Genomic DNA, 72,089 nt, shown 5'->3' on the forward strand with positions numbered 1-72,089 from the left:
TCTTTTATCTCATCGATCACTAAATTCATGGAAAGCTTTGTTTCCACCAAGCGGTCCGGTTCACTTTGGTTAGGTACAGTACCAATTTTTTAAAAAGTTGGATATGTACCGCCCTACTTTCGGTACAGCGTACCGATCCGACCATAAAGGGTGGAGCTAGACTCACTGCAGTCCATTGATTGGTCTAAGTAATCGTCACTTCCTGCCCTACAGCAGTAATAAAGGACAAACGTAGAACACACCATGTCTAAATATCCTGTGGATTCCAAGAGAGTCACTTCAAGACTTTTTTTGGTTCTAATGTCAGCGCGTAGCTCCGCCCCATAGACGACCCTGGAGGTGCAGACCTCTGCTGGATATCCTCCATTGTTGCCCTTTGTTTCCTGTGGTGTGTTCTTCTGCTTTTCAAGTCTTCTGACTACTCAAAGCGCTTTTACACTGCAGGTCACACCGACACATTCACACACTGATGGTAGAGGCCATGATGCTGCGGGATGAATTTGGGGTTCAGTGTCTTGCCCAAGGACACAACGGACATGTTGCCGCAGGAGCTGGGGATCAAACCCCCAACCTTTCGACTTTAGAGTCGACCCACTCTACTAAACTGAGCCACAGCCACCTCAGTGATCTTTGTACTACAAGTGTTGCTGGAGCTTTTTGACCTCCTCTAGCCTTTCACTCTGCATGCACCTTGCTAAAGTAGTTAGTGAATATTCCGATCTGCTTTTCCTAAGTCAATGCAACATGCTTCCATATGAGTTTAATTTAACTGTTTTATTTCCGTTCTATAAACATGTATTTTTCATTGTTTCATTTAGTCTGCGAAAAGCCTGAAAGTGTTTAGTTAAACATTTTGTTATCTAAGCATAGAACTGTCATCGGCTAAATTGAGACAACAAAAGCATTAACAGTGTTTGTGAAGGAAACATTTACGTTTCTGTTTTTAAAACACAACGATAGAAACACTGTTAATTTTCCAGTTTGCAGAAAACATCTGAATGTCTTCGAACTTTTTACTTACATGTTCAATATCAATATTTTGCTCCTGCCAGGTAACTGACATTTCACCTTTTTCTCATTGGGTTATTTTTTATCCCTGCACAGGTTTAATTTGGATTCTTTAAATCTTTGTTCGGGTTATATGTACTTATAGGAGAGGGGACAGCGGTTGCTGTTTAGATGTAACAGATGTTTCATGTCGTGCATGTCTTTGTAAACTGCTACTGGAAGCTTTGAATTTCCCTCGGGATCAGTAAAGTATCTTATCTATTGTCTTAATGATAATCTGATTTTTTCCAGACACTTTGCAGATCTCTTGTTGTAAAAAAAATGTTTAATTCTTATAAGCAGTGATTGTGCACGAGCTCACCATGATGCTTACACACTATGACATTTTTAATATTCAGTGATTTATTCTGATTTCTCTGCTGCCTTACCAGACCGTTTAAATGTACGTTTAATGTCTTGTTACAGGTGACTCAGGTTCTTTGGGATGCGTCTCTTCCTCTGAAATCAGCATGTAAGACAAATATAAAATGTTTTTTTATGTCTTCATGAACTTCTCCTGATTTAGTTGACTCATAAATATGTGGATGTCTTTATAAAAATAAAATTCTAAAACAAGCTGCATGTCTTTAAAAACTTCCTCGACCTCCCTGGCTTCTATGAGGTTTGAATTCACTGCTGTGTGTTTCTGTGTTTCTGTGTTTCTCGTCGTCAGCCAATATCCGTCTCCATGCTCCCCATCCTCCCCCTTCTCTCCCCCCCACCCCTCCCCCCTCTCCATCTTCCACTGAAGTGAGATATTGTATTTCAGGCAGGCCATTTCTCACTGTCAGTAATGCACATCAAATCCCACAAGTAGGAGGGCTAAGAGGTTTGATCGCCCGTAATGCCTTTACCTACACTAAAGGCTTAAGAGAGGAAATCACATTCAAAGTTGCCCCGCCGCCGCTGCAGCGCACATCTGGGGCTCCGCTGGCTCTCAGCTGCGGATGGAAAGCTTGTGGTTCATAAAGGCCTCAAATAGAATCCAGAGCTCCTAATCCATCTTGATCTCATTTACACAAAAGTGGCGAGTTTTGACTAATATTTTCCTTGATATTTTGCCACGGCTGAGGCAGGAATAGCTCCACGAGGTTCGTTCTGAGTTTGGGTTGAGGTTATTTTGAGATTCTGACTGCGTGCACGTCTAAGGACGGATCTCGGTGTGATTGGCCGGTTCATTTGGTGAAATGCTTTTCTTTTCCATGGTGTAAAGACCGAGGAATGTGCTGCGGTGACATGAGCGCCAGTTTTCCAGCTCTCTGCTGCGTCCTCCTGCAGGAGCGTCTCCTCAGATGACCTCGTCTGCATACTGCTCCCATTACAGACGCAGTGACGACATTCAGCATCTGCATGTACAACGCTTTAACATGATCATTGTTTAATGAGATTTACTGACATACTGCCATAGTAACTCTGCCAACCGTCTTGTGCTTCGAGTCGTGCAGGATTTCATGGTGTTTAGTTTTGATGCATTTATGGGATTTATGTTCAGCCCACCTCCCAGAGATCACAACCTCGGTATCTTCTGGAGAATTCAAGACGATGATCTCAAACGATGTTACCTCCGCATGCTTCTGTTTGAACCAAGTTTTTACTGTTGTCATATTAGAAAAAGAGGTTCATTCACTCATTTCTACAAAGTCAGTCACCTTTTACCTCACATGTACATGATCCAACACCTTCTCATCCTGCATCAGGAGCTTTTTTTTAAGGCAAGGCAAGTTTATTTATATAGCACATTTCAACAACAAGGCAATTCAAAGTGCTTCACACAAGACATCAAAAGCATCATGACAGAGGAAAGAAAAGAAACATTAAAATAGAACATTTAAAAAATCACTGATATAATAAAATCTGAAAATGTTCAAATAAAAATAGTTAAAATTAAATTAATTGAAATAAATAAAGTAAAAATATAAAAAGAGTTAAAAGTTACAGTGCAGAGTAAAAGTTTAAAATCTTATTAAAATTGTTTAATGAAAGGCAGCTGTAAACAGGTGTGTCTTCAACCTCCATTTAAAAGAGCTGAGAGTTTCAGTAGACCTGCAGTTTTCTGGGAGTTTGTTCCAGATATAAGGAGAATAGAAACTGAACATGTTTGGTTCTGACTCTGGGGACAGAGAGCAGCCCTGTCAGACGATCTGAACGGTCTGGATGGTTCATAGTTAATCAGGAGGTCACTAATGTATTTTGGCCCTAAACCATTCAGCGCTTTATAAACCAGCAACAGGATTTTAAAATCTATTCTCTGACAGACTGGGAGCCAGTGTAAAGACCTCAGAACTGGAGTTCTGAATAGATCCATCCAGTCCTTTGTTTGTGGTCTGCATAAGTCTTACAGCACAGAGAAAAATGCTCTGTTTCAAATGTGCTCTCCTTGTGATGTCACAGTGGGATTCTGGTATAAAAAATCCCCTGGACTCCACCCCCAACCATTTGCACAGGTCGGCCATTTTTATTCTGGCTACAGAGGAGTGATGTCTACCTGATGAGAACCTGGTAAAGTCTGTGAAACACATCATGGTGTTTGTTACAATCAGAACTCACACGGGACATCGAACCTGGTATTCTTGGTGAAAGTCTTGTGCTTTTTTTTTTGACCCATGCATCAACCTCCATCATCACCCAGAGCAGAAACTCTCTCTTTCTTGGGGTAACAGAGCAGTTACAGTAAACGTCCTAAAAAGCAACTGATTTAATTGAACTCTCTCGCTCTTGGATGAAGGCCACCTTGTGCATTTATATGAGTATGAAAGGGTCATGAAGCGGTGTCAGTATATGACAAGTTAAAAACAAGTAGAGCAGAATAATCTTACCTGTCTGCACCCAGAAGGCTTCTCAGTGCATTCCCTCTCTAAAGCAAACACCTTGAGCTTACTCTTTAATCGTAGCTCACTCAGTGTTGTATGTGATTTTATTTTGTTTTAATTTATCATCTATGCATTTTGGTCTCCAATAAAAACATGTAAAATCTCCGGACTGAAGACGTCTACATCTTTAAACTCCTTCAAACATCCAGTCTGACCTCCTGACTGTTTCTGTGGGACAGATAAAACACATCATCTTCTTACTTTATTTCAGCAGCAGCTCATGTCTTTCCATGCAGCGCTGCCAGCTGCACGGCTGCTCCTCCTCCTCCTTCTCCTCTAACAGCTCCAGCCACTAGATGGCACTGTTTACAACAGCACGGCTTTGCAGCGAGCCGCACAGCAAACACCATCTCACAATTACTGATTTACAAGGCTTCCACTAATCTAATAAATTAGATTGTGCATTATACAGTTTGTAATTACACAACCACAATAAACACGGTTAACAATGCACATCGGCTCACATTTCCACAGCTGTTACTGCATTAGATGAGCAGAGATATGAAACAAGATATCAGATATGGCGATCAATGTGAAACAAGGAGATGATAAGATCAGTCACTGTTTTTTCCCCCTCTTTAATGGCTCATAATGTTGTTAAATGTGACTGCCATTTTTTGCAAATACATTTAGCTGCTCTGTGGGGGATGTTTAATGAAAAGTGCAGTCTTATCACGCGCTGATAGCGTTTGTATAAGAGGGATATTTTACAGCTCCGATGCATCTACCTGCTTTATCACTGCACGCTGCCTCCTATCTGCTCCCTCACTTCCTCCGCCTCTCCGCTGCTCTTTTGTTTGTCAGTTTGTCTGTAACTTCCCGTCTGTCTGCGTCATATTCCTCGATGTCTTTGTGTCTCGGCCCGTGGGCAGGTTTATGACAGCAGGGTTGCTCTGGTTAAAGCGTCCTCAGGCATCAAAAGGCAAAAGAGAGAGACAGGCTCTGTCACATTATGCGGGCCCTCTCTCTCCCGGCTTTGATTGAGAGTAGTGATCCAAAACTGATGCGGAGACGAGCTGGAGCTCACCTCTTGTCAGCGGCGGATGTTCTCCACAGGCAGACAGGCGAGCGGCGATGACAATGTTGGATACGCTCGGTGGGCTCTGACAACCCGCTGCACACGTAGACACACTCAGTGATATCTCACTCAGTGTTTGTCTTTGTCTTTGAGAGGAATCCACTTCAAAGCACACGCAGAAAAGATTCACATGTGTTTTAAATATCTGCTGCATGTTCCTCAAACTTCTCGCCTTCTTACTTTTATCAAATTATTCCTCATTATGTTCTGTTTCTACATGTGTGCAGCCTCTCTTGTAGAGTTAAAGGAACCTGTAAAATCCTCCGATATAAGACCGGCCTATATTTACTGTTTTATTTCACTGCAGACATTCATTATAAGAAAATCAATCCGTTTTTAATTTGGACCATCTGTATGCTCCTGAGACACAGAGGGAGTTGTTTCATAGCATTTCATATCTCTGTATTTTTACCTAATATTCACAAACAGGGCTGTACGTTTACTTGTTTAGCTCGTCGTAGCACTGTTGCTACAAAGGTTGATAGTCTTGCAGCACGAGACAAAAAACTTGTAGCATGATTTACAAATCGTCTGTTACATCTCTAAAAACCGACCACAAGAACTGCAGCTCCTCATCTCAACGGATTGTGACTGGAAAAGGAAATATATGTGGCAGACAAAACACAAACTCCAGACTGTAACAAGAACTGTGTCCGGGCGCTGATAGCCACTAGAGAGGTTATGTCGCTCGCCCCATGTACAGAGGCTGTAGAACTGGTTGCAGCGGCCAAGGGTTCAAATCCGACCTCGGCCCTTCCCCTACTCTCTTTCCTACAAACGTTTCCTATCTCTGTTCAGCTATCCTCTCATCTTATAGAGGCAAAGAGCCCCAAAAATAACTTGGATGAACATTTGCCCAAATGAAACATTAACATGGACATCATGACACTTTTTGTACCCGTGTTTTGTACAAGCCCCTTTTCTTAACCAACATCATAGTGCAATGACGTGTCATTTTATAATCAAAGCTCATAATGTTCAAGTGATGGGCTTTTTTTATGAAGGAAAATGTTAAAATTATTTCAAAATAAAAGCCTAAAAAACTTTTTTTAAATGCAAATAATTGAATTTCAAACATGCAACAACAATGCGATTAATCATGACAACAACTATGAATCGTCTGGCCGCCCTAACTCTAATATTGAGATTATTGTGTCGTTGTCGTTGTATCTATTAGCAGGTTTAGCACAGAGAGTAAACATGTTTTTTTTTTTAGATCCTATCATGTTGTAATTCTGCTTGATCAAGAAGTCAAATAAAAGTCTCCGGCTGGTGTAACTTTGTCTCTCTAATTAAACAGACTTCCTCTGTCTTATATAAAGGACCACGCAATCTTTCAGCCGAGGTTGAAACACTAAAAAAAAAAAAGAAAAAAAAAAAAGATTGTAACGAAAGTTTTAGGACGTCCAAAGAAACGAGATGAAATGACAGCAGAGGTTTTTTTCACTTGATGTGAATTCTCACAAATGGCGTTCAGTGAAAGAGGATTCTCTGGCAGTCTGAGACGCACTGTGAAGTCATATTTGTGGCGTTTTGGCGCGTTACCCCGACATGACCTTCTTTTTGAAGTCTGGCAGATATCCGATCTCAAATTTGACTTCCTCCAGAGCCAATAAAAGTCTGTATTTATCCTGCAGGGACTCATTTATGTCTGCAAGATCAACCCGGGGTCACGTATTCACAAACCGGCCATCTGCGTTAAATATGCATGACTTAAGAGATGCTGCGTATTACTGTCTGCAAGGTGTCATCCGCATGTGTTAAACCCCGCCCACTTTAATGAAACATGCGTCCATGTAAGGAGCTGATTGGCACGTCTCGCAGCTCTACAGAGCCAGAGAAACGACTCATTTCTTCTGGACTGTGTCGAAGGCTGCGAGTCCTCGTGTCCTCGCAGGGCTGCTGGCTTCTTTCAGATCTCCAGCAGAAGCGAAAGTGGCGCTTGAGACTTTTCCAGCATTGACATTTTGCATTAAAAGGGCACGATTTTTCCCGCTCTTTAACTAAAGTTTTTTTCTCCACAGCTTCTGTCTCACAGTCCTTGTGGTTTCTCCATCTGTGGCCCTGCAAGTGCTTTTGTCTGCACTTTTCTTTCTGATGATTCTCAGCTATAGCACATGTTGAGATCATTAATTTCAAACCCTGCCAAAACCACTTCCCACACACATGCATGACATTCATTCCTCCCCTCTCTCTCTCTCCTCGGCTCACTCTTCCCCTCTCGTTCTCCATTTCTCTGTGTAGCTGCTAAGCAAGAGTAATCCTGTTCCTTTTGCACTGAATCAAAATCACCATGTGGCTTTGTTACAGTAGGCACAAGCTGAAGCCGAGAGCTGGATTTCTGTTGCCTTAAAAAATGTGTATCTCGAACAGGTTTGTGCACGAACAAAAAAAAGAAAGAAAGAATAGAAAATGCGAGGGGTGAGGATTTATGCAGCAGCCCTGGCAGAATCCCTTGTTACACCTAACATCGCACAAACCTGTACCGTTTCAAAGCAGTGGCAGATATGAAATATTCAACAGCCTGGATTACTATTACAACACACAGAGGAGTGAAAGACCCCGCCACGGTCTCCCTGCACACTCTTAATTTGGAAAAAAACTTGATGATTATTGGTTCAAATAGGACTCTCACTCCACAGCAGGAGCTGGAACCGAGGCTGCATCTTTAACAAGAAACCCCCCAAAAAATCTCAAGGGTGGAAGAGGGGCAAAGAGAGAGAGAGAGAGAGAGAATGTGTCAGAGTGTGTGTGTGTGTGTGTGTGTGTGTGTGTGTGTGTGCCGACAGCTCTCTGGCATAGCTAACGCCTGCTGGTCTGAGCAGAGCCGAGCTGGAAGCCGGCTCAAAGCCCTTCACCTTCACAGCCGGGCTGGCACGGAGCAGCGAGCGCGGCTGGCAGAGCGCGATGTTTATCACACAAAGGCACGATCAAAGAGCGCTGGTATCTGGCTGCACCACTTTCATCTGGGTTCCCACAGCTGACAGTAGCATCCGTGGGGGTCTCTCCTCTCCCTTTTCTCCCCCTTTAATGGTCTCTCTCTCTCTCTCTCTCTCTCTCTCTCGCTCTTTCCATCCCCCCTCCTCTCTCTCTCTCCCTCTCTCTCTCTCGCTCTTTCCATCCCCCCTCCTCTATCTCTCTCCCTCTCTCTCTCTCGCTCTTTCCATCCCCCCTCCTCTCTCTCTCTCCCTCTCACACATTTATCACCATAGATAAGGAGACTTTGTGGGAGATTCCATCGCCAAAGAAATCTCTCCTCTAATCAATGATGGCTTTAGGAGCGGCCTGGAGATCAGAGGAGAACGCTCGCAAACTTTCCCTTCAATGTTTACGATGCCTCTCCCCACCGGCCAATCAGCTTCCACCTCTCCTTGATCATTGCAGCCAAATAATCAGAGATCCAAACGCTACAACCTGGTCTTTCATCATTGTAAGAAATAGTGGGGAAACTGTGGTCATTAGATGGACTCATAGTTACTTTTCCCCCTATAGGTCAGTGAGTTACAGGCTTGAATTTCAATTGAACTGTCAACATGAATGGGACGAAGCTTGGCGGCCCCTTATTGCAAGACTTTGACTTTTTGGGGGGAGTAGGACTGTATTCATTCTTATGCAAATTCAGAGAGGTTGAATCATTTTTAACTTTTTTCAGGCTGGATCTCACTGATTGTGTAGTCCTGTGTCCTTTAATGATCCAAAACTAGAGCATTCTTTCTTCATGCAACATAACTCCCTCTGTTTGTATTGAGCTAATGTCTTCTTTGAAACACTTAGCACTTTTTGTTTTCTTTTTTTTTTAAGATTTATTTTTGGGCCTTTTGTGCCCAAAGAGATAGGTGGACAGTGGATAGAGTTGGAAATCAGGGAGAGAGAGAGAGAGAGTGGGGAATGACATGCGGGAAAGAAGCCACAGGCTGGATTTGAACCTGGGCCGCCCGGTTGGAAGACTATAGCCTCCATACATGAGGTGCACGCACCAATCACTGCGCCACCAGCGCCCCACACTCTGCACTTTTTGCCCATAGATTTATTTTTTTGCACTTTTTGAGCAGCTGTGGATCAGTGTTAGAGTTGGTCGTCTCTCAAATGGAAGGTCAGTGGTTCGATCCCCAGCTCCTGTAGCTACATGTCCTATGTGTCCTTGGGCAAAACACTTAACCCCAAGTGGCTCCCTCTGCTTCGTCTGCAGCGTATGAATACGTATGAATGTGATTAGTTACTTCTGATGGACTCTTTACATCGCAGCCTCTGCCATCAGTGTGTGAATGTGAATGTGTTTTAACCAAAACCAGCATCTTGGTTGGAAAGGTTTGTGGATTGCTGGAAATAGTACGACAAAAAGAACATGAGCAGCAGCATCCTGGATGGTATGAAGGCTGCCAGGCTTGTAATTCTACCCACCAACACATAACTCAAAGATAAAAGGTTGTCACGTTGCAGGCACTAAATATACTTCACATCAATTAGTTTGAATTCATAATGACTTGCACAAAAAGAATGTGTGCCCTTGTGTCTGATTCAGTGTGTTTGTTAATAAATACCTTCTGCACAGACATGAAGCAATTTCACCTCATGAAAACTCTCACACAAGAATGGAGAGCGGGGCTTTGAACACGTAGGCTCTGACAGCTCCAGCCTGAAGTCTGACACTTCTCCATGCAGCCTCCATGTTCTCGAGACAGAAACAGACAGAGGAGCCCGGATCTGAAGGAGCCAGAGCTGGAGGGGTCTGCTGTGGTCCAGGTCTCCAGATGAAATGAGGTATTTATCATTCTCTAACTGTAACCCTTCAGTTTGTGATTTAGGCGTGCACCAAGAGGAGACACTCAAGTCCTGCACTCTGCTGAAGCGGCCATTAGACATTCACCACATCTCTCTGCTCGGCCACAGACAAAATCAAAACTCACAACAAATGGCTTTTCGTGGTCGTATCAAACTGCCTCGTATACCTGAGAAAAACAGCTGCTCTTCAGCATACAGCAGCAACCTCTTACAGGAAACAAGCCGCTCCCCCTCAGTGTGTGTTTGGAGTGTGTGGCTCCTGTTGTTGCGATCAATCCCAATTTAACAGACACCGGCTCAAAGTCAACCTTCAGGGAGCCATGAAAGCTGACAGGTGAGGACTCACTGCAGTCTCCCCAATTCACATCAAAGACGCGGCAACAGTGGCGGCTTCAGGAGAAGACAAGCACTTTTAGAAAGAACAAAGAGACTCGGAGAGAGGAGAGCGAGGCGAGGGATGGCCGAGAGGCTGAATACCAAAAGGGCATGAATACTAAAAACGGTTCCATCTGCCAAATCCAGATTTTAGAAAATCCAGTCTGAATGTTACACAAATTAAATATGATGTGGGCTGTATGAGAAATTAGTCTGACAAAGACCTCCAGGATCAGGAGGATAATTTTCCCTGATTTTCTCTGCTAGTCTCAAAACATGCTGGATGTCCAAACAACCACACATGAAGTCTGAATTAGACTGTGTGTAAGAAGTGGAAGCAGAGCAGTGATGAGAGACGACACCCACTGGTTTATAAACTACTGTTTTAAATGTCCAATCAGTAAGATGTGTAGTGAATGAAATGATAAAGGTATCTTACTATCTGATCAGACATTAAGGAAACATGCTATGTTGAAGTGCTGGCTTCTCTGACAACAATGCAGCAGTCAGTATGTCCTCCTTCTAACTTTAGATTCTGCTCCTGAATGCTCTGGATTTGTTTGGACCAGAGAAGGTAGGCGGTTTTAAGACACCCCCCACACGGCCGTTTTGGACACCCCTCGGTTTGTCAGATATGAGAGCAGTTATCAGGTCAAATCTGATTATAACCTTATTTACCTTTCAGTCATTTAGACGGCTTCAGATTAAAATCACTGTTTCCTCTTTATACATTTAATACCAGTGAGTTACAACAGGACTTTACTTTAGATGGCAGTTTTGGTTTCCCCCTTAGGGATTGCTCTTGAGAACATTTCCCTGTTTGCCCCCACCTTTATAGTGAAGTGAGGTATCCACACTTGGCAGTCGCCATCTTGTTTTGGATCCAGAAGTGACCGTTTGTATCACATTTAACTGCTGAATACTGCATGGTGTTCAGCAGCTGGTCACAACAGTTTCTGCGTGCTGATTGGTCCTGGTGCAGTTTACTGTGACCTCACTGAACAAAACGTCCCGCTGTGGCCAAAAAGAACACAATAAACTGTGGCAGCTAAACTAAGAGTATGTTTTTACATTTGTCATTCAAGCAAGTCACTTTCCAAACCAGAGCAGGGCCGCAGGAAGAACATTTGGTTAGCCTGCCATCAACCCACTTTGGCTTCTTCTTCTTCTTCTTCTTCTTCTTCTTCTTCTTCCTCCATTATCTCCTTTCAGTTAGTAGAAGACGTTTTTGAGGAATGGTTGTGGTCAGCACTAACCTCCAGATCCATCACATCTCATGTGACCGCTTCACAATGAAAGCCATCTTGGGTTTCTCCTGTTGAATGCCTTTAATGTGAAGCATTGGATTAGCGTTGGCTGTAACTGAATACAGCTCTGACACACCTTAGAATCGATATCAATCAGATGAAAGTCAAATTAAAGATCACTGACGCTGCTGGATGATATGCATACACTGCTTCCTGTGAAGACGATCACCAGGAACAAAGACATCTGTATGAAGAGTATTTGAAAAGAAGCTTGTTTTTTAAAGGTTTACTTCTTTATCATTGTTTCTTATAAATATTTTTAGTGCACTGATTAAAAGGGCACTCTAGAAAAGATGCAAAGACTGCTGCAAAGTGAATTAGGTCACTTAGCGTACAGCTCTTAACGGCACTCATAACCGAGCAGTTATTTTTCCGCTTCCATAAAACCTCTGGAAAGCTTTGTGCACTCACAGCCCCAGTGCACTCACTTTTTTATTGTCTACCAGCTGTTGGAAAACTTTACACTCTGAAGGAGAAGAAAGAAGCGGAGAAGTCCTCCGAGGACCCATTTGTACAGCTCGAGCAGTTTAAGCCGTCTTCTCTGCTGTTTGTAGCAGGTGTGCATCCTTTGAGGGTTTCACCTTAATTCAACTTCCTGAAGAAGAAAAAAAAAGAAACACGACAGGAAAGCAGAATAATTATGGAGCGCTCTGTTTTCATGGCTGATGTTTCATTCTCATGTTCCCACATACTTCTGTTTCCACACTTTGGGGAGCAACCTGTGAATCCACTCTCTGAGTGTGAGCTCCCTAAAATAAACAAGAAAAAGTATAGAAGTGAGGAGACTCGTCCCAAACTTGGCAAACATAGAAACTCGGTCCCTTAAGAAAACTACAATCTGGGTTTAAAGATTGTAATGTCATGACTGTGTCGAGTTAGCGATATTAAACATTTAGCATCTTGATAGAGGTAGCGACTGAAAACTGCAACGGTAGCCTAGTGGTTATGTTGCATGCCCCGTGTCCAGAGGCTATAGTCCTCGCCACAGCGGCCAAAGGTTTGAGTCCAACCTCGGCCCTTTGCTGCATGTCGTCCCCTACTCTCTATCCTCCGAACATTTCCTGTCTCTCTTCAGCTGTTCTGTCCATTGATGCAAAAATGTCCCAAAAAATATTTTAAAAAACATCAAACACTGGACGATTTTCAAATCTTAACCAACCTCAGGACCGTTTCAATCCATTTTTAACATTATAATCCTCCAACATTACAATTCCAGATCAGGGGGGCTCCAACTCGATCGGGATCATTTTACATTTTTCTATAATTAGGGAGTTTTGATGTTAGAAATGACACCATTATTTACATGCAGCTTCATATTTGAAGTACTGAACCGACGACTGAGCTGCTGAATTGGACAATTTTCTAAAGACAGAGACGGGAAGATTTTCAGCCTGACATGGGGATTGCCGATGCAGCAAAAACCCGAAATAGAATCAAACTGTTCAATTACAAGAACTACATCTCCACTAAAAGTCATTACAGCAGAGCTAATTAGCAGCACAATCAAAGAACCAGTGTTTCTCAACTTCCTCTTTGTCTTCGATTCGTCCCGATGTGACTGTGAGATCTTAACTCTTTGCACAGTCAAATTGAGGCAGAGAGCACCGAGGTCAATAGGAAGGTGTCGCGTGATATCAGCCTCATCTGATTGGCTGTTTTTTTACAGCTTCTCTTCTATCTCTGGGTCTCGTCCAATCATTAAAGGCCAGTATCTTCGGAGCAGGAAGTAAAGATTGGAACCATTTAGATCAGTGGCAGATCTGCTTAATGCCGCCTATCGATCGCTTTTCCCCTTTTAAAAACAAATGGACAACTCTGATGGTCCAAATGGCCCTTTTCCCAATTACAGGCTTGGGTGGCTTTCAATCGTCCTGCAGAAACACTCCAACTCCAGAGAACTACTTAGCAGCCTGTGTGTGATCCTTTGTCGTGTCATATGGGCTTAAACACACACACACACACACACACACACACACACACACACACACACACACACACACACACACACACACACACACACACACACACACACACACACACACACACACACACACACACACACACACACACACACACACACACACACACACACACACACACACGCTATTGTGGGGCTGCTGAAATGAATCATACTTTTTTTCAGTCTATTCCATTAAAAATCTTGCTCTGAGCCAATATAACTTTGTTGTTTTTGTATCAGTAATCGGATCAAAATGAGGATTAATCTTCTGCGTGCATTCTGATTTTAATAGAGAATAATTCACACTGAGATGAGAAATATTGAGTCCCAGTAGCTGCACCATGTTCAAATTTTTTCCCATGATGCCGGGATCTTATAGAGGCCTTATCTGGGGCTGCAAACCTGACCCCCCCCCCCTTCCAGATATGCTGCCTTTAAACGCAGACTCTGTCTCAGCTTAATCTTGGATGAGGAGCAGAATCCAAAAGGAGGGATGAAGAGGGAGACGGAGAGCTGCTGTCAACAAGCTCTTATGGTGAACAGATGTGGGGGAACTCCCTCACTACTCCTTAGCCCGAAGCCACACACACGCCCACACACACACACACATATAGTACATACTGTAACACACACTCAGGAGGAGGGGAAGCAAAACAATCATTTGGAGTAAATTCCAGGGATGGCTGGGATGGTTGCGGCATCGGGAAGGCCAAAATCGGAGAAACCAAACAAGATATTGAAGTGCTTGGTAGTAAACAACCGCTGCATGGAAGAGGGTTTTATTTCACACTGTGGTCGTTCAGGAATGTTCCTCTCTCTGTGCGGCCTGCATGAGTAGGAACAGCGGTGCATGCAGGCCTGATTTATCCCCTCTACGTGCAGGACAGAGCGGCCTATTGGACGGCAGAGTGGACATAAAGCAGCTGCCTCTTAGAAAGAGACGCTATCGGTCAATGGGCCGTACTTTAGTCACGCCGACAAACTCTTTCTCTCCTCCCTGAGCGAGCAGCCTTCACCGTGCGTTCCTCCTCACAGGGAGTTCGTCTTACATAACAGCATTGAACTGCTCACTTCCATCCGCGCTCTGATTTACAGGCTCACGGGAGAACCTAAGTGAAAGGTAAATTTGATTACACAGTGTGAGGCCTTGCAGCATGACGTTCTTTCGCTCCAACAGACCATGATTCAACAGAGCACTTTAAAACTTTGAGAGCTGGAATATTTCTCTTTTTGCTTCTTATGTTTCCAACTCGGTTTTATGGCAAAACGACTTTTACACTTATAGAATAATTCACTTTTTATGTCGATCCAGTCGCCTCGTGTCACACAATTCACCTCAAAAGACCGCAAGAACCTCGCCATGCTCTCTAACAGGCCAACACCACTTTTCTAAATGACAGTGAATGGTTGGGAATAGAGATGTGTCGTTCGTAAACCAGCACTTTTATGTGAGAGACACTTTCCTTTTATTGAACACAAGACAGAATAAGGGGAAGATCTTTTCTCCACACTGCTCTCTGATCCACTGCTCTGAAACACCAGAGTGGAGCGAATGTTCAGCACAACGGAGGAGAAGTTTTACCTTTTAAAAGGCAAGACACATTGATGAACATAGGCAACAAGGTCACTCAAACATGTTAGACAAGACATCAAAAGCATCACGACAGAGAGGAAAAAGAAACGCATTATAAGAGATCATTCTACCATCATTCAAACAAGCGGATAAAAAGTCAAGAGGGGATCAAATCAAACAGCTCTGAAATGTAATAAGATGAAAAAGTGAAGTGTTTTATATTGTTAAAGCTGTTATTAAAACACCTTTTATAAGGGCTGTCAGCGTTAATGGGTTAGTCACAATGCCATGGAGGTAAAAAATGAACACATACATTTTTTAATCTCATGTTTTGTCCCTTCAGGCTCTCCGTAGATACTCGTCCTCAGTGTCTCCCTGTAGTCTCAGTGATGTAAAAGAAGGACACTGCTGCATCTTTGAATGTCTCATTTCACTTTAACAAACTCTCAGACAGCTCAGCTGACGAGTCCAAAGTAATATACACCTTATGACATCACACATTGACCTTTGAGCTCAGTTTGGGATCCCTAACCACTTCCGGTTTCTGTGCTTAACTTCATGTCCTAATCTTCCATCTACCAGAAGGGCCTTACTGTATTTCAAAATAAAAGCACGGTTGTTTGCAAACAGGAAGTAAAGTACCCAATGCTTAAGAGGGAAAAATAAAAGCCTAAGAAAAACATTTGAAATGCAAAATAATGGAATTTCAACAGTTTGATTAAAAATCAGATTAATTGCGATTAGTTGTTGGAATTAAGAGATTTGAAAATGAAATTGTTTGACAGCCTCGAAATGAATAACATTTGTTTTATGAAACGGTAGCTGTAAATGATTATTCATACTAAGCATTTCATGAAAATGTTACAAAAGCACGACTCAAAACGCAGTCTTTGATTGGGGGGGGGGGGGGGGGGGGGGACAGTCTTTACTCTTTAAGCAGAAAAAAGTGATCAAAGAGGAAACAAAAGGCTTGAACGCTTCTCACAGGGGACAAAGACGAACTGGCACAGAAGGAAGGAGAGCTACAGACTAAATACTAGGGTGAGGGGGAAGACAACGAGATGCAGCTGGGAACAATCAGGACGGGGCAGACAATCACACAGGTGGGAAACACATGAGGGCAGGAAGTGAAGGATCTGAAACGAGAGAAGAAGTTAGTGACCCAAAACAGGAAATAATAATAATAATAAAAACAACCTAAGACACTGAGCTGGACATGACAGTAGCCTGGGACGGCACCCGACATCCCAGGCTGATCTGGATGACAGTCGTGGAAGTCCCGAATGAGACTAGGGTCCAATATGTTGCTTGACGGCACCCAAGATCTCTCTTCTGGACCATACCTTTTCCAGTCAACCAGGTATTGACGACCTCGACGTCGAACAGCCATGAGGCGCTTAACGGAGTAAGCCGGTCCGCCATCAATAATCCGGGGGGGTGGAGGGGGTCTGGAGGCGGGAACGAGTGTGCTCTCTTGAACCGGTTTGATGCGTGCCACATGAAACGTAGGATGAATCCTCCAGGGTCTCGGGACCTTTAAACGAACAGCAACAGGATTGACCACTTTTGACACTGGGAATGGTCCAACAAATCTAGGGGCCAATTTACGAGATTCCACTCGCAGAGGGAGATCCTTGGTGGACAACCAGACTCTCTGCCCCGGCTGGTATGAGGGAGCTGCAACTCGACGACGATCTGCTCCCCTCTTATACCTTGCAGATGTCCTGAGGAGCACCAGCTGGGCCTGTCTCCATATCCGCCGACAACGTCGAATGAGGGCCTGAGCTGATGGGACACCGACTTCTGACTCGAGCTCAGGGAACAGAGGTGGCTGATAGCCATAGGCACACTGAAAAGGGCTAAAACCAGTAGAAGAGCATGGTAAGGTATTATGCACATACTCAGCCCATATCAGGTGTTTGCTCCAGGAAGATGGGTTATGGGAGACCAGGCAGCGAAGGCAGGTCTCCAACTACTGATTCATCCGTTCGGTTTGCCCATTCGACTCAGGGTGATAACCAGAAGAGAGGCTGACAGTGGCACCCAGCAGGGAGCAGAACGCTTTCCAAAACTTTGAGATGAACTGGGGACCTCGGTCTGAAACAACATCTTCAGGGAAACCATGGAGACGAAACACATTGGAAAGCAAGGCTTCTGCAGTTTCTTTGGCAGATGGCAATTTTGTAAGGGAATGAAATGCACCATTTTGGAAAACCTGTCCACCACTGTTAGAACAGTGGTCTTACCTTCTGAAGGTGGCAGTCCTGTGACAAAGTCTAGTGAGATATCGGACCATGGACGATGGGGCACAGGCAGAGGTAGCAGGAGACCAGGAGGAGGACGCCGAGATGATTTACACTGGGAACACACAGGACAAGCTGCCACATACTCCTTCATATCTTTTTCCAAACAGGGCCACCAGAATCGTTGTCTAACGATGAATGATGTCCATAGAATTCCAGGATGGCAGGAGAACCGGGAGGTGTGAGCCCAATGAATAACCTGAGAACGGAGTGACACTGGGACAAACAACCTGTTAGGAGGGCAGTTGTTAGGCACCTGGGTGTTAGCATTGGCCTTTTTAACCCTCCCTTCAATGCCCCAGGTAACTGCCCCCACTACACATGAAGAAAGCAGGATGTTATAGGGAGGCCTTGTGGCAGTGTTTTGGTCAAACAGGCAGGACAGAGCATCAGGCTTCTTGTTCTTAGAACCAGGGCGGTAAGTGAGACAAAAGTGAAATCTATTAAAAAAAAAAGAGAGCCCACCTGGCTTGTCTTGCGTTGAGTCGTTTAGCACTCCTGATGTACTGCAAGTTCTTGTGATCTGTCCAGACGAGGAAAGGATGTTCCGCCCCCTCCAACCAATGACGCCACTCCTCCAGAGCCACTTTAACAGCCAACAACTCTCTGTTACCAACATCGTAGTTGGCCTCGGCTGAGGACAATTTCCGTGACAGGTAAGCACAGGGGTGGAGCTTGTTGTCCGTAGGAGACCGCTGGGAGAGCACAGCCCCGATGCCCGCTTCAAAAGCATCCACCTCAACAATGAACTGAAGGTGGGGATCTGGGAGTCTCAGGATTGGGGCAGACACAAAACTAACTCTCAGCTTCTTGAAGGCCTTGTCAGCCTGAGGGGACCATGGAAACTTCACAAGGGGGGAGGTTAGGGTGTGCAGGGGTGCAGCAATAGAACTGAAATTTCTGATAAATCTTCTATAAAAGTTAAATCCCAGAAAACGTTGCACTTGTTTGCGATTAGTGGGTGTGGGCCATTCCGAGACTGCACTAACTTTGGAGGGGTCCATTTGGATGTTGTCTTGTGAGACCACAAACCCCAGGAACGGCACAGAGGAAACATGGAACTCACACTTTTCAGCTTTCACAAAGAGCCGGTTGTCTAGTAGGCGCTGTAGGACCTGACGTACGTGCTGAATGTGAGTCTCCTCATCTGGAGAGAAGATGAGGATATCGTCCAGATAGACGAAGATAAAGTCGTTGAGCATGTCTCTGAGGACATCATTGACCAGTGCCTGGAACACAGCTGGGGCATTTGTAAGTCCAAAAGGCATTACCAGATATTCGTAGTGACCACTAGGGGTGTTGAAGGCAGTCTTCCATTCATCCCCCTCCTTTATTCTTATCAAATGGTAGGCATTTCTTAGATCTAGCTTGGAAAAGATCTTAGCTCCTTGTAATAGTTCAAATGCAGACAAAATAAGAGGGAGGGGGTACCTGTTCTTGATGGTTATGTCGTTGAGGCCACGATAATCAATGCAAGGACGGAGGGTCTTGTCCTTCTTGTCAACGAAGGAGAATCCGGCACCAGCAGGGGAGGAGGAAGGGCGAATTATTCCAGCAGCAAGGGAAGACTTGATATATAGCGCCATGGCTTCTCTTTCTGGAGGAGATAAAGAGTACAGATGACCTCTGGGGGGAGAGGTTCCTGGAAGCAAGTCAATAGCACAGTCGTAAGCACGGTGGGGTGGTAAAGAAGTTGCTCGTGTCTTGTTAAATACCTCCTTAAGGTCCTGGTAGTGAGAGGGCACCTTGGTGAGGTCTGGGAATTCAGATTCAGGGGGCTGAAGAAGCTCAGATGGCATTGAGCACTCAGGCAACACCGTTGACGCCAGAGACGAAGGGCCTTGCATGCTATCGGAGGGGAAACAGGTTACCTTGCATTTCTCCCCCCACCCTTTAACTTCACCTGTAGACCAGTCCATGTGCGGATTATGTTTGATCAGCCAAGGAAGTCCTAGTATGAGGGGGTGCATTGGGGACTCTAGGAGATTGAAGGAAATGTTCTCAGAATGATTATGTGCCATGATTAGCTTAATGTGTGGGGTCTCATGCGTAACTCTACACAACAAGCGGCCATCCAGAGCATTAGCAATCAGAACTTTAGAAAGGGGAGTAGGAATTAAACCCAGTCTCTTAGCCAAATGAAAGTCCATGAAATTCCCATCAGCCCCAGAGTCCACTAATAAATCATGAGGGAGGGAGGGACAGGAGGAGATGAGTTCAGACTTCGTTAAGGGTCGAGAAGGAATAGAGGAAAAAGTTGCTCGGCTCACCAGTACCCTTCTCTCTACGGATGAGCCTTGTCTTTTACTGGGCAGGAGGAGATGAAATGCCCCAGTTGGGAGCAGTAGATACACCTCCCCTCCTGAAGACGGCGCTGTCGCTCCTCAGGGGTCAGTCTGGCCCTTCCGAGCTGCATAGGTTCTGCCGAGGTTGTCGAGGGCGCTGGTGGGCTGGACCCCTGGAGGTGATGTGGTGGAGATCCGCGAGGAACAGGACGATTGGAGAATGACTGCCCCTTCAGGAACGATGGAGCTGACACATACTTGGACCTCTCCTTTTCTCTCTCTGAGACGATTGTCGATCTTGATGGAAAGGGAAATGAAGGAGTCTATGTCTGCTGGACGCTCTAAGGGAACGAGCTGGTCTTCAATTCCATCAGAAAGTCCATTGTAAAAGGCATCCAGCAGCGAGGGAGTATTCCAACCACTGTCTGCAGCTAGGGTGCGGAATTCGATTGCATAATCTGAAACCCGGCGTCTACCTTGACTAAGGCTGAGGAGGGACCTGGAAGCCTCCAGACCAGGAGTGGTACGGTCTAAAATCTTTCTCAGAGTGCTGGTGAAGAGGTCCACAGAAAAACAAACAGCAGAATCTCTAGCCCACTCAGCAGTGGCCCAAGCCTCTGCACGGCCAGAGAGGTGCGTTATTATATAGGCCACTTTTGCCCGCTCTGAGGGGAAGGAGGCAGCTTGCAGTTCAAAGTGTAGCCCACACTGAACCAGGAATGAGCAACAGTTGTCTGAGTCCCCAGAAAATCTTTCTGGTTTAGAAAGGTGCAGCGTGGGAGCTACCAGTGCCTGAGGTGAGGAGGCAGGGACCGAAGCAGGTTGTGTCTCCGGAGATGGAACAAAGCTTTCAACAGGTGAAGTAACTCCAAGTGTGTCCAAACGAGCCATAATCTGTTGTAGGTGGTCATTCAAAAGACACACTTGATTACCAATGGAAGACTGGAAGCTTACTTGGCGTTCATTGATGTCTCTCACTCCAGTGCAGACTGAGTTGAGTTGCTCCTCATGTTGCACCAGTTGCCGGCCTTGAGCTCGAAGGGCTGCTTGCAAGGAATCTGAGTTGGCTGAGTCCATTTCAGTGGCCAGTTCGTAATGTAACAACACCACAGGTAACTGAACCCAAAAGCACGACTCAAAACGCAGTCTTTGATTGGGGGGAAAAAAAACAGTCTTTACTCTTTAAGCAGAAAAAAGTGATCAAAGAGGAAACAAAAGGCTTGAACGCTTCTCACAGGGGACAAAGACGAACTGGCACAGAAGGAAGAGAAGCTACAGACTAAATACTAGGGTGAGGGGGAAGACAACGAGATGCAGCTGGGAACAATCAGGACGGGGCAGACAATCACACAGGTGGGAAACACATGAGGGCAGGAAGTGAAGGATCTGAAACGAGAGGAGAAGTTAGTGACCCAAAACAGGAAATAATACAAGATAGAAATAAAAACAACCTAAGACACTGAGCTGGACATGACACCTGAAGTGTCATAGAAAACATTTCTGCTTCATTATCATGTTTTATTTGTAACGGCTTTAACACTGCGTGCATGGATGGAGAAGCCCGGTCTGCTGACATTTAGGGGGTACCAACCCTTTAAATACCAAACACCCTGATGCAGTGATAACTCAGATGTTTCACATCATGTTAACTGAAGTGATGGACAGAACATTTGACACTAATGATCTATTTGCTTACCTGCTTTGTTTGGATTTTGATTATCCCTACTAACCTGCCGTGTTGCACCCTTGTCAAATGACCTTGGCACGGATCCATACACACAATTGCATTAGCTGCAGTCAGTGGTTTCCACAGTGTTAGCGCGCGCCCTGCAGACTGTCACATACAGTACGTAAACATCTGGTCAATAGACCTTTCACCCTCACACGTTGTAAAAGCATTAACCTCTTTACAGTTGCTCGCAGCTCGTCTTTATTGTCCGCCGCTTGCATCATTATTCACTCGACAAACAGCCGTTATTAGTCAGAAAGCCCTCTGCAGGCCGGATTAGCTCGAGAGGCTTTCATTATCCTTCGATTCAACCACCTTGATTACTTTCAATTGGTGTGAACACCTCATTTTCCAGCATAATCTAATTCAATATCATCTCATTTAGGGGCTGATAGAACGAGACCCCGGATAATTTGCTCGGTCGGGGATTGCTGTGGGATTAAATGTTTGTCTTGCAGAGTAATGATGATGTGTTGAAAATATGAGCTTGTATTAATTTGATGTTTGTGCACAGAGAGAGAGGATTAGGAGGGGGGGGGGGGGGTCGGGCAGGTTGGTGCAGGTTGCATACTGACGTGCTCTGAAAGCAGACATACCTAACGTGACCCGGTAGGAGTCAATGACTCATTTCACCTCAGGCAGCTTTGCACTCTGCGACAAGGGCTCAAAGAATGTAAACAAGTTTTCAGTCTCTGCAAATCTGGCCTATTATCTGAGGACCGCTGCAAAAAGATTTATCGCGTTGACGAGTGTTTGTGTCTTGACAGAAAAGAACACAAAGACAAAAAAAAGTATTTTTGTGGAGGAGGAGAAATGTGATTTGATGTCAGATTAAGTGAAGAGATGTTTTAAAATGTTCAACCTTGGAATAATTTAAAGTCTGTTTCTGTCTCGGCTTAGATTCTCCTCCTGACATTGGAAGAATAAACAAAGTGCAGAAAACAATCCTTGATCACGTTTATTCCCGCTCCCCGTCCTCCCCTCCCTCAGGCGTTTAGAGAAAGTGGTGCTTGTCTTGTTCACAGGAGACAAGAAAGGTGACTATCTGTCAGCACTGTCTATTGTCTCTCTTTCTCCGGGTGTCCAGTGGTTGGAGTCAAACTCGAGTCCCCGGAGGTCAATCAGTCACGCGGACAGCTGCTGCAAACACAGATCAGACCTGAGGCTAAAGACGTCTGTGTCTACACTCCTGCCGGATCACTTAACTGATTACGCTGATTTAACTGTTTTAGAAACAGTCTGAGCAGATCCTCAGAGCTGATAGAGGATTGTCTTTACTGAGGCTGGAATTCATCAATACAAAATGAATGAATCAAAGCTGATATTTAGGATACAGCTTTGCATTTTACCTACCATTTTAACATTTAACCGAGTCCTTCTTGATTAGTCCTTCACGATCTTTAATTCATGCTTCAGGTTTCAGATTTATTTTGTCTTGTTCTTTCCTCAGCCTCCCTGGCTCTTTTCAAAACCGCCTACTACATACTCAAACGTAGCATGTACTGCATATACGTTCATCAGTAGTCTGTAGTCTGACCTCCAGTCTGTGGTTACTCTGCAGTACACCAGGCCCGGCTAAGCTGGTTTCTGGTCTTGTAATGAGGAAGTAAACAACAGCCCAGCTGACGTCAAACACCGCCTCAGTGTAGCGTTCACTTACAGTCTGAAAAAAGCTGATTCATTCATTTAGATTCTCATGATTTAGAAAATCCACAAAGATAACTGGTGGTATCTTTGTGCGGTTCAGTCTGATTTTGATGATTTCCTCTGTTATGATGGTGTCCGGCAACCTGTTGCTTTGCATTGTGGGATGCCAGAGAGACTATTCTGATGCAGACTGTAGATTTGTCCTGAATCTGTACAACATCCGGGTATTTTTGGAGTACTGTGGATCTTGCATTTGTTCGGATACTGCAGACTGCATTTTGACCAAATCAGTACTGACTGCTAATATAGTAGGCGGTTTAAAAAACAGCCTCTTTGTTTTTTTCTGTTCATATTCCCCGGTTAAGTTTTTAGTGTTTCCTGTTTTATTTTGTAGTTTTTGGCCCTGTGTATCTTGCTAGTGTTACTTAACTGCCTTTGTGTGTCTCAACCAACCTGTAGGAGCTTTTCTATGTCGAGCCACGACAATAAAATCTACAAACAACATCAGTACCCAATACTTGATTATATTCTATTGCTGCATCGAAACGTCCTCGCCTGCAACGCAATGCATCATACAAATGATTAATTTCAACACCCCTTTTAGCTGCTTTCGGCTAAAACATATTCTAAACTTTTTTGTTCACATTTGTCATCTAGAGCTTAAATTTTTTTTAAAATAGAGCCCAAAAACATGAATTCTTCTTGGATCTTGTTCTTCAATCTAGTCAGGGATTCCTGGGAGAAACAGACTCTCACCTGGGAGCTCACTTAAACAGCCGCCATGAGAAGAGCCTCGCTCCAGGTCACCAATCAGCTGTTACCTACTGAGAAATAGAGAATGGAGTTACTAATTCACTCACCCCTCTGAGATCTTCTCAGCTTGTCTTGGGATTTAAATCTGTAAATCCTCTCTCTCTCTCTCTCTCTCTCTCTTCCACATTTACTTTTTGGTCTGCGTGGCCGCCCTGAGTGAGCACTATGAAGGATTACTCTCCCCGGATGTAATCCAATCAAAAAAAAAGCAGGAACTGATTTCTTATCTTTGTAAGATGCTGCATTTCCCCTCATCTGGGAGAACACACAGGCAGCATTATCGCTCATTTGATTACTGGGAGTAAAAATGGACACAGAACAGCAGCAGTTTTAGCCTCCAGAGGCCTGAGTTTCACATTGAAATCTAATTGAAGGCAGTACCTTATGTATTTGTTTAAGATTTGGAAAAAGTATTAACTGGGGTAAAAGCTGTTATGGGCTGCACAATGGGATTACGCAGGACGTCAAGGGTTTTTTAAACTCAAGACAATCTGAGCTGGAGAGCACCTTTTTCCTGCCACTTAACTTTTATACACGATTATGAGAAAGCATCTGTGCACCAAAATGTTTTAGATTCAACGGACATATGGCCCTGAGATGTTTTTATACTGTATGTGCCCTGCATGTGCACTCACACACACACACACACGCACACACACACACACACACACACACACACACACACAGACACACACACACACACACACAGACACACACACACAGACACACACACACACACACACACACACACACACACACACACACAGACACACACACACACACACACACACACACACACACACACACACACACACACACACACTGTACGCCCCGGGCAGCGGCGGGCTAACAGATGTTGGTCACTGAGGACAGCTGATCCTGTGAACTGACTGCACTGCAAACATGTGTTTCTCTGGCGTCCATATGGATAAAACACATGTAGCCCCACACATCCCCGACCAATGAAAACACTTTGAGCTACTTAAAACCACAAAGCACTTTATTCTGACATTTGACATCTTATATTTAAAAGACATCTTTCCTGACAATAACAATGAACATCACATCTGTAATATCTATTTTTATTTTAACACATGAAATAAAAAAGACCTTTGGTTCATAATTCCTAAAATATTACAATTTCAGGTTCAATAAAAATGTAAATGAGATAATCTACATATTAAACTGAATATTCCTCCTCATTGATTATTCCAGAATGTGATCACACGTACCTCTCTGCTCTGTGAATTTTGGTTTCCCCTTAGTTAATATTGTGACATTTAGTGCTTTTATTTTGAAAGTAGAGGAATGAAATTGGATGCTGTCGTCTTTGATGGCGGCGAGCTGAATTAAGTTTTGGCGTCCTTGTTTACACACATCAAAGCACAACATGTCAGTCACAGATTTGGAAATGATGAACGCACCGCCATTCTCATCTTTGCAAAACAAGCTAACGTGCTCTGTCGACGGAGGAAAGCGAACGGAAGTCAAGTTCATATTTCTGTCGGACACTCCCAGCACCTCGTCGAGCTCCCTCATCCCTCCTCCATGCTTAAGCGAGCAACAAAAGAAAAATGGAAACAGGGCGTCCAGTAAAAAAAAAGGTGTGTCACATCATGCAATTTGGCATCCAGGACCCAGTTAACCCCCAACGCTTTAGAAAACATCCTCTCCAAAAGCAGCATCCTCCACATGACCATCCGTTTGAGTGACAGTTAGCCCGTACTGGAATCCTGTTTCAACGATAATAGTTTACATGATGATCCTGTTCTGGTTTAAGAATGAGTAGTTTGTCAAACCGACTTTAAGCACAGTGAAATGAATAATGCACCAGATTCTAACTTCTCTTGTTTCACCGTCTGAATCGCTCTCACAGCCTTAAAACCTGCACTTTTCTTCTCTTGACAAATTGATTCTGATCGGCTGTAGCACGAGAGAACGACAAGTGTTTGAGCGAAAATCCTCCGTCCTGCATTTGACCCATAAACCTGTGTAGTTTTTAATGGCAGCCTGTCTTTCTGCAGGAGCTTTGTGTTGAAGTGTCCTGAACAACGCTCGCTGTAATTGCTAAAAGGTAATTGCGCTGGCAGGTTACGGCGAGGCTTTAGCTCCCCTGAGCCGCACCCTGATCCCTGCATAAGGATGTGATTAACCGCCATCTCCTCACATTAACGCTGAGGGCTTTTGGCGAGCAGGAGTGAGTAATTGTCATATTAGAACGCTTGCTTGGTCACGTCGAGTGTTTGAATGAAGCTCCTGGTCTGAAGAGGCTGCTGGCTCGGTTTAAGTATACGGCAGAATTGACCAAATTGTTAGCGCTTGTTCCTGCAGTGAAATGTGACAGCTGAGCGCGCATGTAATGCTCAATTTGCCGCTCTGATAATGTAACCACACACAGTATCCATGCAGGAAAAGAGTGTTTTTTCCTGTGAATGTGTCTATAGCTCAGAGGCCAAACAGCTTCGGAGTGACACCCAGCAGCCGGGAGACTTTATGGAGTATAACATTAAAGCTGCAGGAATGAATCATTCGCTCGTCGGAGTGAGACAGTAACTGCCAAAAGCTGAGGCCGAGGCCGAGGTTGAGAACAAATAAAGGCAAACAGAGCTGCAGAGAGCATGTTTGTGTTGTATATCACACTGTAAATGTTGCTGTAAAGAGCTCTATCTCTTTGCTCAAACTGGCAGAAGCGAGCATTGATCATACTCGCCGTCCTCGCTGTGATGCTTCTGCAGACAGATGGAAGATGGGGGGGGGGGGGGGGGACGGTAGAGGGGGATAGCCTTTCATTGGAGCATGCTCAGAAATGCATATGCTCAGCGGCCTCTTGATGGTACTTCAGAGACGAGAACAGTTTTGCTTAGATTGCTCGAGGATGGACTCGTCGGGGCAGTTAGCGCCACTTTGCAGCTCAAGGCCAAAACAGGCTTTTATTTGTTGTTTTTGTTTTTTTTTACAAGCAAAGGTCAGGGAGAGGGGAAAGAGATTTTGTTTACATGCTAAATAATTTCCCTGAGTGGTTTTAACGCGGCTGCAGTCAGATCTGCAGATGAATGGAGAGGTTTTTCGTTTCATGTCCCCCGTTTGGCATTCTGAGGTTCTCCATTTAGAGGGATTTTCTGCCGAGCGGGGATAATGGAGCGTCAGTGGGGAGCCCAGGAGGAAGGATTTAGATGTGTTTGAATTGACTCAGACATTTTGTTAAGTGTCATTGTGCACGGCCCGTTTATCCCCCCTCCACTCCTCCCCCCTTCTTTCATTCATAACCACTCTGCCGTCTCTTTCACGAGGGGTTATAGCCTGGATTTGTGTGTGTGTGTGTGTGTGTGCAGAATATTCGATCACACTGTTTGTGTGTGTGTGCAGTTTTTTGGGAAGTGGACAAAACAAAACCTCTCCCATTGTAAGCCTCGGTCAGGTCTGCATTGTGTTCGCAGAGTGAATCATGACAGCATTTCCACACAAGCAGACAAACAAGTCCAGCTGGGTTTCAGAGACAGGGTTAGTGTTTGCCTCCACGTCCCACCCGGGTCAGCTGGAGGTAGACGCTGCTTTTTGTGAGGGACGGAGAGATGAAGCAACGCGGGGACACTGAGAGAGGAGGAGGAGGAGGAAGGTAAATCTCTCACAGCTGCTCCGTCTCACTAAACTTAACCCCAGCAGGCCGGTTCAAGGGGAGTGTAGGTTTCACAGATCTGGAACATCTGTACGTGCCGTGTGCGCGAGGAGAAAATGGTTACTAATGCCATCAAGGTCTCATTTACATCCCACAGCGCGTCCATGCTGGGCGAGAAACTGGAAGCTTCATCGCAGCCTCTCTGTGCGCCGTGGTGTTCAAAATGCTGCGAGCACAATGTCACACATGATTGCACTCAGTTAGTCGCTGCCGCTCACTCTTCTTTGCTCTTTAATAAATATTTAATCTCCAATTTCACCAACAAAAAAAAAATGAAATTATCTGTCTGGAATTTGGTAAATTTAAGGACGACTGCAGTATTAAGCATCCAAACACAAGAAAGTATAAACATCAGCAAGAACATTTCACCCAATACAATACATAATAAAATCAACTCAGAAGTAAGGATCAAGCAGTAAGATGTGTACTGAGTGAGATGATAAAGGTATCTTACTATATGATCAGACATTAAGGAAACATGCTATGTTGAAGTGCTGGCTTCTCTGACAACAATGCAGCAGTCAGTATGTCCTCCTTCTAACTTTAGATTCTGCTCCTGAATGCTCTGGATTTGTTTGGACCAGAGAAGGTAGGCGCTTTTAAGGCTACCCCTCACACAGCCGTTTTGGACGCCCCCCCGGTTTGCCAGATATGAGAGCAGTTATCAGGTCAACAGGTGTTGCAGTGATGGAAGCGGTCAAGAGAAGTGGTTCAGATAGAAGTGATTGTACCCGACCTAAAAAGCCTCTGCATGTTTCTAATAAGCTCCACGAGCAGAAACGTGCTCAAACTAGGATCAATATTGGAGATGCTTTTGAAAAATGGAGAGAGGTTAGAACACAGAAAGGTTTACAGACCCATGCAGAGCTGGATAAACACTGAAGCTTCAGAGTCCACCACATGGTGACCTGCATGAGCATGGACTCTAGAGAGGAGGGGGGAGGGGGGGAGACAGCTCTCTACAATGTTTAGAATTTAGACTGCAGTACCCATTTTAAACACTAGGAGTCAGAGTTACATACTGCTCCTTTAACTATTATTATTACTATTTACCTGTACTCTTTAAATAAAAGAAATAGCTAAACTATGTCAATGTGGTTTAATTAAACCCGTAGGACCCTGTGATGAGACCCTAACAGCTGAAATCCTTCATCAAGCAAGAATGAAAAACATTTCTCTCTCATTTGAACAGAAGTTGGTCTCTGTACTTCACATAACTTCTTCAAAGTGTTGTTAAAATAAAAAAGAAACATGACCCTGTCCCAACTTTTTAATACAATTTCTGTTATCAAATTTAATTTGAATCATCTTCAAAAAAAAACAGTGATTCCTCCATTTCAACATTTTATATGTTCTCTTTGTGGTATTTTTCAATTAAACAGGGAACAATGTTTTTTCAAAATGACGTATTGAATTTCAGCTTGTAGAAGAAGTGAGACCCAGCTTCAACCACAATCAGCCACAAAGACCTTCTGACCCTTTAGAGGAAGTCGTGTTCGTGTTCATGGAAATAAAAAAATCCAACCTGCACGTTTAAAAACCACAACTTGGAAAAAACATTTAACTACCTTGTTGGTTAGATTCCAAACAAACACAGCGTGCACGTGTAGTATCCACAAACTGGTGAACTCATAGTGACGCTATCTAACATCCGCACTGTGTTAACATATCAACAATGGCCGCCCTATTGTTTGTGCAGAGATCGGAGGCTATCGAGGACACGGCGAACATCCTCAGAGTGTTTACAGTTGTTGGAGTGAGGAGATAGAAATGAGTGGACCGGCGTTCCTCTGTGACTCACTCGGGAAAGATGAGCATGTATGAAAAGGGGCTCGGCTGAATGGACTTCTCCTCCGCTGTGAGCTGCAGGAAACAGATGCGGCCTGATAAGAGGACAGGATGTCAGGTTGTGTGTGTGTGTGCATGAGTGTGTGTTTTCCTATTGTAAATACGGAGTGTGTTCTCACACTTCCAGCTGCTTCCCGGTTCCATTCGACCTCTGGGACAATCGGCTCGGGTCGAGGCGAGCAAGCAGGCCGCTCTCAGGGAGACCAGAGGCCACGTCGCCTCGCTTCAGGGCAGGACAAAAGAGAGGTAAATCACTGCTGTTTACTCCACCGTCTCAGGAGCTGCGCTCGCTGTTAACCTGGAACTCCACCACGCTGAATCAAGATAGACGCCCTGAAACAGCCCCTGAAGTACGGTGAGAGAGTCTGGTGTGAGCAGAAATGGAAAATGAAGTAAATCACAGCTGTTTACCCGCGTCTCTCACACTCTGTTTACATGGAGAGAGAGACGCGGCTTTGTGTGTCTGTGTGTGTGTGTGTCCGTGTTTGTGTGTGTGCAGTGTACACACTTCTTGCCCGTGATTGTTTGCTAAAGCAGACTTAAGTAGGTATGAGTCACCGCAGTGCTCTATTATAAGAAACAGAGCAGCAAACAGACAGCAGGAGCAGCAAATCACAGCAGTTCATATCTGAAGATTTAGAAGCTCTTTGTCTCTTCAGATTGTAAATACAGTAGCTCAGTCAGCAGGAAATGGGATGCTTTAGGTTCCTCTCTCGCATTAAATCTTCATGCTCACCTTCGGCTTATCGTCTAAAAGTCCGGTGACGTAGCACAAAGAGTCTGCAGGTCCACTCGATGAGGCAGACGGAGGTGATGCACGTCAACAAATGATGTACTTTCATCCTGGAGACCAGAGTTCATCCCAAAAGACTCCATGTCGACTTCATGAAGAGACAGCATCTGAAGGCCCGCAAGCCGAGACGCGTCTGTCTAATTTGTTAATAAAAGTCCATCTTCATACAACAAGTGTTGCTGGAGCATTTTGACCTCTTCACAGATGCACTCTTGAAAGTTTCTACAAAAGATTTATGACGGTCTGCCCGTGAAAAGTTTCTTTTTTCACATACGACCCTCACAGCGGGAGATTTCTCCAGTCTGACATTGAGGTTTGTCTCACGGGGGCGGAACATGAAGTATAAAGGAGGCTGCAGAAAGTTTCCAACGTATCCAAGATGGCAGAGTTTGACTCTATGATGACAGATTGTGCCTTTGTATCAACACTATGTGTAATTGCACATATCACCAGTTTCAATGAAAGACTGGAGGAGAACATTAGGAGCATAAAAAAGAATAGTACACTGCTTCAACAAGTGCACAAAGATCAAACCAGTCGCACGGCAGTTGCGAGATATAACCGCCATCACGCCTCCTGGTATTTCCTGCCGCGTTCACACCTTCGCTTCACTCGTGTTGTCGGTCCAGCAGGATAAAGTCAGGGCACACGTGTGCAGCTCATCTCAAAAACATCCAGGAGTTAGTGCATGTGTGAATATTGTCTCTAGATTGACCCCTTCATTTATCAAATGTAGCCTGGCATTAGACAGTTATTTCTGCTGTGTGTAACTATCGGACACATGGTGATTATCTATTATTGCTAACCTAACCTCCTCTGAGGCCTCACATGTAAATCTCAGTGAGAGAGGTACGGACAGTGAGAATTTAAAAGCGTATAGGATACTGATCAGGCTGCTGTATTTAACAAGTTGAGACACGGTGTTGTAATAAGACCATGTTTACACACCTTGACATTTAAATAAAACAAAGTCTCATGTAAAACAGAGGAGTCTAATGACTCCCATGAGGATCATATTTGTCTGTATTTTTAATCCCACACACATAAATTACAGCACAGAGACACAAAGTGCACACAGAGCTCTACATCATTTTTATTCCTCGCTGAACACGTGCACCGTTATCTGGCTCGTAAAAAGGTGACCTTTATAAGAAATAAGCGCGGTCCCTCCCTTACATGAAGTTAATTCCAGGCAACATGACGCAGGTGTTAGCATGGAATATCAATGCTGCTTTATTATTCTCTCTTTTTTCTTTTTTTTTACAGGCTGCAACTTCCCCTCTGAGCAGGGAAACTTTCCCCTTGGTGATACGGACCTGGTGAAAGATATACCTGTGTAAAATTCATGAATTCATAACTTTTGAGGGTATATTTCACTACTGATCTATTGGGCCGTGATAAGAATTCAAAGGTGAATGGAGCTGGAGGACATCTTCAAAGCGGTCGAGGACATCACAGGAAAGCCAATGAGGCGCATTGCCCTCCTCCAACATCCTTGGAATACATCTCATGTGCCTCTCCCTCGCTCCACAGTGTGATACGCTGTCAGAGAAAATCGGATGCCATTGCAGTCTGCTGCCATTAGCTTGATTTACTCTGTGGTTTCAGTCCAACTCTGACACAAGAGAAGCGGTTGCGTCAGCAAGTTTCATCGGAATTTGTTAAATCATGCAAAGACAAGAAAAAAAACGAGCCGCATTCACACTCAAGGACGCTATTAATCAAAGAAAAGGTGCATCTAGTTGAGATAAACAGTGAAACTTCACTGTGCACATGCTCTGTTGAAGCTGGGCTCAGCAGCATCCTCTCATCTCAGCGTGATTATCAAAGCTAACAGCCGTTAGCATGTGTCAGCCCAGGCGGATAACCCCCAGAAGATACAAGAGGACAAGGAGACAATCAAAGGCAGTCGGCTCTACTGGAGTCGACAGTGGTCAGCTTCTGGAGGTGATAAAGGCCTTTGAACCTGAAAGCAGCTCCAGGCCCCCCCTTTGTGTCCCCCCAAGCCCCCCCTCGAGCCTGGCCAGAGAGGGGTCTACTTTGATTTTGGCCCCCAGAGATCCTGAGCTGCTCTCTTCATCTCTGCTGGAGAGAGAGAGAGAGAGAGTGAAACTGTCCAGATCGCTCAGATACTGGTGCATCAGTGACGGCCATTCTAACCACAGGCCGGGTCAGCAAGTTTGACCTCAAACACTTGACTTGGAATGCAGAAAGAGAAAAGCAGATAAGTACTTCTGAGAGAGTCTGCAGTGTCTAATCACGAGCGGAGTGTGGGTGGCTTGTAATCCCTCTGTGAGGTGCATCCAGAACAAAAGGAAAACTGGTTTTATTCTTTTACATCCAAACTCAAAGCAAAGAACTTCATCAGAGTCAGAGTCAGAAATACTTCATTAATCCCAGGAGGGAAACGTTGTGGAAATGTGAAAGTTAGCATCATTGGCTTATTTGCAATCGTTTTTTGGTTTATTCTTTTTTTGACATATTTTTATGACAACATATAAACCAAACAAAAATCAAAACCTTTAAACCAACCCAAGGACACTCACACACATTTACACACAAAAGAATATGTGTCATTACAAATCATCATGTCATTGTTAAATACCAGTCGTCCAAAATGGGAGCATGCATAAACAGGATGAAGATAAAGTTGCTTAAAGTGACCCCATCACTCTTCTTATTTATCATATTTAAAATGTTTAGTTCACAATCCCTGCATGTGGGCACTGGTGATTCTAGAGTCTGTTGGGGCCCTAGGCAAAAATCAATTGGGGGGCCGTCCAACCAGTGTTCCGCAGGGCCACTGCTTTGGGGCCCCAAGCAGTTGCCTGCCTTGCCTGTTGACAGATGGAAATTAAACTGAGGCTGTGTTGACAGTCGATCCAAACTCCAAGCAAAAGTTTTTGTCCACAAATCTGCATTTCTAGTTGAATTATTTCTGACATATCTTTGTCTGAAATAAAAGCAACTTGTGTTTATGTTAAGGTTGTAGCGGTGTAGTAAGACCGATATAAACCAATGTGTGATACAATAAGAACTGTCACTCAGAGGAGACCGTAGCAGGAGCTCCACAGTGGAAACAGAACGCTGGTAGTTGATGTCCATCAGAGAATTCCTGGTACAGATCCAAGATCCAACAGGTCATCAAACTGAGACCTGGTACTGATCAGAGCAGGTCATCAAACTGGTCAACCTCAAGTAGCTGGAGGCAGCAGAAGAGTTCATCCAGGGGAGATGAAGTGAGTCGTTGAACAGACAGGACCTAGTGTATTAAACAGATAACAGTAATCACAAATGGTCCTGCTGTCCAGCGTGAGTAAAACAAGGTGAAAACGACTGTGATGCATGTTTTCCCATAAGTTCAAAAGTCAAAAGTTTTGGTCCTTGAGATCATCATCATACTGAAACCCCGTTTGATGGCTCATAGTATCATTCAAGGCCGATCATCTCCAGCTCGTTTAACTTTACGACTCAGACCTTCAGATCCACTCAACATCACAACAGGAAAATATGTTTCATGTTCGGAAAAGTCTCTTCCACGAGGAGAGGCTCCCTGAGAGATGTGCAGAGCGAGGTTATGGAACAAAAGCCTTCCCTGCTCCAGTGATATTGTAGTTCATGTCATGTCTGCCTGGCGAGCACACTTGTCTGTCTTCTGCAGTCACAACGGATGAGCCCTGTTCGGTATTCTGGATGAAAAAGAGTTTCAATGTGGATCTTAAAAGAGTTAGATGTCCCTGAAAAGCGCGCCTGTCGCCACTGCTTCACAAGATATTAAAAAAATGTGACATTCCTGCCTCCGTTTGAAGTCTGCACTTAAATCAAATGAGCCCTGGATTTTACGGCGAGGTGAGAAAGGTGAAGGGTTGCATGGCGGCCAGGTGAGCCCAGCCTGCGGGGCAGATATCTGTCATGAGGGGGAGGGGAGGAATGAGCTCCATCCACCCTGCACACAGATCCGGTCGGTCCGGCCTTTGCGGGATGCATGCATGCATGGAAACACAAATACATCCTCTACATAAAACACGGCATCTATAATTGCATCTCCACTTGAAAGCAGCAGAAAAGATAACTGGAGGCCGGAGCTGGCTGATATTGCAGCAAAGTCGGAGGATATTTAAGCAAATTGAGTTACATCTGGTTGAGCACGTTTGTCTTTCAGTCCAGCTGTTTGCAGCGGCTCACTGTTTCATTTCAAACTCCTCGGAGAGGAATAACCCCCGGAGCTTTATGTTTGAAGAGAATGTGCTGAATGCTTCGTTCTTTCTTGCAGCTCGGGGACGCTTAAACATCCTACCTGCAAAACTAAATAAAAAGCGAGCTGTAAAATTGATTAATCCGGTCAATGAGACTCGATGTGTTGTTTCTTGTACTTGTGACCACTCGGGGGATAATGACTCGGCCTTTATTGGTAATTACCTGCAGCGTTTTCCTTTGAAGATTCCCCCCATGTACAAGGATGTCTTCATATTTATTGTGGGACCTTCATCGTTGACGATCGACCACACAAGGGGGGGGGGGTGATTGTGTGTGTTGTGCTTGATGAGGCAAAGCAGCGAGAATATTAATTATTCAATACACAAATCATAAAAATAAAGATGGCAAAACCAAATTGTTCTGGAAATTTCCCGAGGAAAAAGAAAATGTTGGCAGTCCTCCCAAAATGCTGTTTAAAAATGCTCTTTGAAGGTAATGAGGCATGCTCGTGGCACACAGAAAGAGAGAGCGGGGCCACGGAGAAGCAGCATGTTCTCAATTGGGTTTCTTTTTTGCTTACATATTACTTTAGTACGGCACGTGAAGTACATTTCTAATGAAGAGCAGGATCGCGCCCTGCCCCCACTGAGGGCAGAAATGTCTTTCAAGGAAAAAAGATCTGGAGGAAAAGGTGGAGGAAGTGGAAGAAATCTCAACAGAAGAAGAAAGCCTCAGACGCTGTGAATTCACATTTTTTCTCCCAGAACAAAATGTCACAGTCAGCTCGATTAAAAGTACAAACCTCTATCTCCTGCAACGAGCCGGGCTTTCATAAGAAACTCACTGTTATACAGGCCATCTTTATGGGTAATGAGATATGACAGAATCTCCTCCTCCGTAGTTAATAATACATTTGAGGTAAAGGGGGAAATAATGTTTTTATTGTACCTCCAAAACCCTTCAGAACGTGATGAAGCAGGTGGTGAAAGTGCGGCCATTATTAAGCAGGTTTTTGGTGGTAAAAATGATATAGAGATCGTGAAGAATTTATGTGAAGGACCACAAAAAAAAAATAGTTTTCAACTTCAGCCATCATTTATTCATTGACTGTAAATGGATAAGCCGGGTCAATATAAATTACAGTCAGAGTTGGCCGAGAGCGACACAGTAAATCATGAAAGTGAGGGATGAAAGAGGCACACAGTGAGGTTTCTGAACGTTAAGAATGATGTTCATAATGTGAAGCCTCTAAAATTCTCCCATAAAACGGGTTGAATTAGAAACCTCAGGGTTCAGTTGTAATAATTAAAGGACTTGAATTTATCTAGAAAATGCAGCTTTTCAAATAAAGATCATCTGTGTTTCATACACATGATCATTTAACTTCTAATACTACCCATCAACTGGAAAAGTTCATGCACAAGTGTCACATGTAACTCCTGCAGCGGGCCGCAGTTCTCTCTGAGAAGTGTGAACAGCTTCACGGAACGAGGTCACACATCAGCCTTCAGCTACAAAGCAGCCAGTTAGCCCGTCTCTGCTCTGTTTGATACGACGGCTGAGGCTAAGAGGAAGAGGACTAGTGGAAATATTGGACAGACTTTTAGACAGTCAATAGAGCTTCAAAAATTGGTAGGCTTCAAGTCTGATGTAATTCTTTCAACATGTCTTTACTTATTGGGGATATTAGTCAGAATATGGAAATGCCCCTGCTGTTCTCCAGATATGTTTTTGTGTGCAAAAAAAAGCCTCAATTTTAATTTCAAACTTATTTTTCCTCTAAGTTGCAACAAGCTTCTGTAATTGATTCAGTTTTGACACCAGCCTGTGGACAAAATCATAAAAAATGTCAAGAATTTATGAATTATATCCACCAATTGTTATCCATGAAAAATGCAAAATGGAAATGAAAGAAATTAATGAAATGAAAACTTATTCTGAGATCTAAAAGACCATCTTAGTGTCTACATGGAACCCAAAGGTTTAATATATACATCATGCAAATACTGCCACATGTAACATGTTAAAGGTTCCATGTTTGGTGCATGAATCCTGAAAGGTGAAATAAAGAGCATCATTTTTTAAGAGTGTCGGCTGAACTGAAAATCTCTTTCTGCACAGAATGGCTGCCCTTCAAAAGTGAGCTCTCCAAAACAGATGCAGAGGAGGAAACCAAATCCAGCTAATCTGTAATGCATTAGCAGACACACTAACAGTATGTTACAGCCCATTAGTGGTTAACAATGATAGCTGATTTTCAGATGCCACAGATAGCCATTACAGTAATTCGCTCCAGCCTGCGTCAACTCTCCAATGACACCCGCTGCTTCCGGCCCCCTGACATTAGATCAATAATGCAAAAACCTCCTTAAAGTTCTGCCTCATGGTTTCGTCTAAAAGGGCTTCCTCTCAGACTAATGATGCAGGTTAATTGGCTTGTCATCGTTTGGGAGTTCACTGCGACATAAACAGGGACCGTTTCAAACCTAAGCACTCCGGGGATGTGGCATGCTTCCTCTGTGTGTTTCCTCTGTAGTTTTATTGATGTGTTTTCCGTGTTTTGGCTGACCACCTAATTGCCTGACATGACTATTTTGCTTTTCACAGGGTCAATGCAGCTAAGAGGAAAGCGTTTGCCAAGATTAGCTGCTCAGATCTCAAGGATTTGCAAAATCAAGGGTCATCAAAAACTCATTTTTAAGATGCTTTTACATCCATTAAAGGAGATCAGAGACAGGCTATATATTCCAAGTGACAACCTCCCGAGCTGTTGGAATACTACATCTCCTCAAGCGGCCTCTTGAGGTTTGCTCAAGAAGGGAGTCAACCCCCATAGAGCCCCATTTTAAAATGCACAACTTCTCAGCAGAGTTAAACATGTTCAAAGCCTGCTCAACACTGACATTTTTGGCTTCATAGTTGACTATCAATGTCCACTTTACACGGGCTGAATTTTTATACATCCTTTAATTTAAGTTGGGCTTTAACTGGATAAGAGGCATGGTTTCTTTTAACGACAGGTGGATTCTGTTACCCCTCTACTGAGCATCAACAGAGCTAATTCAGTCATGAAACATAATCTCTCCAAGTTGTTGCTGTTGGGAATATTTTCTTACAAATTTCAGACATATAACCTGGCTTACTTTTTGGATGTCTGTTTGTAGACATCCAAAAAGTCTGAGTCCATGCCTTTTTGAGGGAAATATTCTGGTGTTGTTGTGTGGGAATTTTTGCAGTATGCAGCAGGTAAACTCACCCTGACATGTGTGGCTTGCTAGCTCCTTTGTTAACATGTATTACTGTAAAATACTTTTTGTTTCTTCTAAAAATCGGGCCGCATCCTCTGACCAATATTCTAGTATAAAATGCTGAGACATGCATCGCCATGACCGCAAGTGCAGCCACCTTCATCACCCACTGCACGTGACATGAGGTTATTGAAGCTTTGCCCCCCTTCCTTGTGGATTGCAAACGGCCGCTTGCAGAAAAACAACATGGTGGCTTCCCGATTGCAAACTGGTGGTTTTCAAAAGGGAGTCAAAAAGCCAAATGGTGACGTTACAGTAGCTACGTCCATTATTTATACAGTCTATAGTTTATGTCAAAAAGACACGGGAACAAATTGAGCTGTTGGAACATATGGTCCATTATGTACACTCTGTCCATGCTGCTGGTGGTCTGGCTGTCTTCTCTCAGATCACCCCAGGGGTCGTCCACCTTCATTGATTCTCTCTGGTTTTAATCAGACTCTGCGTGGACACTGCAGGCCGGCTATTTGTTTGTGGCTCTCCAACAGGATGCCATTAGAGCGTCACTGTCACACATTATCCTGAATAAGTGATGAGGACGCCGGCAAAGCTGCAACTTCCTCTCGCATTAGGATAAACGACTTACAGGCAGGGAGGAGGAACACTTGGTTAATATGCATGCAGAACGACCGAGCGAGGGAGACAGAGGAAGAAAGAGAGGCAGAGAGACGAGGGTTATTATTAAGGACCGGGGACAAACTAAAGTCTCCACACAGAGAAGGACGTTCAAGATCAATGGCTGACAGAAGATGCAGACTAAGTGCTTTTGTTTCTGCGAGAGCGGCAGAATGATGACTAATTGTTCCAACACAGTCAGACCTTGGATTTAGTTGAAAAAGAGCTTTTTTTCCTCTGGTACTTTCGTCGAGGACCAGGTTGTTTTTTTGTTCTTTCCACCAGCATAATGTTTCAGAAACGTATAGAGCATTTACTTTTCTGTCTTTTTCTGTACCAATCTTTTTCTTCCTAACTCCGGGTCCTTGGACAACAGTGACTGGACTGGCCTTTAGTCTGTCAACCAAAAGCTTGATTAGGTAGTGTGTGTACTGCCCTTTCTGCATGTTTCCATGTGCAGGATAAGACAACCAGATAACATTTCCAAAGTCGTCCAATAAAAACACAACCTCCAACCTTTATCATCACAGATTCTAATAAGTGTACACGGGGCCTTTCACTAAACAGATGAGCACTAAGTCAAGTCAGCACAAATACAAAACTAATAAAATGCACAAAGAGTAGAATAGATGGACGGTCACAGGGGCCGGAGCTCATTACGCCTTCAGAGATAATCCAGTTCTCCACATTTCAATAATAAATGACACAGTTGTGCTCTGGTTCACTCAATCTGTGGACTAATTGTTGTTTTTGTTTTCATCCTGTTGACGCATGTCTTATTACTCCCTCTGAGTCATTTCCTTTTAAAGCACCAATAGGCTCCATCGTTTCCATCGTGCTTTGTTACAGATTTTATTGCATCATTTTTCTCATTACTTGTGTGATGGACTGCTGATGAGTTCTCTGCAAAGTGCTGAAACACAGACTCACCATGAAGTTGCGTTTAAATAAATCTGACTCAAATTGACTCGCTGTAAACACGAGAGAAACTTGGTGTGCCAGCCTCACTTATTCTTCTTATTAATACCAATCTGAATATGATGTAGCTTCACATAAATGTGTTTTGAGACAGAAGAGGGAATACATCTCAGTATTACTGAGCCTCAGTGTCACAAAGACAAAAGAAATCTGAAGTTTCAATTAAAGTGATCACAATTAAAATGATTCTTTATGATGTTGACACTTTTCTACACATTAAAAGAGTTAATGAATAAAAAGAGGGATGAGCGTGTGGAGAAGATATCAATCCAGTGACAAAAGTGAAACAGGAAATGGCCAGCTTCCTCCTGATGAAAAAACTTTTTAATGCGGATCAGATGGCCAAGCGGTTAGGGTGCATCCCATGTATGGAGGCTTTGGTCTTCCAAGTGAGCGCCATGGGTTTGAGTCTGGCCTGTGGCTCCTTTCCTGCATGCCATTCCTCTCTCTCTCTCGCTCCCTCTCTCTAGCTCCCTGGTTTCCTACTCTGTCCACTGTCCTTTCACAATAAATGCCAAATGCCTGAAAATACATCTTAAGAAATGCTTTTCATTTGAGCTGTTCACCCAAACTGGGATGCTAGCAAAAGTCCTTCTTAAGGTGGTTTCACACCTAACCTGTTTTTTCGGTTAAAACGATCTTGAGTCCGTTTGCCAAGTTAGTGCGGTTAATTTGCAAAGGGATGTGAAATACTCAAAGAAATTACAAAACAATGGGCCCGAAAAAGACACCACAGGAAGTAAAAGTAATAATGGAGGCATTGCTCGACCAATTTTACTGAAGAGCTGCTCGAAATTAACCCGACATTAAAAAAGATTCAAGTATAAAAACTCAGCAGGTCAGCAGGTAAACTGTAAAGGCCATCTACATAATTTGCACTGCTTGAATGCAAACGGCTGCTGCTCCTGCTTGTTAGCAGATATTTAGCGACGATAGTTTCTGCAGCCTGGAGACAAACTTGTCCCCTGCAGGGCCAGACTCATCAGCAGACAGGGTCAAACCAATGCTGCGTCTGAGATAGCCGAAGAGGAGATTTGCAATGTGAAAATATCACTTTGGCATTTACAGGGACGGTTTGTCTGCAGGGTGAGGGAAGGTGTAGTTAACTTACTCATTGAGGAAGCAATCGAGCAGACAGGACTTTTAGGAGCTGCTTTTTTAAAGCCCTCTGGCTTCCTCAGACATTAAAGGGGAAGCATCTTGTGAAATCTTCCCCGATGTTCCTCATCCTGCTTCTTTTTCATTAAGGAGGCCGTATAATGCAGAGAGGATGCCCTTTGAACGGAGAAGAGGGAACATGTCATGTTCGAGGCTGGAGGACTAGTTTACAAGAACATGGCTCACTTTTAAGGAAATTGGGGGCATGTGTCTGGGTCTCCACGGTGTTCACAGCACTCTGACCAGATCATTAGTGATGTGGGTTTTGACTTTCAGTTGAACTCCAGTTAATTTAACACAATCCAGCTCAAAACTTTTCAGAAATGGGAAGCCTAATGAATATCTGCTGAGTCAAAATGTGCCAGCAGCAAAGCGGAAACCGCCAGGGCTAAAAAAAACAAGAGCCTCAACGTGCAGTTCCTCAAGTGGCCACTTGAGGTCCTTTATTAAAATACTTTTACAAAGGACAGCTTTGACCTCTATAGCTCATGTTTTACTGTTTGCGTTATATTAAGGTGTTAAGTCGAGCACAAAAGGGGAGTGGCCTTTTAGAGTGACAGGTAGGAGCTGTTAGCTGTCAGCTAGGTGTCACCTCAGCTTATTCAGTCACTGACCTTTGACCTCTGGGTCGTGTTTGTGCTGTTGGAGTTTTTTTCATGCAGATATCTGACACATAATCTGTTTTATTGTTTAACTAACAGGCCATTGGTCAAATAACCGAGAGATTCAAGTATTACATTTTTTATAGCCACAATCTGCATAAACAACACCTGGATGGTTCGCTTGTTGAGTCTTTCTCAGACATTCATTTCTTTGTGAAAGCTCGTGCATGACATAAGGATTGTTGATGGTTGTTTTTAAGTTACTGTTTGGTTTATTTTTGCTTACTTTCCAATCAGAGAGAAGCCAGTGAGTGGCCATCTCTCTCCCACACACACGCTCTCCTGAGGTTTCATTGCCAAAATGCTGCTACTTTTGTCGCTAGTTAAAGGTTTCTTATTCGATTCGATTTTCAATTTATAGGTTTTTATGGTGTTGTAGTCAAGACCACACTAACCGAGACATACCGGAGTGCTCCGAGACTGAGACAAGACCAAGTTCAGAACCACTGGTCTATGTCATCCTGCCCTTTTAAGAACTCCAATCTATTGATATTGTGAAAAGCTGACATTTGGGATTTTTTTTTAAATAACTGAGCCCTCCTCTGCTCGAATGCCTCGTCAGGCGCATCAGGCGGTAAAGGACTGAAGCATCACAATCTGTTGTTTTGGGGGCTGAAACCCTTCCTCCTGTTGTGATTGATTTGTTGTTTTTGATCCACTTCAGCAGCAGCAAACCCTCTTAGAGGTGACGGGTAAAAGAAAACATGGCTGACACACCGTTTACGCTCTCCATCCAGGCCTGTTGTTTTTAATCAGTGCCGGGATTGGAGGGCGCATCTCACCCCGCTCATCCAACAAGTGAAAGATGCTTATTAGAGTTACTCAGCCCGACATAATGCACAAACAAGGACATTGGAGATGTTTATAATGGTGCTTCAGTGGCAGGGTCAGTGTCCGCCTCAGATCAATCAGAGCCGTTTGAATGGAGGGAGTGCTTTACAAAAGGCACACACCATCATTTATCTTATCATCTGACGCTGCGTAAGCTCGCTTTGTAAACAAATTGGAATGCAAATTGCATTTGTTTGCCTTTTTTTTCCCCTCAGTCCTTTTTTGGCTGATTTAAAGCACTTTCGTATCTTGCAATCACACACACACACATATCCATGCCCACGCACACACACACACACATATCTATGCCCACGCACACACACACATATCCATGCCCACGCACACACACACACACACACACACACACCTAGAGGATAATGTTTTCTGGCATGAGAGCGCTGGACAAACCTCAGATGAATGTTCTCCCTCCCCCGCCAGGTCTGATTTTCTCCTGGTTGTCGAGCAGCGTGTGCGCGCAAATCAATCAGGCCCCTTGTTCTAATCAGTCCCACTTATATCAGCCTGCAAATAAATGACACCATTCAGGGGGAGATCGATAGGAGATAAGGTGAAAGTCTCCCCGCTTCCTGCCCACGGGGCATAAGGGTGGGGACTTTGGGAGAGTAAAGTAGAAAGGTTTATAGTTGTATCTTGCACAGGAAGTGATTTGAATCTTCTGCATCATTGTGAGGAAGGCGTGCGATTCAGAGAAAGAAGAAGACATTTGGTGTCTTTACAGTCCATATACGAGTTTGTGTTTGTTGGAGGTTATTTCTGCTTCACAGTGTGAGAAACAAAGGATTGTCACTGCGACACATTGAGATGTGTTCTCTTTCAAAACCAGGATGAGATGAAGCGGCAACTTCTGGTGTTGCCTATCAGGAGAAATGTTACAGGCTCTGACTATTCTTCTGTGTTTAAGTCTTAACACTTATATGTAACCCCTAAGTAAGCTGAGAGAACGTAAAGTGCTCAGAGATTGACCTCTTGACCCCACAATAACTTGAGAACATAGAAGCATGTTTGATTCATATGAATGTCACTGTGACTTTCTGTGACCCACCGTTAACATCCATCAGCTCCTCCTTTATCCTGTGTCACATTAAAGCGTCCTGCTGACAAACACAAAGCATCTGCTCCCTATTGTTGGAGTGCAGCAACACAAACATCCATCTCTGTTAGTCATTTGACATTCAGTCTCAAAGAATCTGCTGACTTCTCTCCTGTTTCCTGAATATTTCTCTTCAGAGCAGAACGCCGTTAAAGGGAGAAACATATCCAGTTTGATCTTTTATCATATCCTGGATTACAACCTGGAGGTGAGAATAATGAAACATACGGCTTTAATGAAATATGTTGCATCATGGGAAATGCATGATCCAGTGTTTGGGACATTGTAAGCCTTTTAGGTATGTGTGTTAAAAGGCCCGTTACTGAAGCCCTGCATATACTCTGCAACTCCTCCTCAAAATGTGAAAAGGTGTCATGCTTCAATCTTTTTTTGGTCTTTTGTCTTTATTTTCATGGCACATTGGATAGAGCAGGAAATCAGGGAACGATAGAGAGTGAGGAACAATCATAGACTGTAAGTTTAATGTTTGAAGCCTCAGTAACGTCAGCCATCTGTACCTGCAGGGGGCGCTGGAGGCTCATCAGCAGCAGCCGCCGTGTTGGAAATGCTGTCTCAGTCTAACTTTCAGTCAACCTAACGACAGGCTGAGAGCTGGAGCTGAGGCGGGTTTTAAACCTCCTGACAAACTGTTACACCGCGCCCACCTGTCAATCATGTCAGTTACACACCTAACTATGAACAAGATGTATCGTTCATAAAATCAAAACGGAGCCAAATAAATAAGTTCAGTGTGTGCCAATGATGACAATAAATAATCAGACCTATTTGTTTTTTGTACCAGGCTTTAAACATGTTTATTTATGCTGTAAAAACGGCCTGTGGTGTGAGTTCTGGTGTTCCTGGAGCCAACCTCTAGTGGACACTCGTTGAACTGCAGGATTTTACACTTCTGCATTGGCTTCATTTTTCAAGACCAGAGTCGGAGTTGAACCCGGGCTGCCTGCTTGGAGAATTACAGCAGCCGCACATCGAGCTCAAACCTCACAGCTTGGCCATCAGCGCTCCATCAGTCTGTTAAAAGTCTTCCAGTGTGTTTTGGGTTCTTTTCTTCTCTAATAAAAAATCTCCGTGCTTCAAGGATAAATAGTTCAACATGTCCGTCTGGCTTCCTCACAGGATCTTTTGTTTTGCTTCAACTCGGCCTTTGTCTCCGCTGTGCACACGTACAGAGTAAAAACGATGCTCTCCTGTCATAATATTCAAACAAATGAATGAAACTTTGACCCAGGGTTAAAAAAAAGTGATTAAAAGCTTTGGTATATGAGATGTGAATATGCAACACGTTCAGCCGCAGGATGTTTCACATTCTGCTGAACAGGTAAACATGAGTCAAGGTGACTTGTAACAAAAAGGCGTCCTGAGCGTCTCTGTTATTGTCCCCGTCTGATTTTTAGTTTTCAAGATGACCAGACTCCCTGCTGAGAGCGCCGACCACCTGCTGGGTTCAACTCGGCCCTAGCAGCTCACCCTGCCCCCCCCCTTCCCCCCGCCTCCTGTGAGCAGTGAATAAGACATGCTGTGAGTCAGACAGACCCAGGACCTGGTCCAACATCGAGGCCTGGCTCTGCTTAAAAATGCTGGTGGTGAGCCATAAAAGGGCCGGGATAAAACTCTCTCTCCCGTCCTGTTCATGATTCATGAATGACTAATCTTTAATGTAAGCCTCCTCGAACGCCGTTTATTTTATTATTCACCCGCTCAGTATGCTGCAGCTGGACTGCCGAGGCACCACACCCTCCATAAAGTCCGTATGGAAGGATGAGGGAGTGGCGCTGCACTTGTGAGGTTTGTTATGACTTGAAATGTTTGGACTGATCATCCCTCACTTTTTCACTGAGTGGACAGCAGCGCCCGAGGAAAACCAGAGATTTAAATGGTGCTCCTGCCACGGGGAGATTCAAACCAGCGCTGAGAGAGATATAGACTGCGATAGAAATAGTGAACGCACATTCAGAGAGGAAGTCACTCTCTTTAATATTGTGCACATTTGTCTCAGTGAAAATGAAATCATCTGTCACACATGTTCTTCTTGGCGAACAGAGCGGCCTACCATTTACAATAAATGTCTTATTTAACATTTCACATAAACATGAAACTTTTTAAAAGACCAATAACTCAAGTTTATCACCAGCTAGTGAGCTGTAGCCAAATAAAAGCAACAAAGAGGTTCATAACGTAGTAAACATGAGAACATGTATTTCCAATAAGTGTCAGCTTTTACACACCAGACCGTTCAGTGAAGTTTGTCTAAATGTGCTTCACTTAATTAATCACTATTATCTGCTTCAGATTATCTTTATGAAATCAATGATTGTTTATTATCTTTTATCTCGAGCACAAAAAATATCTGAACTTCCAAGCAGATGATGTGCTAACAATGAACAACAAGAAGTTTGAACTGATTTTCTGTGACAGGGCCGTGCACACTCAAAGTGTTGGGCCAGAGTTAGCTCGATAGCTTATTCACATGAGTGACAAACATCAAAGTTTACCTTCAGAAGTGTGGCTGTCCTGATCTAATAATAATAATAAGTTAGATTTATACAGCGCTTTTCTAAATACTCAAAGACGCTTTGACAGGAAACAACAAAAACAAAACAAAAACGACAAAAACAATACAACAGAGAAGTAATGTAAGGGAGGAGGATGAGAGTCAGTGGTTGTTGGCGATGTTGAAGAGTTGAGTTTTTAGGGATTTCTTGAACTGGGGAGTCTCTGATGTTTTTTGGGAGTGAGTTCCAGAGGGTGGGAGCACCGAAGGTTTGTCCTGCAGGGGGGTTTGCATCGGCAGACCTGAGAGTGCTGGTGGAGGAGCTAGTTTTGTCCGGTTTTAGTCAGAAGGGACCTACAGTACATTAGCGGGATACATCTGTAATGACTGTGCCAAAACAAAATTTGGATTCTTTTATCAGCGAATGAAAAAATGTTAGCACACTTTGGTTAACTCATAGCTTCAAGCAGTGAGTATGTTCTTCTTCTTCTCTCTAGTCCTTGACTAAAACAGCTTTATACACAAGGGGAGGAGCCGGCCGTCCCGTCCACGTAAACACGACTCTGACAACAACACAGCCAGCGGGACTCGAATCATTTTGTAACCACAACGAGCTCAGTAATAAAAAGGACGACTTCACTATAAGAAATACTAAACTCTACGGCAGAGAGAAGTTTAGGCTTTCTTTTTTAATTGGTGGATGTACTTTGATCATTAGAGGGTGTTCTGGGAAATGTAGGACATGTATGCATCACAAGTAAGACTTTAATTAGCACTTTTAAAACACTCAGTTACAAAGTGCTTCACAACGTTGAACCAGTAACAATGTTGAGTACAGTAAGTGAGAAATGTTTGACAATTCATTCGATGATAACTGCTAAAACCAGAACATGTAGATTATTTCTAATCACCCAGTTTTCATCCTGAAACTCTTTTTGTTATTTTCTATACGTTGGCCGGTTTTCATTTTCTTTCCCTCGTTATGAGAATAGTTTTAAATAATTCATCTATTGGATCCTTCTCGCTCAGTTAAAGCTGAAAAAAAACTGGAGGTGCGGGCTTTGCAGTGATTAATTAGAACCAATTACAGACTAAATAAAAGCGATAAATCATTGTTTAACTATTGTTTCTCCTGTGTGCCGTGCAGCAGGATATTTAAAATAACTCAAGTGTACAGAACAGTCTGTGCTCTTTGTGTGTGCTTCCTCCTGTACATGTCTGTGTCAGGATATACGTACATGAGCACACACACACACACACACAGGTACAGTAAATGGTTAAACTTCCTGTCTATGAACAGTAACGATGGTTACATAACACATCAGGCCTGAGTGTTTTTTCCTCGCTGACAGACGCTCAAACTGGAAATGATTAACTTCCATATATGGGACGTGACAGTCAACACAGGTCTTTGGATTAATGAGAGATCTCGTCTGCACAGCTCAAGTAATATCTGAAACATCAAGCGCTAATATCTGATTACAAATGTGTAAAATAAGGGAGGGAGAAAAAAAGGGAGGGGAGGCGATCTGTGGTCTCTGTAGCTGCGACGTAAAACACGTTAACAGAGAAAATAGAAAATAAATTAATTCCACTGAGTAATTTTGTATTCAGTCTTAACTCAGGGAGTTTCTTTGATCTGGATAATTTTGATCATGTATCTGTTTAATCATAAAATGAGCCCTCGTTTTTCTTACACGGCCGTCGGTGCTTTTCTCAATCCGTCAACAACAAAAAAATAAACAAGGATTTGTAGCTATTGTTTGGAGCTGCAGCTTCCTAAATATTGACAGACTACCTTTACTCCTGTTAGAGTTAAAGTCATGTTTAGCCGTTACAATAACAGTTCATGAACTCTGAGTGTGATGGATATCTGGGCTGAAATTCCTGTGCATGCTCTTACCCAGGAGGATACTCTGTCACTTTCGGTTTTAAGTTTCTTCCCATGAAAAAAGGGGCTGCAAAGGTCGAGCCCCATCTTTCTGACATCATTATTTCCTTGCATGTCCAGAGCAGAAGGGGTTACATGTGGTGAAACTGCAGAAAGGGGGGCGGGAGGGGGGTTCTCTACTCGGGAAGGGACCACAGAGGATGCCGGGCTTCTTTCCCATGTTCTCCCCCAGCCAATGAAAACACTGGAAACCGGCACGTTCCCATCAGCTAAGCTCAGTGACACCACGACCTCAGGAAAAGCGTGAGTAAATACCAAAGGCAAGGCCACGGCTGGGAGGGAGGGAGAGAGGGAGGAGGTGGGGTGGATGTGCTCTGCCCCGCTGTGGATGTGGAGGCAGCAGCTATTTCCAGCCACCTGTGCTTCATTTAGGTTAAATCCCTCATTAGGGCTCTAAAAGCTCATTTATTTTCATTTTCTAATCCCTGCTGTATTGCTTTTCAGCGGCTTTTCTCCTGTCAGATGCAATTTAATCCTTAAGAAGGTGGCCCTGGTTCAAGACCTGCAGGTGGTTCACACTTTCTTTATTCCTTACTTCAATTCTTTTTTCCTCTTCCTACCCCAAAACTTCTCTTCTCTTGTTGTTTTGTCAATCAAATAATCTCATTCATTTTTCATATTTCCAGATATAAAAACAATGAAAAAAGCATGTTACCTGCTAAATTCCCATGAAGCTTAAAGGAGTAGTATGTAACTCTGACCCCTAGTGTTTACAATGGGTACTGCACTCCAAAATCAAAACATTGTAGAGAGCTGTCTCCCCCCCCTCTCTAGAGTCTCACACAGGTCACCATGTGGTGGACACTGAAGCTTCAGTGTTTATCCAGCTCTGCATGGGTCTGTAAACCTTTCTGTGTTCTAACCTCTCTCCATTTTTCAAAAGCATCTCCAATATTGATCCTAGTTTGAGCAGTTTCTGCTCGTGGAGCTTATTAGAAACATGCAGAGGCTTCAACACAGCATGTTTCCTTAATGTCTGATGATACAGTAAGGTCAGTTTATCATTTCAATCACCAGGAATTTCAGCTATTACCACTTCTTTTAATGGTATTGAGGGATATGTTAGCTTTGAATTCATTTGATCTTTGCATAACTGTTGCTGATTGGTTATCAAACTGCTTTTCATGATGGCCTTGTGTGTTGGTGAATTCTTAATTTCCATTTTTTTTTCAGTTGTAGATGGATTGAGAAGACCTGAATAAATATGGATTTGTCAAATTTTGTTTTATACGACTTCCAACCTGGTTATCGAGCCTGTCTGAATGCTACAGAGGAAATCATCCTCCCTGTGAGTGTGCTGACTTGTCATGCTTTTATCCGCTGCCGTTAACATTTTAAACACCTCTGATATTGAAAATTTGTCCGTACCTGTTTATGTGGCTGCCAGTGTCATGTTTGTATCACACAGTAGTGTCATTCATGGCTGACAACAGGAAACAACAAGCGTGTTATCTGTTATGTTTTGTTTGCCCCTGAATCGTTTGTGCATGTAATTTTCTCCAACTATGAGTGAGGGATGTTTACTGCAGGAATTTGTTTTGTTTTTCTCCAAGCGCGTCTGTGTTGTAGCAAATGGCCAAATAAGATGTTATAGCTTTCATGATTGCGGGGCTGTGCGGACCAAAATGACATCCAGATGTTCCCAATTACACAGCCCCAGCCTTCAGCTTTGTTTGTGTTACTGCAGTAATGTTGTAATCCTCCAAGTCCAAAAGCACACAGAGACTGTTTGTAGGCTGTTCGTGTAAATGGGATTAAAGTAAATCCCATTCATATGCTGGTTCAAGTTATTATGGGATAATTCCAAATTATAGTTTATGCAGAGGCCATGGCTTAACATTTAACGAGGTTGAGAAGCTATTATGTTAACTCATGTTAGCTTTGTGAGAACTTAGCTGCAGCACAGCCGTTTGTTTTAAAGGAATCTGCTTCACGTTTGGAATCTGCAGTCAGTAAGTTAAAGGGGAATTACTTTATTTTAACCTGTGTATAGTATGGGCTCTTAATGATTGATAAGTATAAATATGTATTGTCTTATGTCATAGTTTTTGCCCCTTTTCCAACCACACACATCCATTACATGCCTTATTCAAAGCCACCAGACTCCTTTGATTAAAACTGATATTTTACCTGCACGACATGGGAGTTGTTGGTTTAAAGCTGACATAATCAGGGAGTTTGGTCATCCTATTATGTCACTCGTGTTTTAAAATGGTTAGTTTTTTGTGTAACTGTGTTGTTGTGGATTAGAGCTAACTGGTAGAGGCTGTGTTGTCTGCTAAGTGTAAATGACCATTGACATCTGGTAGCTTCGATTTAAAATCTCAGAAGATAAGAATCTTGTTTCTAGTACATATCTTGAATCTAGTACATATACAGAACTAGTACATATACAGAACACACAGCAGAAAACAAACAATGTAAAACAATCATAGGTTCACACTTCGGCCTGTTCAGTCAGGCCTTTTGTTTAGGGCAGCTGTGACTGCAGGGACCAGGTAAAAGTTTTAGTTTGAAGGGATCCTTTCTCCATGTTTTCAGCCTCTCAGTCATATTACTATATATTAGTAGACGTGCTGAAGTAAATACTGGAATTTGGAAATTTGCTCTTGTAAGTCATTTGAACCAAACACGTCCTGGACTACGGTTAAGGAAAAAGAATCCTTTTTAAACTTTTAGTGTGAAATTTAAATGTATGTTTGGATTCTTTGCTTTCAAATAGAGTGAACCCCGGCGGCTCAGACTGCACACTGAGAACACTTTCCTTTCCTTGAGGCCATTCTCCATTATTCATAAAAACTGTAAATAATCTCCTCTAATAGAGCCGAGTGCTTTAACCTTGTGTATCTGTAAACAGAGGTGGACAAATACCATCCAGTGTCCTCATAAAATCTTTTCAGCAGATACATTTGCATGCTTACCAGGTGGCTGAGCGCGACTTATGGAGGTTATTTGAGATACGAAAACATCCCCAAGCCTAATGGTGTGAACACTTGAGTGAAATTTTGAATTCTCCTCACTAGCGTGCATATTTTCCCCATTTTTCAGAAGAGGATAAAACCACATTTGTACACTTTGGTGGAAACAGTGCCTCAGCTGCAGGCCTGTGGTTCTGTGTTTCCAATGTCTCACTGACATTTGAGATGCACTTTTTTAGTCTACGTTTGTGCCGTGCTATTGACTGACTGATGTCGCAGCCCAGTGCCCTACTAACATGACTAGAAGAAAGACAAGAGAAGAAAAAAGCTTCACTCTCCGTTCTTCAACAACATGTTAGCATTAGCGGTTAAGCAGTGGTGGCTGGAGTTATGTGTACCTTTTCTTTTCCTTTCAGTTTGTTAGAGCTCGTAAAATAGGCTTTTTAATTAATTCATCTTTATTTGTGCAAAGCCAATTACCCTCAGACCCAAGAGCTTTATATTTAAAGGTCCAGCCTCACCTTGCACCAGCCTGGACTGAAACTCTTTTACGGTCATTAAAGCTAGTTTCTCTGTTGATGAGAACCGTACACGAGTAGAATGATATCTGAACTCACACATTTGACTGGTATTCAGGATTAAAGTTGTGCAAAATAGATGGTGGTATTTGTCATTCAAGCTTATCCAGTCACTGAACTTAACCTCTTGGCTGAGTTGGAATTTTAGATGACTTCTGGAGAATTTCTTTGGATGTCAGACAAACGAAACGTCTTACTTGTACTGAACAAGAAGTCTGAGCTGCAGTATCATACTTCTTATATTTAAGCAGGAATGTGTCTTGCTGGCTTGTTAGCTTGTTCAGTGTCAAATAAAGACTTGTGAGTCATGCATCAGAGACAGGAATGTTGTGGGCTTTTGGCTACACAGAAGCAATGGGCTGAAGTTAAGAGGGGACAAGATGCTTTTGTTCACTCTATGCCTCCTCTGATCATGTTGGGGATGTGTTGGAGGGACTGGCAAGTTTGTAAAATTGAACAAACTCTCCTTATTTATCTTGGCCTCATGTTCACCTTTCATGTTGTCAGTCGGTGAAACCTGTAGTTGAGTAACTTTATATGATTTAGAGCGCAATAACCTCCTTATTTATCTGACACTGGGCTCAGTACAAAACAACTCATTTCAGCCTCTGCCTGAAAGGGTTCATTTCAGCTGCTGTCATGAGGAGGGGGCCCCCACTTTCTTCTGATTGGCCAGCTCTCTGGAAGCCTTCAGTGGGGCAGAATGCTGCAGGGCTGCCAGGGGAGGGCTGCTCTCCAGTGCTGGGAGAAGAGAGTCTATGTAAGAGGTTTAACCGGCTTACGCAGAGGCTTGAAGCCGTCTGGTGGAATTCTTGGTTTCATATCGGAGAACGAGCCGTTTAGCGCCCTCTGCAGACTGTTTTTTACTCATATTGTGTGTTTGGATAACCTGCTGCTGTAACGCCACAATTTCCCAGTTTGGGATCAATAAAGTAATTCTATTCTATTCTATTCTATCCTGGGATTACTCATACAACATATGTTTACCTCATGATCTGAAAACTTTGCCCACGTTTAACAAGAGCGTCCAGCATTGTAAAACTATATGAGAGGCTCTCCAGCTTCACACGCTCCTCCTCCAAACTCCAGGTTTTCCAAAAAGCAGTTTATAAACAGATGAGTGACATCCCAGTGGCTACATCCACCTCTTACTACACAAAATCTAAAAAGTTCTACCACTTTGAAAAAGAAAAAGAAAATGCTGTTACAAATCAAAACATCAAAGACATGCCAGTGTGAGTTTTACCTAAATGATTTCCTCTTTCTAAGTCACCTCTGCATTTCTCTCCCACAAGTTACTGCGACCTGAAGTTCCAGGTGAAGGGTTCACAGTAAATATGTGCAGTGAACTCATAGAGGGCGTTTCCTCCCGGAGAGAACAAGACCTTCCTCTGAGCCGCAAACAGAACGGACTGTTCCCCTCAGAAAGAAAAGAAAAATGTTCTTGGCATCGGGTCAGACCTCTCGATGAAAACCATAGGGGGATATCCCTGCTCACACTCCTCCACAGGATCACGCCCAGAGCCAGCGGAGGAGTGTGTGTGTGAGTACACACCCAGATGTATGTGACTGTTTGCATGACTCCAAGTATCCACTCCTTAAATCCGTCCAGACTTTTTCCCGAGGTTGTGCACGCTTTTAGTTCAAACTTGTCACCCCTCAGACATTCCCCGTCAGCCTTGAGCTGTTTGCCTGAAAACGTTTAAAAGCTTCCTCCTAATGCAGCCAACAATTAAGTTATCAAATGGACACGAGCGCTACGTAAAAGGCGGCTTATATTGCCAACAATTTGAACACTGTCTGCTTCCTGGAAGTGCAGACGAAATGTCAGGGGCACAATATTTCAAAGGCTATTAACTTGAGTGCTTTTTTATTCAGTCTCATTACTTTTTAAACAGCATAGGAAGTCACGGAAATGTAATATTCATTTTTACACGGCTTTCATTTTCACTCCTGTGAAGCTGTTTAAAATTCAGGGGCTTCTTTTTTTTGAATGTGCGGAGCGGCGAGGCCTGCATTTTTTCCTCCATATGTAGGAGTCAGCCGCGTGGAGGAAAATCAGAGGTGTTGGGTTGTTTGTTGAGTGTGAATTTATCGTCTAGTGCGCGGTAAAGGATGTGACAATGGACATGGTGTAGGAGTGGATCTGACAGCACAGAGGGAGAGGCAGGACGAGTGTGTGCATCATATCTCAGGAATAACACATGCATGTATGCAAACATACAAACATCTATCCGGGGATGACAACCCTGCTTGTTTGCATCAAAACACACCTCTCCAGGAAGTCACTTTCACACCTCCAAACATAGAGAACTGCTTAGAGGGAGAGGTAGAGCAGACAGAGAGAGAGAGAGAGAGAGAGATGCTTCATTAAATCTTTATTTTGGAGCTTAAGATAAGACCCATTTTGATCTACGAGAGCTCTCTAATTTAGGCCCTAATGAGAATATTTCAAATGTGGGGAGCCTTATCATGAAAAATGGCTGGAGACCATTAATAGTTTATGGCTTGAGTTAATGATAGAGATGAGTCCTAATTGAGCTCTACAGAGCTTTGCTATCTGGTGGTCCTGGTCCAGGAATCTCTCTCATTATTTCAGATTTTGTCCTAAAAAAAAAAGTAAACGGCATGCATAATAAGAGCCGTTCTTTAAGGGGAGAGATGAATTCATGTTCCCAGTAAAATAACGACCCTGTTTCACTAAAACAAATCAAACGTTTCTCAATGAGGGAGGGGACTGATGATAAAAATATTTATTATTCTAATCAACGTATCACACAGCTTTGTTGAATACTTCTGATTGGTCTGTTATGACACTCTTAAGTCTGTTAGTTCTGAACAGCATACGGCTGATTCATGATGTTGGAGGAGCATGTCCATCAGATCAATCTGTAGACAGATGTTTGGTAAATGAGACACTTGCCTGTTTTCAGTTACTACACATCTTATAGACTGGACCTTTAAGTGATTGCAAAAAAGCTGGAAAAACTAGCTGATTATTTTCTTCTAGCAGAAGAAATGAAATCATTTTTAATTCTAAAACCTCTTGAAAACACATTTTTAAAATAGTTTTCCTTCAACACAATTCTTACAACACTGTGCAATGAGGAGGAGAAGGTACAACAAGGGGGTCATCAGGGCTTTGTTCTAGGTTTGCTTTATTTCCTTTTCTTTAATGCCTGTTTGTCTGCTAACTTGATACAGTTCTGATCACAAGGAAGAACGCAAGAGTCTTTATTTAAACTTCTTATGACTCACACGAAGATGTGAGAGGAACGAAAGGGATGCCCACATTGAACAGTAATTTCTGTGCTATGATACGGTTGCCATGGAGTTTGAGTTTCCACATAACTGAAGCATGTCTTCCTTTATTTTGACTTTTGTTTTGAAGCAGCTTCCCGGCAGGCTGCTTTCCACTGAGGCTGTGTTCACACACAGTCCCAGTTGAGAGCTTATAAATAGACGTTATACATATGAACACGTCACCCGGCCTGTTGCTGCGCGCCTGCCAAACAGTCAGTACAGTAAACACCAGGTCGCCATGGCAGCAGTGTGAGCGGCTGACAAAAACAGGGGGGAAACAGGAAGGGATTCCCTTACAGCCCGGTGACGGACGCAGCGTCACGTGGATTCCCATCAAAACCACTCCCTGGCACGGCTGCGGGGGCTTCCCCCAACTCGCTCAAAGCGCGCCAACTCGTCCACGGTAACCCCCCCCCCCAACTCCCCCCAAACATGTGGCAGCTCTAATTACCGCGCCACACAGGCCTGAGCTCAGGAAAACCACAAAATGGGGTTTGTACGCCTGTGTGCTTTTACAGCGCTACAGATGTACCGATGTGGTGTTCTGTCCTCTGCTTCTTTATTAATGATTTGTGATTTATAGGCGAGCGAGGACACAAATCCTCCTTCTTAAGAGGTGAAATATGGAGAGCTATATATACAGCTCCCAAGTCGGCCTCCAGCTCTCAGACTGAGGGCAGATTTCCAACATGGCAGATGGCGACTGTGGCGAGGAAGAGCTGGAGAGGAAGGCAGTGTGTGTGTGTGTGTGTGTGTGTGTGTGTGTGTGTGTGTGTGTGTGTGTGTGTGTGTGTGTGTGTGTGTGTGTGTGTGTGTGTGTGTGCAGAAATGAATTTGAAACCACCTTTAAACGTGCTCTCACATCCAGAGCCGCTTGTCTTTCAGCCTCTGATTCACTCGGAGCGTTTCAGAGTGATGAGGGAGAAACAAATTGGTGTTATCATGTTGATGGATGTCTAAACAGAGCTGCTGCCCCGTTGCCCGTCAGTCGCTGTGTTTTTTGGAATTAGAAACATTCTTCCTCTGTGACTCACTTTTCTATTTTGGGGAGGAAAATAAAACCTCGGCGTTCTTTTCATTAGAGGAAAAAATAGCCTTCCTGTTTACACTTTAAATAAACACAGCTCAGTCATCCTCACACGGCGGGGGGGATCCGATTCCCCTTAAGTGACATTTTGACTTTGCAGGACTTTACAATTTGACCACAGCACAAAGAGGGTAAAAGATTCATCAATAAATCTTCAAACTTCTCCCTGAAAGAAAGTTCCCTGAAGTGTAAACTATAACGCCCTCTTTCCACACATTTCCATTCTAATGCTTTCCAGCCTGAAAAAAATCTTCACAAAACACTTAAAATTCCAGAAATTAACATTGTTTTGTGTAACTCCTGTGCTCAGCAGATCCTGGAGGATGCATATCTGAGCAGGGAACCCCGGTGGGAAACACATTCACCCAAACCTCGCTCAGATCTGCTGCTGCAGCTCCCGCAACCAGGGAATTCCTCTCAGAAATATTTGCTTTTTTGTTCTACTGAGGAAATGAGGGGGAGAGAGAGAGAGAGGGGGAGGGAAGCGGGTGAGTGGGTGGGTGAGTGGGGTGGGGGCGGTGTAGCCGAAATTGAATCACCATGGTAACTTCAATAACATTTTTCTCCCTCCTCCCCTCACGCACACACAAACGAGAGGAAATGAGTTTCAAAACAGAGAAGGCGCTCCAACCGTCATTTGTTTTTGACGCCTGCCAAGCAACAGAGACATCATTGAGTTGATAAGGACTCACTGACAGTTTTACTACTCTGCATTGTATTGCAGCGCGGGAAATGCTAATGTTTCATAGGTCCTCGCTGCAAGCAATAAAAAAACATTATTAAAGTATCTTTATGCGCACTCTAACCCAATTCTATGCTGCTGTATTAGACCGCATACTCCTCTTGCTCGCTCTTTCTCTCACTTTTTGCCTGAAGAAGCATCCTGGGAATCTGGAGCTGCTGTCAGAAGCCGCAGGGCCAAATGTGACAGGAATGTGGCTGCAGCAGGAAGACCTGCTGAATGAGTGACTCACATTCTGCACATTTCACTCTGCATGAAGATTGTACTGATAAATAAATGTTTGTAAGTAAATATAACGGTCCTGGGACGCATGACATTTCATTTATCTAAACAAAACAACAACGTTCTACGTGTCTAAGATGTCTTAAGAAATTAAGTGAACCACTTTAGATGTGATCAGGTGATCAAGTCTAGTCTGTAAGATATCGTTCATAGTGACAAACTGCGAGACAAACGTCTGTAGTTTCCCACAGCATCCCCTTTTAGCGCATGTTAGCGTATCGTTACCTCGTTGATTCCATTGTCATCCAGATCATCGACGGCAGGCAGCTGTTTTCAGCTGGAAAGCTTCGTTTAACATCGTCCAAGAAATCTTTATTTTCTCCTCAGATTACATCTCTTACCTCATCGTTAGTGCTCCCACCATCTGACTTTCATAACTTTCGTTTCTTCCCTTTCATTCATTTGTTGCTCTGATTATTTCTTGGGACGTGAGTAACATTTTCAGATGTAATATTTCAGGTGCAGCTCCATTATCACACAGGATGATATAGAGCCAATGAAAATTATCATACAAATGTATATTTTATATGTCAAATAACGTCCGTCCCTCTCGCCTCCCCCATCAGCTCTAAGAGCAGCATGATAAAAGAGATCTGATTGGCCAGTGGCCAGAGTTTCTCTTACCCTGAACATAACCTGCTGGTGGTGTTCAGCATATGTTACCATGGTGATCTACCAAGGTAAGAGAAAATTCAGAGTAAACCCTGAAGTTACCTCCATAACTTAAAAATCCTGCTTCCTAGTACAGGAGGCCTCAGGGTTATGGTCTTAGTACACTAACGTTTTTAAAAACATGTGAATGTTGCAGAGTCTGAAATCTACTTCTAAATGTTTGCTTGTTTTGCTGCATGTTTGGTTGATCTGTAAAAAGAAGAGCGTTTGCATTATTGGAAAGAGGCCAAAAGCAGAACTACAACACAACAACATGCCATCGCTCTGCAGGATCTGAGGTTGCAGCACATTTCTGCAGTCTCAATAAAACCTGGAGGAGACAACGGGTAGCTGTAAATGACACGTCTGTCTGAGGCCTCCACTGAGCAACACCTTCAGGATTCTCATAATGGTCAGCTCCCCGAGCACCCGGCCTTCATTTCTGCCAGGAGCCAGCGGACAGTTAAGCCTAAAGATACCTGACACCATATGTTTCCCAGAGCTGTAATGACTGCTGCTGGCTCTGCTTTTATGGCAGCCGGCCTCTGGAGAGCTCAGGGATGGGGGACATGTCCAGGTCTCAATTAGAGCTGCAGGAAGGAGCCTGCACTGCTTACATGAAGCAGCTTTCACACGATTAACACCTCTCTGGTGCCGCCATATTAAAAAAAAAAATGCATGTGGGCTGCAGTTTGGAATTTACAACAAAATCCATGAGGAGCAGTGAGAAGAAAGAGGCGAGGGGTGAAATGTGCGAGTAGAGGAGGACGAGGAGAAGCAGAACGAGAGAGACAGAGATGAAGACAGAGAGAGAGAGGAGCGAGGGAGACCAAAGGCATGTGGAGTTCACCATCACTTTGCTTGGCTGCACTGTGATTAAAGCGAGGAGTCCCTGGAGAGAGAGGCGGCTCTAGGCCTGCCCAGTCAGTTCTCTCGCTCCCTTGATCTCCCGCGTGTCGCCCACAGAAACATACCGCCAAACCTTCAGGAAGGGCTCCTTTTATTGCTCTGCTCCCCTCCTCCTCCAGCTCCAAAGAATCTGCAAAGCAAGCACAGATTGTCATGGCACGAGCTCTTCTCAATTTAACAGGAAGGAGGTCTGCCTCGTATGAGCAGCTGCCCGGATCCTGGAGAAGTGTTTTGATGTTTTAATGAAGATATCTCCCCGCCTTGTTCCTCATGAACCTGTCAACCTTTGAGATTAGGTAAAAAGAGAATTTTTGGCAAGTGATTTTCCAGAAAGTTTTTGCTAAAAAAGAACAGGCAGGAATGTGAAACTATGCCTACTTAATCGCCATTAATCCCCACAGGGGGGCTCGATCCACGTTCGATTGAAGTGCCTATTCTTTCAGAAAAATTGATAACCAGAATCCTGCAGACGGGGGAGCCAGGAGAGAAAGATGGGAAAGAAAATGTCGCCCTCAATCTTAATTAAATTCTCTGTTCAGTGGCGGTGGGCTGATCAGTCCGTCAGGGGCCCCGTCCCTCCCCTGACCTTTCTTCTTCTGGTCAAGTGACCTTCACTCCCTGTCTGCCGAGCGTCTGACAAGGCAGGCGAGTGCCTGAGGGGGGAGAGGGAAGAAAGGCCGTGACATTACACACATTCATAAGGCGCCGCAGCCGAGATAATTACACCCATACTCACTTAACATGCATTGCAGGCAAGCCTATCGTTTATCAGCCGCATGACCTCTAGCGAAGGATCTCTCCCTCTGATCTGTCTAATTATTCCCTTTTTTTTCTCCCCTTGTCTTCGTCTCTTCCTTTTTCCGCCATTTGTAGCAAAAAGAAAAAAAGACCTTAGTGTGTGTGTGTGTGTGTGCGCTTGTGTGTGTGTGTTATCCAAAAACAAGTCAGACTTGTAAACATCGGAGCTCGCTGGCGGGGGGGAAATTGGAAGTGATTCACTCATGTTTTGTGTAAGATTTAAATTAATTCCAGTTGGCCCTCAGCTATTTTGTATTATTGTTTCTTCTCAAATAAAAACACACTTCTCCTTCTCTTCAGTTCTCACGCCCGTGGCCGATTGGAGCTCCACAGGGGGCTTTATGGGTGTCACCCCACGTTTGTTGGATGTGAGAGAAAGTGAATGGAGAGTTTGTCCCACACACGGAGCAGCTGCTGCTGTCCCAATAACTGCTCCTATTCTTCAGAGCACACTTTGAATCTGGTTTGAGTTTTATATTTAATGTTGATTTGTATCTGTTTGAAGCTCTCTGGAACACCTCACACACACATTTCTTCAGTCTGTGGATGCTCTTCAGTGTGAGAACATTTCCTTTGAGTAAATGGTGGATTTTACATACTGTGCGTTTAAATAATTTTCCTCAAACCAATGATTGACTTCAGCTTTGTAAACATATATCCAGTTTATATTTCAGACTAAAGAACCATTCTGACTGACACCTCTATCAACGGCTTAAAAACAAATCTTCTAATACAAAAAAGAAAAATCCTCCGGGCCTTCACAGACATGTTTCTCATTCTTGGCAGACTCCACGGTGTGCAGCGTGCGTAAAAGCAACTAGACGTTGAAGCACAGCGCTGTGTGTCATAATGTGCAGCTGATATTTCTGGGTCACTTACCTGCAGGGAGCTGCTCTCACTGTTCTAACCTGTCAGCTTATTATGTAACACTGGCCTACTTTGCCCCCGTACACTGCTTGTCGTTTTTCCACTCTATGTATTCCATGGGTTACCTGTGAACACAGGTGAAGCTGACAAGATTTGAACGCGTTTAAGTGCTCGGGCTGAAGATGAAACAGCATGCAGAAAGAGGAGCCGTGTTCTCTCTGTCCCTTTATTCAGCCTCTACATTTCCTCCACGGCCCCTGGCAGCCTTCACTGTGTGTGTTTATGAACTTCTTCATCGAGCAGCTTATGCAGACAGGTTGACAAGAAGGACACAAAGAGGAGCTGAGGAGAAACCAGTCTGTACTGTAGATACTCCTGGTGGTTTCATAAACAGGCCTCCCTGCTTTGACGGTTCAGAGGCTGTAGTAGTACGTTTTGCATGATTAATTACGAATTTCAAAATACTTCACAGTCAAGCACAGTCAGGAACATTTGAATCATGCTTTTTTTTTTTTCAACTTTAAGGAGGTTTCTGTAAACAAGACCTAATTAGCATATCTTTTAAACTTGTCTCCTCATCAGACTAAGCATAATTTATTGTCAGGGTAACGTTTCAGTTTCAATAGTAGAAAACAGATGTTGTTGAATTTCATCACCAGGCAACAAAAATCTGCAAACAATCAACAGGAAGTGTGAGGTTGCCACGGCGACAGGGACTTTCGATTCTTCACCTGAGATGTTTTGTGGCTTACACGTGTTCTCGTCATGCTGCTAAACAGAACTTACTGTTTGATAGTACTTCTGATTGTAAAGATCCAAACTGATAAAAATTTTAAAAAAATAAAAACAAGGCTGGACATGAAGTTAAAAGTAGCTTTTTCAAGTTCATACAGCTTTATGAAATCAAAAACAATCCAAACTGATGCAGATAAGAAGACACACATCTGGTGGTGAGAGTCTGTGTTTTGATCTCTGGACAAATGTTTTTGCAGACGTTGCACCAGTTTATTCTCCGATTAGCACCTTTTAGTAAATCCTGAGTTCTTACCACGGAACAGCCAAATACTAAATATGCAGAGAATGCACTGACCAGTTAAATCTAAGGGAGACTTTAAACATGAAGAATGAATGATCTCTGATAAGAAACATCACAAAGAAAGTGGCTGTTAGTGGTCTTTAAGTCTGAAGCTTTTTGTTTATTATCCTGTGATTGTAGAACTTTTTGTTTGTAGTGCTGTTGGCTTTCAAAAGAGTGATGGATGTTATTCTTTAACAAATAGTCTGTCTCTGTAGGGATCTTTTTGTGATGGTGTCAGACACTGAGAGTAACAATCTGAGCCTGTCAGGGACCAACACAATACTTAGTAGTGGATATTTAGGATCAATGATTCTGTTGTAATCATGACAGCCTGTTTAAGGGCTACAGGCTGATCAGTGCAATCTGAATATAAAGATATAGGCTGAGGTTTATAGATACGGGGAAACCATTTTAAGAGCAGTTTAATGCACAATTATTCGTCCACCAGCTCTTCATGACTAGTTTAGCGAGTGGACACACTCCTGAGTTATTAAGAATCTGATGAGGAGAATTAACGTTGAGTTCAGGGCGTGCATAAACACTTGAACCCCTCCTACTCTGTACCTGAGAGTCAGCGAGCCCCTGATGGAGAGGTGACCTCACCAGGGGAGTCTCCTCTAACTCTTTAGACACAGCCCTCAAACACAAATACATTTTAGCCTCTAGCCCCCAGGGAGCCATTTAACACATAATCTGACACATGGATATTAAAAAAAAGTGAAAAATGACTGGAAGCAGAGACGTCAGAGAGAGAGCGAGAGACTCTGTCATGGTCATCACATCTGTCTCACACAGCTGGATGGATTCCCTCTCTTTGGCTAATTGATCAGAACAGGTGAACATGTGAGGGCAGAGAGCCTGAAAATGAAGGTTTAATAAAAAAGTGGTCCATATTTGCAGCTCTCCATAAATCAGGAGATGTGCACAAGGAGTCATCCATCACAGCGGGGAAAAGGCCTCGTCGGGGTTGAAAGGTCAAAGGGCTGAGTTATGTTAGAAGGTCTCCTCGCTCCCAGGGGGACGCATCTGAAACGAGACGGGGGTGAACCATCGCTTTTGTCCGCCACAGCTCGACCTCTTGGTTTCCAGTCTGTTGCTATTGACCATCTACCCGTAAAGAAGAGAAAAAAAAAAATCGGCCCCGCTGTAACCCCTCTCTGCTGCTCTCCATCCTTCATCCTGAGTGATAGCTCTCTCCTCCACATCAACTCTTTTAATCCACACTCACTGTACGACTGTGCTGATGTGTCAGAGTGAAAAAGTTCCACTGGGCACTCTCCTGGTGCTCCACATCTTCTTGGTCAATATTTCTCATCAGGTGCCGGGGGGGGAGACAAATGACCTCTGCATCATTGACCTTGTCATGGTTATTGGCAAGAGGAGACAATGTAAGAATCTAAAGTCCCTGAAGTTCAATTCCTGCCGAGCCGTTAAATATATCACTCTTACTGCCACTTAATGAGATCATTACTGCGCCTTCCTGGAAGCATTCCTTCAATTCATGTCCGTGTGTGAGAGCGTCGGAATGATGTAGCGGACACTTTACAAAATTTGTAAATGATACAAACCGTGTTAACATAATCCAGCATGTAAAGGGCGATTTAAAAATTAATGAGCCTTTAAATTTTAATTCCGAATGTGATGCTAATCTAGCGCTATCTCAGGGTGTAACACGGCGTGAACCGGGCGCAGAGGCGTTGTGAAGGAATTCACAGGCAGGAAAATATTAAGCAGAGAGGCGGTTTTAATGAAGTGCCGACGCCCCCTCCAAATGAATGCACAACCCCCCACCCCCCATCTTTTTTTAACATCTCTGGAGAAGCGGCCTTGAATTCTGATGCCTGATGATACTGTAACGGCATCACCGAGAGCTCCCTTGAAGAATTCCTCTCCGTGTCTAAAACCTCCCTGCTCCTCCAATGCAGAGCCAACACACTTGAGTGTGTGTGTGTGTGTGTGTGTGTGTGTGTGTGTGTGTGTGTGTGTGTGTGTGTGGGTGTGGGGGGGGGCAGGTTGTGCTTAATCAGCATTTCAAAGCCGCTCTTCTGTCAATTATTCGAGGCTGCGCTCCCTCCAGTCTGCACACAGGTCAGCGTGCGGAGCGTCTGACGATGACATCACCCTCCCTGGGTGTCTGAGGCAGACATGCACAACACACGGGAGTTTGATTTCTACATCTTGTATTTTCCTTTCTTGTCTGATCCCTCGGCTGGAAAAAAAAAATCCTCCTCGTCGTTCTGTTTACCATAAAGCGGCGTCTTCGGTCCGACAGTCGCCCTGGGAGGCATTCGTGTGCAGAACACAATTTAAAATCCCATCCCTCAGTGTGACGCTGTGTTTTATATTTTTTCCATTAGCTCCACATGTCGTATGAATAACATATGCTAAATTGTTTTGCATTTGTTATGCACACAGAGGGGACAATCTGTATGCTTTGCTGACAGACTGAAGCATAATTCACTACTCACCCCATTGACTACTGAATATGAAACATGCGCTCACTATCAGGAGTCTTCTGTCAGCGGGCCAGTGGGCTGCTGCTGGCACGGCCGAGTGTTTTCTGGGACTTGTAAAGAGGCAGACTTTATGGTTTCAAACAGAGATATTAAGGCTGTAGATCTCATATGTTACAGTCAGGGGAGCAGTGGGGCTGCTGGGTAATTTCCCACAGTTTTCATCAGCCTCTGGATAGATAATCTGCTTCTATAGGTCCGCTGTGAAGCATCTTCAGTTTTGGGCGGACTCCAAAAAACATTTTGCTCATTAAAAGTCAGAAGTGATAAAATGCAGAGAGGGAGCGGCGCCCTGAGAGAAACCCTCCCTGCTTTCGTTGTGCGGAGGTTGTTATGATGACATAAGATGTGTTGCAGGTCCTAACGGTGATTGTACACTCACAGCGTGCACGTTAACTTTTATTTATACCAAACACAGCTGCTCTGGAGGTAAGAGGAAACATCACTGGTGTGTTTAACTCCAGGAGCGTCAGGCTGAAAAAGTTTGTCCAACTCAAGACGTTTTTTCAACTTAAAAAATAACAGTTTGAGATGTGGACCCAGGCGGCTCTTCAAGAATTTGTGCATCCTCACGTCGTCTCTTCTCTGCTGGAACAGGAATCATTGGAGGTAATTCTACAATTCATTTAGCAGACGCTTTTATCCAACGCGACGAACATCAAGAGAGTGAGAACAACACAAGCGAGGATCTAGAGAGGAGGAAACAACGTCAGGGAAAAAAATATTTTTAATCTCAACGACCTCAGCCTTTAGCCAGTTCACATCAGTGAATCAGAAAAGAATAAATTACGGTTTCATCTAACGTCCTTTTGCCATTTTTGTCTGATTCTCTCTTTCCTCACATTTCTCCTTCCTCTAAACTTTTCATTGCAACGGATAAAAAATCAGATCCTCTTTTATAAAATGTCCTCGCTGCTGCCGTAATAAGAAATAAAAGATCTCAGCGACACAAAAAGCCTATTTATGTATCATAAATCTCTCTCAGCTCCTGAATGTGCAGCCAAACTTCCCTCACAGCACGACACCCGGCGCGTGATGTATGGATCACAAACTGTATTTACCATCTAAATTGCTTCTCCACAATGCCGTGATGATGACAGAGATGAATTGTCCGCAGAGCTAAATCTTCCCCTCTTTCAATATGGCGGCACTCCTCGGGCCACACGTTTCCAACTTAAAGGCAACATTTGTATTCCTGAGCAGCGTCTCCTCTCGCCTGCTTTATGATATTACCGCCGAGAGACCGCGAGCAGCCCGGCCTCGTCTCCATGTGTGTGGGCCGCAATTCAACCATCATCCATTTCCCCCTGCTATCTTTTTATCATCGCACAGTCTAATAAATGTGCTGTGTGCTCTGTGACGCTGCATCATACATCAGACAAAGTGACCCGGGTCAGTGCGTCGCCAAACACCAAGGTTACCCTCTCTTCCTCTCACTTTCACCTGCTGCTACCCGGAGAGGGGGGGGGGGGGGGGAGTATTTTTCATCTTTTTGTCAGTGTGGAATATTCTCTGACAAAGTAATAACCTCTTCCATGTCCCCTTTGAAAGCCTAACAATGTGTCTTCTGAAGGAGACGACAAAAGGTGCCACAAGCCACAGGGAGTTTTGCGTCGTGGTTGTTTTGATCCGGCAGCTCGCCATTGACGAGTGCACTTCAATGAAAAAGCAGCAGGTTGTTCTTCCCACTGCGGCAGCCTTTTTTACCTGCTTATGAGAGGATTCTTTAAGCTGGCCACATCAAACACACACAGCAGAGTATCACAGAGTGCTGCTGCTCGACTGTGTGCAGGTTCCTGCGCTGCAGCCTGCACGCTGTCCTGCAGATGGAGGATTAAAGAAACTGGAGGCCGGCCAGAACATTTAGGTTCACCGCGGCGCCTCGTCAGAACACACACACACACACACACACACACACACACACACACACACACACACACACACACACACACACACAGAAGAAGAATACACATACACAGTTGGTCATTTTCATTGTGAGATTGTGTGATTTTTCAGCACATGCGATCCGGGGCTTGGCAGCGCATGTCCAGCTGTCTACCGGCGATCACTCATCTGAGGCGAGAAAATCAGCAGCGCCCTCAGAAACCCCACGCGCTGATTGGAGCCAGATTGGAACAAGGTCTCAGAATCAGAGGGACACGCTCGGATTCATTGTCCAGTTTGAAGGAGCCTATTACAAACCAGGGGATTAACTACCCAAGATATAGAGGCTACAATGGAAGAGCTCCCTATCTCTGTCTGTTTTTAAGTGTTTGGATGACAAAGTCCAGCTCTTACCTGAACACGGACGACCACCAACACTGACACCAACACATTTCAGTGAGATAAAATATCTTAACCTTTTGACCTTTCTGCAGGCGTTCAATCGACCTTTTAATCCAAGAGGTGGATTTCATCTTCTCCTAATGTTCACCTTTCATGTTGTCAGTCTGTGAAAGCTAAACAGCAGCTTTACACGATTAGCAGCTCAAAAAAACCTCCTCATTTATCTGATACTGGCGTCAGTGAAAACCCTCATTTCAGCTCTCTGCCTGAAACACTTTGTTTCAGCTGCTGTCTCTTTTAGTTCCCCCTTCCCCCCCACGTGCCCACTTTCCTCTGATTGGCCAGCTCTCTGGACGTCTTAGAGATCAGTGTTCAGCTTAACCTTAAATCCTCCTGAAATTAACAAAATAAAAGTCTTTATTTACTGTCAAGAGAATTTTTAGAGGGCAGAACGCTGCAGGGCTGCCAGGGGAGGGCTGCTCTCCAGGTCTGGGAGAAGAGAGTCTTTGTAAGAGGTTTCACTGTAGAGGATTGAAGCCGTCTGGTGAAATTCTTGGTTTCATATCGGGAACTATGGAGTGATTTGCAGAATAAGCTGAGCAATCAACAGAATAGGTCAGGTTTAAATAAAAGTTTAAGAACGAGAGCCTTCATTATTTTTGCATCAGAAGATAATAAATCCTAAAATGTTTCTTTAAAACAGAATTTTGCTTCTGGCCTGGTTGAACCTGGTTTGACGAGATCTGTTGGATCTTTTTCTTATATTTCCTAAGAAATCTTTACGTGTGACTTTTCTTTTTCTGTTTGCAGCTCAAGCTGTTTATATCTGGCGAGATTCTCCTCCTGTTATGCTGTAATGTTAGTGTTTTTGAGAGCTGACTTTTTGCAGTGCAGCAGGACGTGAAGCTCCAACAACAACCAAAGCACCACAGAAGGAGAAAAAAAACAGACAGCAAAGACTGCTTGATGTATGGACGCTTTGAGATATGTGCACTCTCTCTTTGTAATCTGCAGGATGTTCTGCTGCTGATGGGAATGAATAGTGTGTGTGTGTGAGTGAGTGTGTGTGTGTGTGTGAGTGTGTGTGTGTGTGTGTGTGTGTGCTGTTAAAGGTGGTGGTGCATTAACTCCCATGGAAAAGGGTAATGACTGTGGCACTAATAGAGAATCATTATAAACAACTTTAGCAGATGAAAGAAAAGATGAATTCATTGAAGTCCCTGAGAGTAAAAGATGACCGATACATCAGCGGCTCTTTCAACAGCCGTCCTCCTCGCTCCCCCCCTCCCTCCCGCCCTCGCTCCCTCGCTCCCTCGCTCCGTGCTACATGATGTCTCACACAACCTTATAAACATCCAAACCTGGCTTTAAGAGTAAGCTTGTAAACTTTTACGGCTGTGTGTAAGATCACGACCAATAAATTACAATAAAGTGAGTTTGCATCAGGTGCACACGGCCTTACATGGAGAGATGGCATCCAGCAGATTTTTCCGAGAAACACGCCGTTTATGGAAGCTGCAGAGCGAGTGAAGGTCAAGCTTTTATTAACGGGACGTATAGACTGAAAGGACATACAGGAAAAGCTAAACCAAGGGAATGCAAAAAGAGGCATGAATGGAAGCTAAAAATCAGTTTTCTCAGGAGATCTTTGTCGTTGTGGCGTACACAGAAGCTCTGGCATGTCGCTCTTTTAACACTACAAAGTACCGACATCAGAATATCCACTGATGTCTCTGATTCCAGTTTTTTGATGAAGCCGAGGAGCCAAGGCCGGCCTTAAGCCTCCTAACAAACAGCTACCATGTGACGACCTGTCAGTCAACTCAGCCTAATTATGCGTAACTCTTTATTTATTCAAATAAATGAGGGTTTTATCAATCAAGTAAAGAGCTATCGAGACCTAAAACCAATTTATATACATGTTTATTTATACTGTAAAAATTAGCATTACACCTGGGGCGGCTGTGGCTCAGTCGGTAGAGTCGGTTGTCACTCAACCAGATGGTTGGGCGTTCAATCCCCAGCTCCTGCAGCAACATGTCCGATGTGTCCTTGGGCAAGACACAACGTAAATATGTATGAATTTGATTAGCTAACACTGATGGTCACTTCTCACAGCAGTCTCTACCATCAGTGTGTGAATGTGTAGGTGTGACCTGAATTCAAACACCTCAAATTATTGTGTTTTAATGGTCATTTCCAACACAAATGTGGAGTTTTATAAAGCGCTGGTGACTGGGAAATGTCATTCTGTATATTTAAACATCATGGTATTTAGGATATTTGACCTTTTGACACTGACAATGCAAACCATTTTTATTGCACACAGATGCTGATGTACTGCACAAGTAGAAAAACATCCAAAGATTCCAAATTCAGCCTCAACAGAAGTCACATTTCAAGTCCTTTATTTTGAAAATCCTGTTTTAAGCAGTAATAGATCAGTCAAACCAATGCAGAACGATAAACTGCATTTGTACTGATTCCTAAGCAGAAACATTTAAACTACAGATCTGACAGCCATTTCTCTTTGTCCCCAGAACCCAAGTCTCTCTTTGTCATGATCATGAGCTAAAATATCTGCCATACATCACTCTTGCTATTTGCGTGCATTCCCAAGTGGACTGAAAAGTGTAGAGATTTGTGATGAATTCCCTCCTGTCGGCTGTTGATTTACAGGTCAGGTCTGTGTGTCTGCAGCTGAATCTGTGCATAAGCGCATGTGCGGGCATGTTAAGTGTGTGAAAATGCCTGTGGTAATTTTTCATCTCTTAGATTAGGATGTGTGTGTGTGTCTGCATGTGTGTGTGTGTGTGTGCATAATATTTCCCTCCCAGTCCCTGCAAAGCCGATATCTGTTTCTTCCCTCGTTACCTTTAATCTTTGATTACCACGCAGCACTTTTCCAAAAATCCTCTGACGGTTGAGTGATTTAGTGATATTATTTGTCCTGCTGCGTCCTGTCCGAGCGCGGGGCTAACTGGCACCCAGAACTGTTAATTACTTAATTATGGAGATAAGAAAATGTTCAGGAACAGACCCGGCAGTGATTAATTCTCCTCTAAGAGGAGCATGCCTCATTGGAATTCAGTTTCAGCTCTCAATAAACACACACAAACACATCGGCTCATTTTAACTTGTTGTTTTAACCTCAGATCTCTATCTCCGCTTTCGAATGTACATCTCTTTTTGTCTTTTGTCTCTGCCCATTAACATTCAATTGAAAGTGCAAAAAGGAATGGGGGTGGGGAGGGGATACATGAATAGCGACCGTAGATTCATCATGTTTTTTTTCCTTCCTCTCTCTCTCTCTTTCTTCTCTCATGAATTATGGAGCGCCTCCACCACCGGTACATTTAGTGGAGCCGCGAGTAAATTAAATGCAGTGTGCCGTCGTGCCACACAGGAGCAAACGGGCCGAGCAGGGATATATTGGCTTGTGCTGCTGTGGCCAAAACATTTATTTACCCCCCAGTGTTTCCAGGCAGAACAACCGCTCAAAAAGCACCACAAGACGGTACTTAAAAACGTCCTCTTTTCTCTCTTTTTTTTTTATAACAGAGAAGTCAAGAAAGCAGGCCAGACTTTAGAGCCATCAGCAGCTCAGTGCGTCCTCTCACAATGACAGAACGTGTAATAACATAACGTGATGTCAGCAGGATAATTGCAGTAGTTATTCCACACAGGCTATGCTGCAATGCAAAGTATCAGACCTGCAGGCAAAGAGAGAAGTTATGACTGACTTTTAAATGCTACCTTTCAGACGTGAGATCAGTCTCGGTTCGAGCTGCTCAGACTTCACGCTGCTCCATCTTTCTCTCCTGAAGCAGCCTGGGTGGGGGGTGGCGGCCCCCTTCTTGCCCCCTGATTTATAGAGCTTTGGTAGTAAAATGGCAGACTAGGATAACATGGGTGGTAATAAATGACTTTAAGACAGCGACTAGCAGCTGTTAATGCTGCAGCCATTAGACTGAAAAATGAAGGGCGCCAGTGATTTGGTCAGATTTATACATTTTCTCCATGCCGTGCATTAGTGCACGTCAGGGTAAAGTGGCAATCCAGAGACGAGCATTAATCGTCCGCTGTGCAATTCAATATTATGAAGGAATTTTTGAAGAAGCTGGAAGTGGATTTATCTGGTCTCAACCAATTACTGCGAGGACAGGAGTGATCCTTTACTTAAAGTTAGACCTGAGAGTAACTTCTGAAGGATCTTTCTTTGACAGTTTTGAGTGTGGGGCAACACTTTGACATTATTTAGGTCCTTTATATCCCCAAATCAAGTAGTTCAAGGTTACTTTTCAAAGGGGAATCATGTGGAAATAGTTACAGTAAAAAGCTGTAATGTGTCATATCACAGTTTGATTCATTATTTCAATCTGATTGGTAACTCTGAAGTCAGTGAAACAGTCCGGTACGATGAATTTAAGCTTGAAATAAAGGCCTGGAGGGTCTGAAAAGCTCTTCCAAAAAGAAGAATTTGACTCCAACTTCTGTCATGTAAGCTTCATTGGAAAGTGCGACTGTTCAAACAGTCCAACATAATATCCACTAAATGCTTGCATCAAACAATTATAGTGTCTGAAAACCTGAACAAAACAGTATAAACGTATAGTAAAGAATAATGGCAATGAGGGGGGCAAAGAAAATAATTCCCCCAATATATCCCACCTCAACCCACAGATAGACCAAGCATAACAAGCAAAAACATAACATATAAATCATAACAAAGATTTTAAAGTTTGAATGGTGTCTGTCCAACAAGTCACATCATCTGTTTTAGCATGGTGTATTTCTGCCGCCCAGCATTCCAAGACAACAATCTTATCAGGGGTTTTTTTTTTCAGGGGAAATATAATCAAAGTCAGATATTCCTTTGTTAAGAACATGTTGAATGGTCATCAGGGCTCCATGCTCCACCCCTCTCCTCTTCATCATGGCCGTGCACTGAGGTGTTGGTGTTGGAGAATGAAGTGACAGCACAGCGGTGATAATGAAAAGAGGATAGGACGTGTAGGTTTGCTTTACATGGCCAAGGACAATTAGCAGCTTCATCGAGCATGGCCAAAACAAATACCTTCCAGTCACCTCCCTCCTTCCCCTTTTCCAGATGACTGAGCCCAAATTCTTCTCCGGTGCCGCAGAGGACACCGAGGACTGTAGTAAGGGGGTGGGAAGAGCTGTAATTATGGAGGGATTGTCTCAAGTTCAATTGGCTTTGCACACACCATTTCTTGCTAAACGGACATACGAGGTGATTTACTATGAGACTTTTAATGACACAGAGCAGCGGGGGAAAAATCACAGCTTAAGTTGGACTCATAATTGAGTTCTGACATCTTAACTGTGCGCCCACACTTTGTAAAAGTCTGTGTGTTTATCTAAAGGCAAGAAGAAGAAGAAGAAAGAGAGGGCGACTTTGATGTTTGGGAAACAAAGTCTCCACCAATATCTCTCATGATGAATGAACACAGTGTTTTCTTTCAGGCAGATACAGCAGAGTCAGACGGGCATTGATTAAAGGCTGTCGATGATGCTGAAAGAGGCTGGATAACATTTGTAAAAATGCTCTTTGAGAGTCGACGACTATGAAAGCCCATGTTGGCCTTTCATCTCTGCATCTGCATGAGCCTATTACTGGGTTTTTTGTGGGAAATAATGACCATGCCTTCCAGTATGATGAGCACTTTTTAAGTGGACCTATGACCCATATCCATTGTCTTAGCCTGTCAGCAGGGGGAACAGCCGAGCATTCACGTCTCATATCAAACACAGAGTCAGGGATATTCTTGCCATAAAGCACACATGCCACTTCAGAGCTGATAGAGGATATGTGCCTCCTATGAATTGTTGGATTTGCATGAATATTTATGGAATCATAGTGGGAGTAACTGCGTGTGAGGTAATTACATTACAGATAGAGAGAATGGATGTGAGTCAGAACATATTCTACAATCTCATGTTCAAATTGGTCATTGTAGTCGAGATATAAAAAGCCTCCTTGAATTAATGGCTGCCAAACGAGCTTGGTAAGCAAAGTACAGGATTTACTTTGAACCAAATGAACCGACCACGATGCAGCTCTGCAGCCGCTTTGTTTTTGTATGAAGGGAAAAGTACATTCCAGCACTGCATTCTCATTTAAAACCATCCTTTGTGCCATTTGACAGGATAATGTTGCATTTGTGTGGATGAGTGCTGATGATACTCATACGAGAGGGAAATCATCACTGCAAACTTCCCTCTAATGCGGCCATTACTTTATAATGACGCCAAGTGTTCAATTTCACAGTGGTGGCATGAATTTGTAATTACCACATATAGATTTCCCACTGTTTCCTGATTGCAGGAGAAACTCACTGTACTCACTACCGCCCCGGGTCCAATAACCAGATGTGGAATCGTCTCCAGCCTGCCAGCAGCATCCCTCCCAAATGAGCCCCGCTCGGCTCCGATGGGAAGTGTTTTCCAGTTAGCTATCTTGCAGCGATCAATACTCCACCTCCTCCCATAATGTTCACAGAAACCCAAACTTCTAATGAGGGACTTTTGTAGCCATGTTCCCCACTCCCCATAATGCATGCGGTCAATACGACAGAGGATCTGCGGGATGAACTGGAGAGGAAGAGGGAGGATGTCAGAGCTCAATAATAAGCACTAACAGTCTG

The sequence above is a fragment of the Labrus bergylta genome, chromosome 20, assembly GCF_963930695.1.
Source record: "Labrus bergylta chromosome 20, fLabBer1.1, whole genome shotgun sequence".
NCBI lineage: Eukaryota > Metazoa > Chordata > Actinopteri > Labriformes > Labridae > Labrus > Labrus bergylta.